This window comes from Lycium barbarum, chromosome 7 (assembly GCF_019175385.1).
Source record: "Lycium barbarum isolate Lr01 chromosome 7, ASM1917538v2, whole genome shotgun sequence".
NCBI lineage: Eukaryota > Viridiplantae > Streptophyta > Magnoliopsida > Solanales > Solanaceae > Lycium > Lycium barbarum.
This window is the reverse complement of record NC_083343.1, coordinates 124,740,983-124,813,071: the sequence shown is the minus strand read 5'-3', so window position 1 is coordinate 124,813,071 and position 72,089 is coordinate 124,740,983. Positions and strand designations below refer to the sequence as shown.

Below are 72,089 nucleotides of genomic sequence, written 5' to 3'. Positions count from 1 at the left end.
AAGCTGTTGATATAAATAGCTGCTGCTTTGGGAAGTGTTGCCACAAATTTTTGCTATTATGTTTCCCCCCTGAGCTGCCTAATTTGGGTAAAGTTGTTACTACCCATTGAGGCTCTCAAAAGTGCTGCACATTGGCTAGCTGCTGTTGTGATTTTGAGCCAAGTTTTGGGTAGCTTTGGGGTCTAGTGCTACTGTTATTTAATGCAAATAGTTGCTATATTTTGTCCAAAGTTTGGAGTGCTGTATTTTGATGCAAGGAGCTGCTATAATTGGGGACAATTATCTACTGTTATCGTTGCAAGTATTGAGGAAGATTGTCGTCATTTTCTTGAGCTAAAAGTGTCATATTCCATCACGAACAGTTGTTTCATTTGGCGAGAATGGCTGCTGTGTGTTTGCTGCATTTTATGAGGCAAAACAGATGCTATAATTGATGTCCCAATGCTACAGTTAAGATGAAACAACTGCTGCATATCAAGATGGTTGGGTAGTTGTTTATGAACCAATTTTCTGGTAAACATTCTGAGGGAATGTGCTGAACTTTAAGCTGTTGTTTGCTGCTATATGCCGACTCATCTCTGCGGTATTTCGGGTCAACTCGTGGCCTCATATTGATGAAAATAGTGGCTGTCCTCTCAAAGTTTTAATGCTATCCTTGGTGCCACTTGTGACTGCCTACAGTTTAGTTTATTACCGCATTTTGCTGCTATCTAGCAGCTGCTGTCTGTGGCTGCCTATTGTTACTGCTTTTTGCTGAAAAACGAACAGATTGCTACACTTGATAAAGGCTCACTGATTGAATATGATACAACACAAATTTGAGGCCATGCCTTTGTCCGAAAAGGTTATCCCTCAGTTTAGGCGTTGATGACCTCATAGTGGTATCACGAGGTAGGAACGAACATGCGTTTGGCGAGGCAACTAGAATGGCCACTAGTCTGCAGCCAAGACATGTTTCGGATTCCTTTGCCATATTCGGAACCGTGAGTCTGAGCCTCCGTAATCAAAGCTCTCAAAGTTTGATACGAGTCCGCGGGATATTATTTATGTTCCTAAACGTCACCCTACGGGGTGGCGTAATCATTTTTTCTAACATTTTCCTTCATATTATTTGCGAGGTACAAATAACGCGAGGCAGTAGAACAAAGATGTACCAAAAGTTCAGCAAAGAAATTTGGAAGCACGGCATGTTTGGCCGAAGAACTAGAAACGGGGCAAATATGGCTCAAGTCTTAAACCTTATTTATCTCTATCTAAATTTATGTATCCAAGTATTACATGTATATTTGGATCTATAACAAATTGTTAACTTATTTACTTTGGTTTTCCTTCTTAATCCAGTTGAAACCCAAAGCTTGCCAATTTGGTATTTCGCGATTAGTTAAAGTTAAGATTGATTTAATTTCGTATTATTACTAGTGTTGAGTTAATGGCAGGTCTAAACTATAACGAATCAATTCTCGAGCAAGAACAAATGGTTTCTCTATCATTGTGGCCCAAAGGTATTCTCTCGTAAACAATAATTTCTTTAATCATATATATTACTCATATTACAAAAAGCCATTTTTGAAGCGTTATATACCTTCTTTACATAGGATATAAGTATATCACATATATACATTATTTACTAATCCTCCCATTGTTATACTATTCTATACAAAAATACATCATAAATACATGTGTACCACATGCATACTAAACTACTTTTAGAAATAAACATACACATATATCATCTTTTACATACATGCATACATACTCTCACTAATCATTTCTATACATGATTATAACGACTTTAAAATTGCTATTAGTATGAATCATCTTAGGAAATCAGTCCCTTTAGCAGTTCTTTAAAATAGGTAATAATAAATAAGAAATAGATAAACAATCCCCCTCTAGTGTTAATTAAACTAAGTTTAAAGACTGTTCTCGAACAGGCTCTGAGGGATGCTTAATACCTTTCCCTCGGGGTAAATAAAACCCTTACCTAGAATCTCACAGGTTTTAAAGATTAAAAAATGGAGTTTACATTTTACAAATGATTTCCTAATATTTCCTAAAATTAGGTGGCGACTCTGAAAAATTTCAAAAAAAAAAAAAAAAACCCAGAGGAAATATAGTCATAAGTTGTGAACTAGTTTTAATCCGTTAAAAATAGGGCGTAACAGTATATATTCGTCCGTATCAGTTCACATCATTATTTTTCATTCCTTCAAGCCCTAGAACGACCTCCTACCCTCTTCCATCATCAAGAACATTAAGGTAAGCCTACTCTAATTATTCTAATTCAATTCTAACATATACTCTAATAATCTAAGTAAGAAAATCATTGTTCCTAATCTAGGGTTTTCAAGAAAACCCACCTCAAGGTTCAAGAATCAAGATTTAGGAAATTTTCTTCAAAACTCAAGTTTCTAATTCAAGTTTTGGAGCAATTAAGGTATATAGAACTTCCATCCACATGTGGGAATCTCTACGTTCTTCCTCATGCTCCGTTTCTTGGTATCCATGAAGTTCAAACCCTTGGGCATTAAACCCAACATATTGGTAGCCCGTATTTATGTATTTATGTATTTATGTACATGAATTTTGTATCTATATTCGTTATTGTATTCCTAATCTTTCATTACGGTTATTAGGAACCCTAGCTTAATCCATGAATCATGAATTCTTCCTCATGTGTTCTCATTATGTTTATATGAAACTTTATGATTTTATCTAGCAAGTTACAAGCATGTTTTCAAGTCAATTATTTATATATAATTTGTGAACTATTGTTATTACTCATGAATCAAGAACCTGTTTACAAGACTATGACAAGTTATCTCATGAAACCATATTACAAGATATTTCATGAAACCATGTTACAAGTTATTTCGTGAAATCATGATTACAAGTTATTTCACGAAAATCATGGGCTTCTTAGCCAACCATATCATGTTCATGTTTTTGGGAATTGCTTAGTTAACCGAGAAGGCTCAGATAGCCTGAAACTACATTGCCACCGTAGGATAAGGGTTGTCAGCAAGGAGGCAACACCTTCATTATGCAGTTTGGATCCTTACATGCTTATTATCACTTAAATCTCATCTCCCTGGCAAGGTGTGAGTGTTCTCCTGGTAGGACGCAAGTACCAGATCATGTTGTCGGTTATATTATAGCATTCCCCACGTTACAAGCAGTTTTATATACATGTATTTCCACTGATTTACTGTTTTCAGACTTTACTCACGTTTCATGCTCATGTTCAAGTTACATTCAGTTTCAATTCATGTCCTATACCTATGTTGTGCCATGTCCTTCATTTCAGCAGGTTTTACATACTAGTACTATTCACCATGTACTAACGTCCCTTTTGCCCGGGGCCTGCACTTCACGGTGCAGATATCGATTTTCAGGAACATACATCTGCGCAGTAGGATCACTTCAGTTATCAGCTTATTGGTGAGCCCTACTCCTCTCGGGGTTCAACATAGAGTCTGCATTAGTATTCAGTTTATGGTAGTCTAGGGCCATGTCCTAGTAGTTAGTATTCAGACATGTTTTAGAGGTTTCATAGACAGATGTTAGTTTACAGAGTTAGTTGTGTTTTCATGTTTGCAGACTATTATGTTTTCATGATATTTCATGCTATGAGATAATTTCAAGACTTTATTCCGCAAATTACATTTTCATGATTCATTTAAATTGCATCATATAGATTATATTGTTTTGATGCCCATGTTGACAAGCAAGCCATGAGGTTCGCTCGGACACATGCAAGCAAGACCCGAGTGCCGTGTTACGCCCAGGCCATGGTTCGAGGCGTGACATAATTAGATTACAACAAGAAGTAATTAAAGAAAATACTAAAATTACTAGCTTATTTATTAATACCTAAATTATAGAAAGAATATTTTTTACAAATCATTGTTTTCTTATCTCTCCTTCTCGAATTTCATTTAGTTTTTATAAATTATTTTTTCTTTATTTCCTTTTCAATTTTTCTCTATGATACCCAAATGGTATATCATATACTGACAGAGTATCAATATACCACGTGGGTATCATAGGGGATTGTCATTTCTATAAGAAAAACACTCAGTCCTCTATGATACCCACATGATATTTATTATATACTAACAAGGTATCATGGAAGATTAGATCATATATACTACTGCATGATACCATCGCAGTATATTTATAATGCTTACGGTATCAAAATAAAATGCTTACAATATCGAAATAAAATGCACCTTTACATATTATTAGTATAAATGCTTTGTTTTGTCAAATGCAACAAAAAAGAAGGGCAGTTCTCAATCCTCTATGCTACCAATATGGTATGTCTTGTATACCATCATGGCATATACTATATACTGAGATGGTATCATGAAAGACTGCTGCAGCCTTTCAATGAGACACTTTTCAACAGTCCTACGTGATGTTATCATGGTATATCCCATATGCTTAAATAGTATCATAAAGGATTGCTAAAGCCTTGAATGAAACGGTCCCCAATCCTCCATGATACCATCATGGAATAAAAATATACTGAGGTGGTATTATGGAAGACTTCTTGAATCCTTTACATGTGTCAGCAGTTTTGCATGATACCATCTCAGTATATGGTATCATGAAGTACTGCTTCAGTCATTCAAAGAGAGTCCTTTATGATACCATCATGGTATATAAATCTACGTAGATGGTATCGTGGAGGACTGCTTCATTCCTTCAAGGAAAACACAACTCATTCCTCTACAATACCTAAGCTATATATCATATGCTAACAGGGTATCATATAGACTAGTTCATTTCTTAAAAACAAAAACAAAAAAAATACTTTTCAATCCTCTATGATACCTACATAGTATATATCATATACTGACAGGGTATCATAAAGTACTGATTCATTCTTCAAAAAAATCTCATCAGTTTTTTATGATACTTACATGGTATATATCATATACTGATAGGGTATCGTAAAGGATTGACCCACATGATATAATACTGACAAGATAACATTAACGACCGATTCATTCATTCATTCAAAAAAGAGCTCAGACATCTATGATACCCACATGGTATATATTATATACTGACAAGGTATCATAGAGATTGATATTATATACTGACATGATATCATAGAGATCGGTTCATTCCTTAATACTAAAAAGCACTTATCAATCCTCTATGATACCCACATTGTATATCATAAATTGGTAGGGTATCATAAAGTAATCATTCCTTAAAAAAAAAATCGTTAGTCTTTATGATACCCACATAGTATCTATCATATACTGACACGGCATCGTAAATGACAAGTTCATTCCTTTAAAGGAAAAAAATTATGAAAAAAAAAAATACAACAAATGGAGTTTAAGCTTAATTTGATATTTTAATTTTATATCATTTCTAGCAAGTTAATATATGTAAAAAAAGAATATACAAAAAGTAGAGTCATATTTTCATTTGCAAAAGAGAAAAAAAAAGTTATAAAATATATATTTTTTAATTTAGATTTTAATAAATAAGCTAGTAACTTTAGTATTTTTCTTAATTATTTGTTGTTGTATTCTAATTTTAATTTTCTAATATTTTTATTAATATAAAAAAGAAAAAAGACAAAAATAGAAAAAGGGTCAGAAAAAGAAGAGAAGAAAATCAAGAGAAAAAAAAAAAGACACAAAACCAACTAAGAGGAAAGGAAATTAAAAGAACAAAATGATAAAAGGAGAATTTCACTGAAACGGCAATTGAAGGGAATTAAGAGCCCGTTTGGATTAGCTGAAAAAAAGTGGCTTTTAAGCATAAGTGCTTAAAGTACTTTTAAGTGCTGAAAGTTATTTTATAAATAAGTAGTTACGTGTTTGGATAAAAATGCTTAAAGGGTTTTTCGAAGTAAGGGTAGTATTGAAATTAATGTAAAATATAAGGGGTAAAAGGGTAAAATTATTGATTAAACCAAAATGACTTTTAAGCCAAAAAAAATAAGTCGAGATTAAGCAACTCTTGATTTTGACTTATTTTAAGCACTTTTTAACTTAATTTAAATTATTTTCTATTTTACCAAACACCTAAATAAATTAAGCCGGTTTAACCAATCTATAAGCCAATAGAAACATGCTCTAATTAACTGAAGCCGCAATTGAAGGGCGGTACTGAACATGGGGTTATCTCGGGTAATATTTTATTTCGTCTAGGTGCTAGTGTAATTAGATTCCATAGGGGCAGGGTCAGGTAAATAATTTGTTTTTATGTGTATTATTGTATGTTGCTTTCCCTATATATTTCCCCTGCTAATTTTCAAACAACGATATCTTAAAAACTAGCGTTAGTATCAAATATAAGTATCAACTAATCAACCAATGTATTTAATAATCTTTTCTGAATTTCGCATTTGGAATGAAGTTTCCTTGGAGGACAGAAATTTGTTGCCATACGCTTTTTTTCTCTCTCATTTGAATTGAAAAATGTGGAATATAATTAAGTGTTTTCACGTTTTGCTCAAGATAATATAATATCCTTTTTATACAGCAATGTTTTTTAATCCCCTTTCACAAATGGTCAACTCTTCTTGGAAGTTTCTTATATGTCTTTTAACTTCTTAGAGTAATGATTATTATATCAATAATTAGCTAGGATAACACAATTCTTTTTGATATTGTAGCAGCTGCACAATAAATAATGCTAGTTCTTCTGGTGGTTTCTATTTCACCCACTTCCTTTATTTTTACTATATATTTGAATCATCAAGTCGATCTATATATGATGCTTTTTATCTCCATTTACTGCCTGATTATATATTTTTTAACTAAATTAATTCTATTTTTCAGGTTATTAATTTCATTTTCTATGAACGGATGTATCGTGCATGTGTGAATTCGTATTTAAAACTTGAAAATTGAAATATCAAGTGACAATAAAGAAATGGACTTTATGTTTAACTCAATAGAAACTAGATGATCATAAGGTGAGAATTATTGAATACTGTATTGGGAGAAATACGCTCCCGGGGTTAGGCCGCATGATCGGATGATCGGGAAGGCCGAAGGTGCTATACAACTGGCCTCCACCCCCACCAACTTAGGTCAGGTCCGTGGACCTTGATCAGTGTGCCATAGCAGGAAGTACATTATGCCACAGTCATGTCACATCACCTGAACGTTAAGGTTGAAAAGTCTCATTTTGGCTTATATAAGATAGCTTAGGGCAGAAGGAAGAGGCAGATTAATTCATCCTCTTACTCTTGCCATTTGTAATCTTATCATTTTCTCTAAGGAATATATACAAAACCATCAATTTCTTATCATTTTAGTTTTTTTCTTAATCTTATCTTATTATCTTGATTGCTTGCTAAACTCTATCATGATCCAAACTGCTCCGGACCGGGCTCATAAGAACAGTTCTTGGGTTGGATACGTCCCACTTGTCTTTAAAAACAACTCTCTAACTAATTTTTTGATTAAATCTAATTTCACTGGAAAACAAATACCATATAAGAAATCAATCTCACATCCCAAAATCGACGTGGGACAACTTAACACCGCCGCACGCTTGCACTTAATTGCTAACTGGAACGTGAAAGACATCGGACATAATATGTAGGGCAAACATTGAGTAAACCAAGAATAGGGATGAGTCTAGCTTTGATGTCATGTAAAAGAGTGTGATTATCTAATCTAAAAGTTTAAACTATTAGAAAATATAATTATTTAACTATATTATATATATGTCTCAATCATCACAAGTTCAGTAAACTTTTGTTTATTTGTATATTGATTGTGTAACTTCTTTTAGCACCTGTGACACCTTATTAAGTTATACTAATAGTATACAATTATTCGTAAGTATATAAGTTAAATCCAAATAGAATTCAATTTTTCTTGCATTGACAAATGTCTAGTGTTCTATACATATAGGTTAACCTACAACAACATATAACTTTTCATAACAAGTCTAATAAGATAACATAAATTTTTTTTATAGCAACCTGCCATAATCAGTAAAATTGCACTGATATCGTAAAATTGACTTATATTGTTGGTATGTATACACTTAAAATCATAATTTAATCCTATGGTCCTTTCGAGATCGATATCGACCATGATTTTCATTTTCCTCTCGTTTTCAATAATTCTGGTGTGCTGACAATGTGGCGATTAGCACGTTATGATCGTGTTGAAATTGGTCTTTTGGTATACAGTCGGAGCCTAGGGGGTCAAATGCAAATTCAGCATATGGTAGGGTCTTGTGCTAAGTAAATAAAAGTGGGTATATGGTCCCACATGTTTTAAAGAGATAGCTATTTTCACCCTAATGTCCAAAAGCTTTTAATCTCTTTTTGAGCTGGGGATCTATTGAAACAGCCTCTTTACCAGTCAAAAAATAGATGTAAGGTTTACGTGCACTCTATTCTCCCTAAACTTCACCTGGTGGGATTATACTAGGTATGTTGTTGTTGTTGCTATTTTGACCCCAGTGATTTAATTGTACCAATCATATCCCTATACTCTTTTTGTTCCTGACATATATTCCTATATATTGTAAATAATATATATTAAGTGAATGTCTATGTATTATAAAATATGTATTTATTTACTTGGAGAGAAAGCTTTGGTTGGAGACCAATGTAACTAGGTAATAACTATAGTTACTATAAGACTCATCTAGTTAGAATCTAACTAGTTACTTGGTGACCAAGTATTTGTATTCCTATAAATAGAAAGGTTTTATCTCCTTAGCATATCATCCAAAAGATGACAATAAAATTTCATCTTAAGCTTCCTCTCTAATTCTCTTGTTTCACTCTCAATTTGTATTATTTTATATTACGTTATCAGCACGAGACTCTGCCATCTCGAGCAAATACTTTAAAAGCCTCGAAGGTATTGACTTTCTATTTCCCTTTACTAATGGCAAATCTTACTAAACATGAATTTGTAGCCTTAGATATATCCGGCAATAGCTATATGTCTTGGATTCTTGATGCCGAGATTCACCTTAATGCGATGGGTCTAGCAGACACCATCAAAGATAAAAATGAGGCATCAAACCAAGACCGTGCCAATGCAATGATATTCCTCCGCCATCACCTTGATGATGACTTGAAAATGGAATATCTCACTGTTAAAGACCCTCTTACTCTGTGGAATAATTTAAAAGATAGATATGACTACCTGAAGATGGTCATACTTCCACAAGCACGATTTGATTGACTCCATTTAAGGCTACAAGATTTTAAATCTATTAAGGCATATAATCTGCCATGTTTAAAATTATTTCTTAGTTGAAATTATGTGGTGAAAATATCACTGACCATGATATGCTGGAGAAAACATTCTCCACTTTTCCTGCCTCGAGTATGCTCCTGCAGCAACAATACCGAGAGATGAAGTTCAAGAAATATTCTGATATAATCTCTCACATCTTCTAGTGGCTGAACAACATAATGAATTATTAATGAAAATCATGAAAGCCGACCCACTGATACTGCCCCATTCCCTGAAGTGAATGAGGCAAATTTTCGCCATTCTAGGCGTGGAAGTGGTCGTGGCCCCAGTCGTGGTCATGGTCGTGGTCGAGGAAGGAATTTTAATCATGATTCTCGTCTTGCACCAAATAATACTCTTCACCACCAGCAGTGTAAAAGGAAGGATGAAAAGCATAAAGCTGTGCAAAAGAAAAATTCAGAAAATAAATGCTTCCGATGTGGAGGAAAGGGGCATTGGTCACGTACCTGTCGTACGCCAAAGCACCTAGTTGAGCTGTATCAAGCCTCCCTCAAAAAGGCAGAAAAGAATGCCGAAGCAAATTTTATTTCTGAAGATAATGTTGAGCCCATGCATCTAGATGTGACAGATTTCTTTGAACTCCCTGAAGGAAAAATAGATCATCTGATCGGTGATGAATCTGTAATAGTTTAGATATTTTCATCCATGTTGTTACTATTAGCTATAATAGTTATGTTTCCATAGTTATGTAAATAAAGTTTGTGTAATGCTTTGTATAATAATAATATCTACTTTCATGTTCACTTTGTCTATTCTTTCATTTTGAAGAATCTATGGAAATTCCTCAAATTTTATTTGGATCAATGACCAATCATGAAGATATTTGTGTGATTGATAGTGGAACAACGCATGCCATGTTCAAAGATGAGAAATACTTTTCTCACTTGCGTAGAAAAAGGGGAAATATTAATACAATTTCTGGCAATTCGAAATTGATTGAAGGCTCCGGAAGAGCTACTATATTTCTGCCTAAGGGGACGAAACTTGTTATAGAAGATGCATTATTCTCTTCTAAATCCCCAAGAAACTTGTTAAGTTTCAAAGATATCCGCCGTAATGGGTATCATGCTGAGACATTAAACAAAATAAATGATGAATATCTTGCCATTACAAAGAATGTCTCTGACAAGAAATATGTTTTGGAGAAATTACCAACTTTGTCTTCTGGTCTGTATTATGAAAAAATTAGTACAATTGAAGCACACTCGATCGTAAACCAGAAGTTTAATGATTCAAATACTTTTGTGCTTTGGCATGACCGAATAGGTCACCCTGGATCAATAATGATGAGACGAATTATTGAAAATTCAAATGGGCATCCACTTAAGAACCTGAAGATTCTTGAAAGTGGTGAATTTTCATGTGCCGCTTGTTATCAGGGTAAATTGATAGCTAAGCCATCACCAATGAAAGTTGACATTGAATCCCCTGCCTTTCTAGAACGTATACATGGGGATATATGTGGACCTATTCATCCACCTTGTGGGTCATTCAGATATTTTATGGTCCTAATAGACGCATCTTCAAGATGGTCTCATGTGTGCCTTCTATCGTCTCGCAACCTGGCGTTTGCGAAATTATTGGCACAAATAATACGCTTAAGGGCACAGTTTCCGGATTATCCCATTAAGGCTATACGCCTCGATAATGCCGGAGAATTTACGTCTCAATCTTTTGATGATTATTGTTTATCAGTTGGGATAAAAGTTGAACATCCTGTAGCACATGTTCATACCCAAAATGGCCTTGCTGAGTCATTTATTAAACGACTACAATTGATAGCAAAACCACTACTTATGAAAACACGGTTGCCCACTACCGTCTGGGGTCATGCTATCTTACATGCAACATCTCTTATTCGTCTCAGACCGACTCATTATAATAAATACTCCCCGTCACAATTAGTATTTGGTCATGAACCAAATATTGCTCATCTTCGAATCTTTGGCTATGCTGTATATGTGCCTGTAGCACCACCACAGTGCACTAAAATGGGCCCCCAAAGAAGGTTAGGAATATATGTTGGGTTTGAATCACCCTCTATTATTCCCTATCTTGAGCCATTGACGGGAGATTTATTCACTGCCCGATTTGCAGATTGTCGATTTGATGAAACAAATTTTCCACAATTAGGGGGAGACAGAAAAGAAATCAAAAGAGAAATTGCGTGGAGAGTTCCATCACTATCTCATTTTGATCCACGTGCCCCCATATGTGAACAGGAGATCCAGAAGATCATTCACTTGCAAAAAACAGCAAATCAAATGCCAGACGCATTTACTGATTTGAAAAGGATAACTAAGTCACATATCCCTACAGAGAATGTGCCTATCCGAATTGATGTCCCAAAGAGACAATCTACTAGTGTCATAGCCTCTGAATCTCATACACGCCTGAAGCGTGGTAGGCCATTGGGTTCTAAGGATAAAAATCATAGAAAAAGAAACACGAAAAATGATCAAAATGACACTATGAAAGAATATCATGAAGATATTCAAGATCTGATTAATCCTGATACTCCCGAAGATATTAGGGAACCCGAGACTCAAATAAATAAAGAACTATCATTGAGTTCTTCTGGTGATGGGATAGATTTGAATCGATTGAAGATTATGGTGGATAATATTTTTGCATATAATGTTGCACTAAATATTATGAAAGACATTGAGGATCAGGAACCTTAATGTTATGACCCGTGTTTTCACACGTTTGGAAAGACTTGAATTATATTGGATTCTTGAGATATAAGATCAATTTGATATTTTGTTGAACATAGGAGTTATGCATGAAAGAATATAGTCATGGAAGTGTGGGACAAGGCTAAGGGCAATTTTGGAATTTTGGAAATTAGTTTCGGGAATTACAAAACGTGGACTATAAGTCATTGGGCCAAAAATAATGGAATGGAATTTAAGGCCCAATGCATTGTAGTGGCCGGCCATAGTGGCCCAAGCCCAAAAATTTGCATTAAATTTCCATGTGAATTAATTAACATTAGGCCTTAACCCAAGCCCATTACTTGGTCATGTGCTTGGTCATGTGACCAAGTCATTATAAGATATGCATTAGAAGGTTCAAGACTTAAGAAAACATAGATAAAAAAAAAATCAAGAACAAGAGCAAGCTTAGGGGTGCTCTCGGGTTTGGCCTAGAAAAATAGGTACCAAAAATATTGCTCCAAAAATTCAATTCTTGTTGTTTTCCTACTAAGTCAAGGTTCCTTTGTAACTTGGTATAGTTGGATTGGAGTGGGGAGCATTAGAATCACCAAAGTGAGCATATCTCCAAGTGAAGAAGACTTGAAGAAAAGGTAAGAATTTCTACCTTTTTATTGTGTTATGAAGTTTTGTTTGTGTTGTAGTATGTAGAAATGTGTTGATTATATGGAAAAATGGAAGTTTGTAATGTGGGTTTGGAATTGGAGGTGTAGCCGTGTGTATATATATGTTGTATAGCCAAAATGTATAGAATTCATGTTTTATTCTAGTTGTGAATGTGATGGAATTTATGTTGAGAATGAAAGTGGAATAAATTTGATTGAATGGAGAAAAATAGCATATGGCCGTGTGGTGTATTTGACTTGGGAATGAAATGGATTAAGTTTGTTTAGAGTATTGGAGTGTTGTTGTAATGCTTGATATGTAAATGAAGTTAGAATGATATAAGTTTGTATTGAATTGGAATGTAGAAACTTATGTCGTTTTAGTATGATTTTCCGACATTAAGGAAATGAAGTTGTTTGGTTGCTAATAGTAATGATCAGTGATGAATTTGGAAGTTGGAAACTTGTTATGAAGTTGTATGCCAAAGATTTGATGTTTTGCATAAGTTATGATTTTGGCGGAAGATTGTATATCATGTATATCGAGTGTATATCTTAAGGAAAACGATATGAAATGTTTCTAGAACTATATGGTGATGATCATGATGGTTGTTGAATATGAAATTATTGATCTTAGTTGAAAGTTGGGTTGAATTGAAGATTATGTCAACTTGTGAGAAAAATGACTAGTTGAAGGATATTTGTGTTTTTAATGTTCATTGTTGATATTGATGTTGTCGTTTGGGTTGTTGTTGATGATTTCTAGTCGAGTTGAATTCTCGGGGTGCCATATGTATAGGGGAAGTGCTGCCGAAATTTCGGTAGCCAAATATGCTTAAAGTTGAAATAATGGCATTAATAATTTACAATTGGTAAACTTGACCAATTGCAGTTTTTCGACGAAACGGGAAGTGAGTTTGGAAAGGCTTAAGGAGTGCGAAAGGTATGTAAAGCAAACCCAATTCTTCCCTTGGTATGCCCTTAGTGTATTAGGGTCGGATCCGGGCCTCGAAGGACCTCTTGGCCCTCGGAATCCGCAAGACAAAATTTCAGTTTTTCCTTCAGTAGAATTGAACCATTTTGATACGCTTTTTCTGAAATTATGCAATTGTGCTCTAAATTACTCAGAAAGTCATAGAATGTCTGTATAACCTTCGTAGATGATATTATATGTTTAGAGGGCACAATTTGAGCCCGCCGCCTTATTTGTTCTGAGGCGGACCCACTATTTACGGTTTTGCCCCTAATGTGTTAAAGCTTCCTTTTTAAGCGATTTTTGAAAGAAATGTTTTAATTACCCTACTAATCGCTTAACGAATATTATTTTAAATATTCTGTTAAATATTATAAATTATTTTGACACTCGGAATGACTTCGGGAAAGTTATACTTCTGTAATTTATTATGATATCCGAAATACATTTATTATGATTCCGTCCGACCCCATTGGATTTGTTTGTCTTTGATACGCTTCATCGAGTCTTTGAAAACATTTATTATATTTTTAAATTGCATTAGTCTCTCACTACTCCATTCGTGGATGTCCCAATGTTTCCCACACTGAGCCCGGGCCAGGATATGTTGTCAAGCGTAATTCTCTGCATTGTTCGCCGCGCCCCGATGTGAGGGGGCGGGTATACGCGTACATGGGTCTGTGGAGTATGATGTGCCATGTCCGCCTATTCTGATCTGATCTGTTATGGCCATTCTGATATGACATTTTATGATACGGGGCCACACCCCCTTTTCTGATTCCTCTGTATTGTGGCACCAGTGTCGGGAGGGTGACCACGTTCTGTCTGCCGAGCCCCGTGGCAGGGATCAGATATGATATGACATATGTTTCTGTACACATTCTGTCTGATTTGGAAATATGCATTTGACACTCTGGATTTTGTACCCATTTTCTGTAATCATTATGATTTGACTTCTGTGATTCCGCTTTACATATTCAGTACATATTTCGTACTGACCCCCTTTCTTCGGGGGCTGCGTTTTCATGCCGCGCAGCTACAGACGACAGGTTTGCTGATCCGCACGTTTAGGATCCCATTTCTGCTATTTTGGGGCGCTCTCTTCTACAGAGCCCATCTTTTGGTACAGTCTGTCACTGCTATCTGGATATGTACTTTGTTCAGGGTATGACGGGGCCCTGTCCCGTCTTATGATTATGATATGTTCTGTAGAGGTCTGTGGATACATCTGTGTGGGTTCTGTATATATGTTTGGGATGTTTTGTTTTATGATAGCCTTATCGGCTTCTGTGTGCCAAGTCTACTCTTCTGCTAAATTCTATAGCATCCACTAATGTTATTATTATAGTATTATTCTGTTAATATGCTAAATTGGGTACCGGGTACGTATAGATGCCCAGCTCGGGCACTGGTCGCGGCCCACGGGGTTGGGTCGTGACAAAAGTGGTATCAGAGCAGTTCGTCCTCGGAATGTCCACAGACCGTGTCTAGTAGAGTCTTGTTTATCGGTGTGTTGTGCACCACGCCTATAAACAGGAGGCTACAGGGCATTTAGGATACTACCCTTCTTTCTGTCTTAGATCGTGCGATAGAGCTGTGTTATCAGGATGACCCCTCCCTAACGAGTGGCTATGTTTGCAGATATGCCTCTAAAAAAGGCAACAGCGGCCCAAAAGGCCAAGTCAGCAGCCTTGGGAGAGACTAGCCGGGTCCAGAGGATTACCAGGGCCCAGGCAAATATTGCTCCGGAGACTTTGCCCCAGACAGAGGGTTCTTCTACACCGCCACTCGTGGAGGAGATTGGGGCAGCCGTAGCTGCAGATCGGGGGGCGGCTCCACCGCCAGCTCCCGCAGTTCCAGTACCTGAGCCTCCAGCTCCACGGCCAGGCACTGAGGATCAGTCTATGAGGGAGGCAGTCCAGTTGTTGACTAGACTTGTGGCAGGGCAGGTTCAGGGGCATGGACTGGGAGGTGACCGGGCGGTCAGACGTGATAGTTCGAGAGCCCGTGAGTTTTTGACTTGTAACCCTCCAGAGTTCTTCGGGACAAAGCCCGAGGAGGATCCCGAGGAGTTTATCAGGAAGATGCGACGCACTCTAGATTTGATTAATGCTTCCGAGACAGAGTCAGTCGCGTTAGCTTCGTACCGGTTATATGATGTGGCGGCAAACTGGTACGAGTCATGGGGGCTATCCAGGGGGGACGGCGCTCCTCCAGCAGTTTGGGGCGATTTTTCTCAGGCATTTCTTGGACATTTTCTGCCCCCAGAGTTGCGACGAGCCAGATCTGATAGATTCTTATTATTGAGGCAGAAGGGCCGCAGTATCCGGGACTATAGTTTGGAGTTTGATTCCTTGGCCCGATATGCACCTACTGTGGTGGCTACTATGGCGGACCGGATGCACAGATATATTATGGGGCTGGATCGGTATTTTGTTGATAGCTGCTTAGTATTGGCTGCTCAGCCCGGTATGGACATTGCCCGTATCCAGGCCCATGCCCAGGGCATGGAGGATCGGGGCAGAGGAGGACACCAGCCTGACAGGGGCCAGGATCGGAGACAGCCCAAGAGGGCCAGGTCATCTGGAGATATTCGGGGCAGACAGCCCCAACAGTCGCAGCAGCCTAGCAGATTTCCATGTCAGCCGGCGCAGAGCGCGCCTCCCCAGCCTACAGGTCGCAGATTCGATAGCCCAGGGTATTCAGGAGCAGGCCAGAGCTCCAGGGCTTCAGGTTCGCGGACAGATAGGGGTTCTGGTCAGATGAGGCCACCCAGGGTTCAGTGTTCTTTTTATGGCAGATACCATACGGGAGAGTGCTACAGAGCCACCGGTGCATGCTTTTCTTGTGGCCGTCAGGGCCATTCTGTGAGAGATTGCCCGTATAAGGGTAGTTCGGGTGGTGCAGCGCAGCCTACCGGATCAGCCGCTGGGTCTTCATCTTCGTCAGTGGCTATGCGCCCTACGGGGCAGGGTATTTCGGCACCAGCGGGTCGCGGCAGAGGCCGTGGTGGAGCTTCTGGTATTAGCGGTCCTTCAAACCGCATTTATGCTTTGGCCAGCCGCCAGGATCAGGAGGCATCTCCTAATGTCGTTACAGGTACTTTATTGGTCTTCTCTCGGTCTGTGTATGCATTAATTGATCCAGGTTCGACTTTATCATATATTTCACCCCTTGTTGCCGGTAAAATTGGTATTATGTCTGAACCTATAGAGCCATTTGAGGTAGCCACACCGATAGGGGACTTTATTGTAGCGAGACAGGTTTATAAAGACTGTTCTGTGATTGTATGTGGCCGTGATACTAAGGCAGATCGGGTAGAGCTAGATATGACTGAATTTGATGTTATTATGGGTATGGACTGGCTAGCTTCCTGTTATGCTAATGTTGACTGCCAGAATAAGGTGGTTCGCTTCCAGTTTCCCGGGGAGCCAGTTATAAATTGGGCTGGTAATACAGCATCGCCGAAAGGTAAGTTTATTTCATACCTTAAGGCAAAGAAAATGATCAGAAAGGGTTATATCTATCATCTGGTTCGGGTGCAAGACTTGGACGCCGAGACGCCGACACTTCAGTCAGTCCCCGTGATTAATGAGTTTCCAGATGTTTTTCTCGACGAGCTTCCAGGTCTTCCTCCAGAGCGGGAGATAGACTTCTCTATTGACTTACTCCCAGACACTCAGCCTATCTCTATTCCTCCGTATAGAATGGCGCCTGCAGAGTTAAAGGAGTTGAAGGAGCAGCTGAAAGATTTGTTGGATAAGGGCTTCATCAGACCCAGTACTTCGCCTTGGGGAGCCCCGGTATTATTTGTGCGTAAGAAAGACGGGTCGCTGCGTATGTGTATTGATTATCGGCAGCTGAATAAGGTAACTATAAAGAATAAATACCCCCTCCCCAGGATTGATGATTTGTTTGATCAGCTGCAGGGCGCTAAGTGTTTTTCGAAGATAGATCTTCGATCCGGTTACCACCAGGTGCGAGTATGAGAGGCCGATATCCCTAAGACAGCTTTCCGGACCCGATATGGGCATTACGAGTTCAGGGTTATGTTTTTTGGGCTGACAAATGCTCCCGCAGTATTCATGGATTTGATGAACCGGGTATTCAGGCCATTCTTGGATATGTTTGTAATTGTATTCATTGATGATATCCTGGTTTATTCTCGGTCTGAGGCGGAGCACGCAGATCATCTGAGATCGGTATTAGGGGTACTCCGGCATCAAAAGTTATATGCGAAATTTTCTAAGTGCGAATTCTGGCTGTCTTCAGTGGCCTTCTTGGGGCATATTATTGCAGCTGATGGTGTCCAGGTGGACACACAGAAGATTGAGGCCGTGAAGAATTGGCCCAGACCTACGACGCCCACAGAGGTACGCAGTTTCCTGGGGTTAGCAGGTTATTACAGGAGGTTTGTGGAGAAGTTTGCTTCGATTTCAGCGCCTTTGACAAGGCTGACTCAGAAGGGAGCTAAGTTCCAGTGGTCTGACGCTTGTGAACGGGGCTTCCAGTTGCTGAAGGAGAAGCTGACTACAGCCCCAGTTCTGACTCTTCCAGAGGGACCGGACGGGTATGTTATTTATTGTGACGCTTCTGGCATGGGGTTAGGCTGTGTATTGATGCAGCACGGCAGAGTTATAGCGTATGCTTCCCGGCAGCTCAAAAAGCATGAGAAGAATTATCCTACCCACGATCTGGAGCTCGCAGCGGTGATTCATGCTCTGAAGATATGGAGACACTATTTATATGGCGTTCATGTGGATATCTATACTGATCATAAGAGTCTCTAGTATATTTTCAGACAGAGAGAGCTTAATTTGCGGCAGCGGAGGTGGCTGGAGCTTCTGAAAGATTATGATGTAGATATTCTGTATCATCCGGGTAAGGCTAATGTTGTTGCGGATGCACTCAGTCGGAAGTCTATGGGCAGTTTGGCCGACTTACAGCCAGACAGGAGAGAGATAGCCCGTGATATTCAGCAGTTGGCTAGTCTCGGGGTTCGTCTGGCCGATTCTGGAGATACACAGATTTCTGTTCGAGGGGTTTCTGAGTCATCCATCAGGGACGATATTAAAAGGCGTCAATATGAAGATCCTGTCTTAGCTCGGTACAGGGACACAGCTTATGATAAGGAGGAGACTCCGTTCGAGTTTTCACCGGACGGCACTTTGTTATACAGAGGCAGGCTGTGTGTACCTGATATTGCAGGCCTTCGGCAGCAGGTTATGAGCGAGGCACATTATGCTCGCTACTCGGTCCATCCTGGGTCTACGAAGATGTACCATGATCTCCGATGCTTATACTGGTGGGACGGTATGAAGCGGGATGTTGCAGAGTTCGTCGCCCAGTGCCCTAATTGTCAGCAGGTCAAGATTGAGCATCAGAAGCCGGGTGGACTGTTGCAGGAGATGGAAATCCCGACTTGGAAGTGGGAGGTTATTAATATGGACTTCATTATAGGTTTGCCTCGCACTCCACGGAAGTATGATTCCATCTGGGTCGTCGTTGATAGGCTGACGAAATCAGCCCATTTTCTTCCCGTCAGGACTACCTATTCTGCCGAGGATTATGCCAGGCTCTATATTAAGGAGATTGTGAAGCTTCACGGAGTTCCTATATCTATTATTTCTGACAGAGGCGCCCAGTTTACGGCGCATTTCTGGAGATCTTTTCAGGAGGGACTAGGGACTCAGGTGAGTCTGAGCACCGCATTTCATCCTCAGAGCGACGGGCAGGCCGAGCGCACTATACAGACGCTGGGGGATATGTTGCGGGCCTGCGTTATTGATTTCAGAGGCAGCTGGGATGATCACTTGCCATTGATTGAGTTTGCATATAATAACAGTTACCATTCCAGCATCCAGATGGCTCCGTACGAGGCTCTATATGGCAGGAAATGCAGATCGCCGATTGGCTGGTTTGATATTGGCGAGTCAGAGTTGATTGGCCCAGATATGGTCCAGCAGGCCGTGGACAAGGTAAAACTTATTCGAGAGCGACTGTTGGCAGCCCAGAGTCGACAGAAGTCATACGCGGATAAACGGCGTCGACCGTTGGAGTTTCAGGTAGGCGATTGGGTATTTCTGAAGGTATCGCCTATGAAAGGCGTGATGCGGTTCGGCAGAAAGGGTAAGCTCAGTCCGCGTTATATTGGGCCTTATCAGATTGTTCGGAAGGTTGGAAATGTCGCCTATGAGTTAGATTTGCCATCTGATTTGGAAGCGGTACATCCGGTATTCCATGTGTCTATGCTCCGCAAATGCATTGGTGACCCTTCCAGAGTATTCCCTGCTGATGATATTCAGGTGACGGAGCAGTTATCGTACGAGGAGCAGCCCGTATCTATCTTGGATCGTCAGGTAAGGAGGCTCCGGAATAAAGATGTGGCCTCCGTTAAGGTACTGTGGCGGAATAATAACCGGGAGGAAATGACCTGGGAGTCTGAGGAAGAAATGAAGAAGAAATATCCTCAATTGTTCCCTATGCCCACAGGTAACCTTAAATCCTGCTTAATTTCATTTCAATGTCAATCGTATGTCCTATGTGTTGTTGTAAGTATGAACTCCCCCAAAGTATTTTCCAATCCTATAAGATTAATTTTACATTCGAGGACGAATGTTCTAAAGGGGGGGAGGATGTTATGACCCGTGTTTTCACACGTTTGGAAAGACTTGAATTATATTGGATTCTTGAGATATAAGATCAATTTGATATTTTGTTGAACATAGGAGTTATGCATGAAAGAATATAGTCATGGAAGTGTGGGACAAGGCTAAGGGCAATTTTGGAATTTTGGAAATTAGTTTCGGGAATTACAAAACGTGGACTATAAGTCATTGGGCCAAAAATAATGGAATGGAATTTAAGGCCCAATGCATTGTAGTGGCCGGCCATAGTGGCCCAAGCCCAAAAATTTGCATTAAATTTCCATGTGAATTAATTAACATTAGGCCTTAACCCAAGCCCATTACTTGGTCATGTGCTTGGTCATGTGACCAAGTCATTATAAGATATGCATTAGAAGGTTCAAGACTTAAGAAAACATACATAAAAAAAAAATCAAGAACAAGAGCAAGCTTAGGGGTGCTCTCGGGTTTGGCCTAGAAAAATAGGTACCAAAAATATTGCTCCAAAAATTCAATTCTTGTTGTTTTCCTACTAAGTCAAGATTCCTTTGTAACTTGGTATAGTTGGATTGGAGTGGGGAGCATTAGAATCACCAAAGTGAGCATATCTCCAAGTGAAGAAGACTTGAAGAAAAGGTAAGAATTTCTACCTTTTTATTGTGTTATGAAGTTTTGTTTGTGTTGTAGTATGTAGAAATGTGTTGATTATATGGAAAAATGGAAGTTTGTAATGTGGGTTTGGAATTGGAGGTGTAGCCGTGTGTATATATATGTTGTATATCCAAAATGTATAGAATTCATGTTGTATTCTAGTTGTGAATGTGATGGAATTTATGTTGAGAATGAAAGTGGAATAAATTTGATTGAATGGAGAAAAATAGCATATGGCCGTGTGGTGTATTTGACTTGGGAATGAAATGGATTAAGTTTGTTTAGAGTATTGGAGTGTTGTTGTAATGCTTGATATGTAAATGAAGTTAGAATGATATAAGTTTGTATTGAATTGGAATGTAGAAACTTATGTCGTTTTAGTATGATTTTCCGACATTAAGGAAATGAAGTTGTTTGGTTGCTAATAGTAATGATCAGTGATGAATTTGGAAGTTGGAAACTTGTTATGAAGTTGTATGTCAAAGATTTGATGTTTTGCATAAGTTATGATTTTGGCGGAAGATTGTATATCATGTATATCGAGTGTATATCTTAAGGAAAACGATATGAAATGTTTCTAGAACTATATGGTGATGATCATGATGGTTGTTGAATATGAAATTATTGATCTTAGTTGAAAGTTGGGTTGAATTGAAGATTATGTCAACTTGTGAGAAAAATGACTAGTTGAAGGATATTTGTGTTTTTAATGTTCATTGTTGATATTGATGTTGTCGTTTGGGTTGTTGTTGATGATTTCTAGCTGAGTTGAATTCTCGGGGTGCCATATGTATAGGGGAAGTGCTGCCGAAATTTCGGTAGCCAAATATGCTTAAAGTTGAAATAATGGCATTAATAATTTACAATTGGTAAACTTGACCAATTGCAGTTTTTCGACGAAACGGGAAGTGAGTTTGGAAAGGCTTAAGGAGCGCGAAAGGTATGTAAAGCAAACCCAATTCTTCCCTTGGCATGCCCTTAGTGTATTAGGGTCGGATCCGGGCCTCGAAGGACCTCTTGGCCCTCGGAATCCGCAAGACAAAATTTCAGTTTTTCCTTCAGTAGAATTGAACCATTTTGATACGCTTTTTCTGAAATTATGCAATTGTGCTCTAAATTACTCAGAAAGTCATAGAATGTCTGTATAACCTTCGTAGATGATATTATATGTTTAGAGGGCACAATTTGAGCCCGCCGCCTTATTTGTTCTGAGGCGGGCCCACTATTTACGGTTTTGCCCCTAATGTGTTAAAGCTTCCTTTTTAAGCGATTTTTGAAAGAAATGTTTTAATTACCCTACTAATCGCTTAACGAATATTATTTTAAATATTCTGTTAAATATTATAAATTATTTTGACACTCGGAATGTCTTCGGGAAAGTTATACTTCTGTAATTTATTATGATATCCGAAATACATTTATTATGATTCCGTCCGACCTCATTGGATTTGTTTGTCTTTGATACGCTTCATCGAGTCTTTGAAAACATTTATTATATTTTTAAATTGCATTAGTCTCTCACTACTCCATTCGTGGATGTCCCAATGTTTCCCACACTGAGCCCGGGCCAGGATATGTTGTCAAGCGTAATTCTCTGCATTGTTCGCCGCGCCCCGATGTGAGGGGGCAGGTATATGCATACATGGGTCTGTGGAGTATGATGTGCCATGTCCGCCTATTCTGATCTGATCTGTTATGGCCATTCTGATATGACATTTTATGATACGGGGCCACGCCCCCTTTTCTGATTCCTCTGTATTGTGGCACCAGTGTCGGGAGGGTGACCACGTTCTGTCTGCCGAGCCCCGTGGAAGAGATCGGATATGATATGACATATGTTTCTGTACACATTCTGTCTGATTTGGAAATATGCATTTGACACTCTGGATTTTGTACCCATTTTCTGTAATCATTATGATTTGACTTCTGTGATTCCGCTTTACATATTCAGTACATATTTCGTACTGACCCCCTTTCTTCGGGGGCTGCGTTTTCATGCCGCGCAGGTACAGACGACAGGTTTGCTGATCCGCACGTTTAGGATCCCATTTCTGCTATTTTGGGGCGCTCTCTTCTACAGAGCCCATCTTTTGGTACAGTCTGTCACTGCTATCTGGATATGTACTTTGTTCAGGGTATGACGGGGCCCTGTCCCGTCTTATGATTATGATATGTTCTGTAGAGGTCTGTGGATACATCTGTGTGGGTTCTGTATATATGTTTGGGATGTTTTGTTTTATGATAGCCTTATCGGCTTCTGTGTGCCAAGTCTACTCTTCTGCTAAATTCTGTAGCATCCACTAATGTTATTATTATAGTATTATTCTGTTAATATGCTAAATTGGGTACCGGGTACGTATAGGTGCCCAGCTCGGGCACTGGTCGCGGCCCACGGGGTTGGGTCGTGACACTTAATCTGTCGAAAAATGTCGACGAATATATGATTGGCCAAAATGGCAAGAGGCAGTTCAATCAGAATTGAATTCACTTGCCAAACGTGAGGTTTTTAGACCTGTAGTCCAAATGCCTAATGGTGTAAAACCAGTTGGCCATAAATGGGTTTTTGTGCAGAAAAGGAATGAGAGAAATGAAATTGTGAGATACAAGGCACGCCTTGTTGCACAAGGATTCTCTCAACGACCCGGTATCGACTATGAAGAAACATATTCACCCGTTATGGATGGTGTTATACCCCATTTTAACCCGAGAATTGAAGCGGAGTACAACATATTGAAGATTCCTCTTTTGTTTTGTTTTAAGGAGTCGCCACCTAATTAGTTTAATGGTGAATTAGGACACCTAGAGGTTAACTAAGGCAAAGTTAAAAACTAAACCTCAATTAATAGTCTGCTTAACCAATGTGATTCTAGGTAAGGGCTCTATATTATCCTAAAGGGAAGGGGTTAGGCATCCTTTAGAATCCGTTAACTTACGGTTATCCGACCAGACTTAGGTTAATTAATTAAAATGTAAATATAATGTTTAAATTTTAAAATGGTTCGCAAATGTTTGCTAAAGTTTTAAAAGGAAAATAATATTAGTAAAAAATAAGATTTACAAAATTTTAATATAAAAGAAAACTGGAAATGCCATTTTAGAATAGGACTTATAAATATCGCTAAGACTTTAAATGAAGTAATAATGATATTGTTTGAAATAATACTTGTAGAAAACATAATAGCGTGCGTAAAAGAAGATTCTGAAAAATTAAATGAGACTTGAAAATATTGATGAAGCCTTGAATAAAAGATAATATTTACTAAGATTTATAGGAAATGTGATAATTTGCATGAGATAAGACTTACAAGCATTGTTAAGATAAAAATGCCATTTAAAGAAGACTTATAAATATGGTTAAACTTTTAAAAATGTTGTTTAACATAAGATTCGTATAAAATATGACAATTCGCCAATTAATAATAGCTGTTGAGAAGAGATTTGATAATTTTGAATTTTGAATAAATCATACTATTTGATTATAACAATGTAAAAAATAGAATTTCAAAGGAAGTGGGTTTTCTTCATCATTTCTTATTAACTATGATAATTATGCTTAGCTAAAATATGCATGATTGATTCAAATTTGAAAGGTTATCTATAAAAGTATACTAATAATTGCGTACTAGTGACGCTTTGAAACGTTTATGATAAAAATGTGATTCCCTTTACTTAAAATATATAATCATGTCATTTTGCAAATTTTATTATTTCAAATAAGATAAAAGCATGAGAAGGAAGGCATAACTTATGGGATTAACTGTTAATCTTCCTTAAACTAAACTACCCACTATTAAAACTAAACCTATTAATTCATTAGGACTTATCTAAATTAAGAAAACAAAACAAAGTAAAGGGTTAGTTGCATAATACAAATTAATATGCACAAAATAAAATAAAAGAGGTAAATAACTATCTAATGGGCCAGCCCATTTTTTTTCTGGGAACTGTCCGCTATTGGGCCTTGGCCCAAAATTTCCATCTTTCCTTTCTTCGGGGTTTTTTTGCTGCGGATTGGGCTGATCAGGGGGGCTGACTCGAGAGCTGAGTTATGTTGGGCTTTTAGCCCAACCAAATGCGGAGGAAAACGAGTCCCTCGGACTCGTATACGATGATTATGCATAAAACGAAAGAAAAGGATTAGTACCTAAACAATAAATAAGATTAAACATATATAATATAAATTCAGCACAGATCAGTGGATTATGTATATACCGCGTATATTTGCATAATTCAGGTACAACACAATTTAATTTACAAGCAGAACAACACTTAGACATGGCAGAATCCAAAACCGTGTAGCGTTTGTGCATTTAAGCATGAACAGGATTGGGATAAGCAAATAGAATACGAAAGTGTTTTATATCATAGGGACGGGAAACAACAGGTATACCACTGATACTGAAAAGCAATTGGAAAGCATGGTATACCACTGATACTGGAAAGCAACTGGAAAGCATGGTATACGCAGGTATACCACTGGTATACCACTGATACGCCCCCTTTTCCCCTTTTAAATTTTCTAAGCATAGAGTATGATATACATCAACGTACCACTTAAATATGATGTTTTTCTCTGAAATTTACTAAGTATAGGCAGCTATATATATACCTGATATACCTCTCATATACCTAGGATATAGAGCTCACATTATGTCATATATTGATACTCAGATTTGTACTCTCAAACTTAACAAAACACTGCCCAATAAACACAACTTGGAATCAGATTAACAAGAAAGGTCCAGCAAGATCAAAGTTTATTGGACACAGTAGGTTTTTTAAAAAAATATTCTGATGCATAGCACATGTTAATTAGCATATATGAAGACGAGTAGCATGATACTAAATTCATTTTATATCCAGAGTTTTATAATTAGTCTCAGACAAGCAAACAAAACAAAAGGGAGACATACCAACTTTCTAATATATCATAGTGAGCATTATCTTCAAGCTTACAAACCAATGATTCAAACTGATGGTGCATACTAAGTCAGGGAAGAGGCACAAATTACGACTTCCAACTTCAAAGAAAAAAAAGAGAAAAAAAATACAACAGCAGGAGCAGAACGCATGATCATGGACCCTGAAGTCCAATTAAGCAGACACATGGAGAAGGTAGTAGAAAATAGTGTTACCATTACTGGGCATAGCAGAGGATAACAAGCAGATACCAGACATTGCATTTAATCAATGCATATTTGGGTGTTCTCATTTTAATATATTAACCAGATGTAGCAACTCATTATTCATACAGATTCCGATCAATATTACAAGTTGAACACGTACAGAGGTAAGCAGATATACAATGTCACCAATAATAAGCAGGGACATTTTGAACATGAATATAGGCAGACCAAACATTGGACCCTCTAGGGCATTTAAAGAAGCATGCTTGCACCCCTTTTATTCTGGCATGACTACTTAAAGGACTGAGTAAAGCATGTTTTTTCTTTATGGAGTATGGCAATATCGCAACTTTCAGGTTTAAACAAGTATGACATGGAGATGTGCACTCAACTGATCCCCGTAATGCTCTTGAATGGCATTAGTGAATAAAGACAGGCTTGTATTCGACAGAGAGTGATCCTTTAACTAATCTATATGTCATATAAAGGTATAGCCCAAAAAAAAAAAACACAGAAATCTGATGCTCAATTAACTAGAATTAGGCATGTATGGAACAACTAAGATGAGCTACAGACCTGAACTGATCAATGAACAATCATCATCGAGCATACAAACTGTACCTAAACTGCTATGGGCTGAATACATATGACTAATTCAAGTTGATACATGATACGGAACTGAACAACTACAAACTAGAAAAACAGGAATAATCTAAGCTTAATCATGCGTAATACAACTAAAACAAATACAAACAAGAACTAAACCATAACCAATCAAGCAGATCCTATAAATAGTTTAAAGCACTCAAATAATTACTAAAGCTTAACTAAGGGAAAGTGGATTACATACCAAAGGAAGAGAGCACTTAACTGATTTCATACGAATACAGGAAGATAAACTCATACATGAAAACCAAGGCAAGTAATTTTCATTCGAGGCAGGGGAGGGGCAAAGTCATAGTGAGGACAATAGCCTCCAGGTTTCAACTAAGCCTAAACGTAACAATGTTTCCTCAAATTGCAATAGCTAAACCAACATCAAACTAAACCATACGAGCACACAAGCGTATACACTGAAATACAAGGAAACAAATGCGATTTTACTGACCTTTTGCAGGCGCAGCGAAGTGGGATTTTGAATCTCCAATCTACGCTCGAATTCGTAAGGTATTAAAGATCCCTTTTGGTGCGGTATTCGTCTATAATGAAGTCGAACCTTCGTTTCTAAGGCTGGGATTTACTCAAACAGAATGAAACAGAACAAAAAAAATGAAAATCCACAAAAAGGGATCGGACTCGACAGAAATTCTACTGCTAAAACTTCCCTTTTTTTTTTTATGACTGAGACTCGATATCAAGCGACGATGCAACTGCTGAAACACTAATTTTTTTAAGGGATTTAGGCTGCTAAACTTGTATTTTTGTAGGGGGGATTCTTACGATTCAAAAGGTCTCAGTGCTTGGGGAATTAAAAATGCAACAGATTTCTTCGATTCCAAACCCCCCCCCCCCCCTCTTCTTCAACTAATCAAACCCTCTTTTATAGGGTTTTTCGTCGACGAAGAGAGAGAGAGGAGCGGGGGAGACAAGATCAAGTGGGGAACAGGAACCAGTGGGGGGGCAGCGGAGAAGAAGGAGGAAAAGGGGGAGGGGTGTGCGGCGCCGAGGGTTTCGGGGTAAAGGGTGAAGGGAGGCGGAGATGAAGGAGAAGGGAAAAGGGGGCGCGGAAATGAAGTGAAGGGAAACCTAGGTTTCCCTTATTTTTGCTGAGAAATGAATTGGACCCGGTCCATTTGTGGACCGGGTCAAATTTTAGACTGGGTATTTAAAAGAATGGACTATTAAATTAAACATGGACTGATCTAAAAATTGAGATAAAAAATATGGTCTAGTCCAAAAATATTAGGAATTAATCGGACTTTGATTTGGGGTCCGGTAAGTCAATATACGGACTAAGTGCAAGAAATAGTTTGGCTTCTAAATTTGAATAGGAGACACATCTTGATTAACGATGTACTAAGGGTGCCAGAATATCACTTAATACGGAAGTATATAATTATAAAAAGATCCGGATAATAAAATCATATGATGTTGCAATGACCGTGCAATAATATTTAATAACAAACAAACGCTAACATTTAAATGTGCGAAATAAAATGCGATATGCATGCGGAAGTTGGTAGAAACGTTGAGAAATGCAAGTTTGAATAATACTAAATAATAGCAGCAAATAAATAGCGGTAGTAATACTGCTAATAACAATAATGATAATGGTAATAATGATAATGTTGATGATAATGGTGATAAAAATAATAATAGATATAACAATAATAGTAAGTAACAAATATTGATAATTAAAAATGATAATAATTAATAATAACAATAAAGATGATAATAATTAATAATAAAATAATAATAATAAATAACAATTATTGATAGTGACAAAATGTTAATAAATTAATAATAATAATAAGATAACAATGATAATAATAATAAGAAATAATAATGATGATAATAGTAATAAATAACAGTTGTTGATAAGACAATAATAATAAAAAATAACGATGATAATGATGATTAATGATTGATAACAAAAATAACGCTGATGATAATGATTAGTAATTAATAATAATAATAATAACGATAATGGAAATAACAGGAATAATAATAATTAATGACAATCAGTAATAAAAATGATAATTTTAAGAATAATAATAGTAATAATAATAATGATAATAATAATAATAATAATAACTGCAGTGGAATAATAAAACGGGGCGTTAATAAAAGACTAATAATTATACTAAAATTAAAATGCATATTTTTTTAATTTCTCAAAATACCAGAGGTATAAATAGGTATTTCGGGGGAGAGGCGGGACAAATTGGGTGTCAACAGATGGCATAACATTTCGATATCTCATCAGTTTAGCTGTACATGAAAACCTTGAAATACATCTGATGGATGTGGTTACAGCTTACCTTTATGGCTCACTTGATAATGAAATCTATATGAAAATTCCTAAAGGATTTAAAATGCCTGAAGCAATTAGCTCAAAGTCTCGGGAGATGTATTCAATCAGATTACAAAGATCGTTGTATGGTCTAAAACAATCAGGGGGCATGTGGTACAATCGCCTCAGTGAGTACTTGGTAAATGAAGGTTGTATAAATGATGTCATTTGTCCATGTGTTTTTATTAAGAAAACAAAATTAGAGTTCATTATAATTGCTATTTATGTTGATGACATAAACCTAATTGGAACTCCAGAAGATCTCCAAAAGGCGATTGAATATTTAAAGAAAGAATTTGAGATGAAAGATCTGGGAAAAACAAAACTTTGTCTTGGTTTGCAGATTGAACATTTGACAGATGAGATCTTTATCCATCAATCTGCTTATACCGAAAAGGTTTTAAAACGATTTTACATGGACAATGCGCATCCTTTAAGTACTCCAATGGTTGTTCGCTCACTTGAAGTGAGTAAAGATCCGTTTCGACCTCAAGAAGAAAATGAAGAGCTTCTTGGTCTTGAAGTACCATATCTTAGTGCAATTGGTGCACTTATGTATCTTGCTAACGCTACAAGACCTGACATAGCGTTCTCTGTTAATTTGCTAGCAAGATATAGCTCTTCTCCTACACGAAGACATTGGAACGGAGTTAAGCATATATTGCGATATTTGAAGGGAACTAGCGATATGGGTCTGTTTTATACTAACAAAGGTAGTACAGATCTTGTTGGTTATGCAGATGCAGGTTATTTATCTGATCCACATAAAGCTCGATCTCAAACAGGCTATCTATTTACATACGGAGGTACTGCTATATCACGGAGATCGACAAAGTAGTCCATTGTTGCTACTTCTTCAAATCATGCTGAGATAATCGTTGTTCATGAAGCAAGTAGAGAATGTGTGTGGTTGAGATCAGTGATACATTTCATCAGAGAAAGATGTGGCTTGAAGTGTGATACAAAAATACCTACAGTCTTATATGAAGATAATGATGCATGCATAGCTCAATTAAAAGGAGGTTTCATAAAAGGAGATAGAACAAAGCACATTTCACCAAAGTTATTTTTCACACATGATCTCCAGAAGAATGGTGATATTGATGTGCAACGAATCCGTTCAAGTGACAATCCTGCAGATTTGTTCACTAAATCTTTGCCAACTTCAACTCTTGAGAAGATGATATTCAAGATTGAAATGCGAAGACTCCGACATCTGAATCTTGGTTTTCATCAGGGGGAGTGAAATACGCGTTGTACTCTTTTTCCCTTAGCTAAGGTTTTGTCCCATTGGGTTTTTCTGGCAAGGTTTTTAATGAGGCAGCTATCAAAGCGTATTACTAGATATGTGTACTCTTTTTCCTTCACTGAGACTTTTTCCCACAGGGTTTTTCCTAGTAAGGTTTTAACGAGACACTATATCTATTAATGAACATTCAAGGGGGGAGTGTTGTAAATAATATATATTAAGTGAATGTCCATGTATTATAAAATATGTATTTATTTACTTAGAGAGAAAGGTTTGGTTGGAGACCAATGTAACTAGGTAATAACTATAGTTACTATGGGACTCATCTAGTTAGAATCTAACTAGTTACTTGGTGACCAAGTATTTGTATTCCTATAAATAGAAAGGTTTTATCTCCTTAGCATATCATCAAAAAGATGACAATAAAATTTCATCTTAAGGTTCCTCTCTAATTCTCTTGTTTCACTCTCAATTTGTATTATTTTATATCACTATACTCTTTAATATTCTATTTTTTTCCCCACTTAGTATACACTATCCTTAATGAATTAACAATAGTTAAAACACTACTTTAAAAGTGGCTTGAAATAGTTTTGGATATAAAGCCACTTACCATATATAATATTTAACTAGATGGCGTATGCCCGTGCGCAACACTTTGGATTATGGTGTATCTATGTGTATGTAGTTGTGTTTGGGTAGTGATAATATATATATATATATATATATATATATATATATATATATATATATATATATATATATATATATATATATATATATATATATATATATATATATATATTATGTTCAAAACACGATTAATATAACATTGTAGTTTGTGCTCCGTATCCAAAACTTTATTATATTAGTGTTTTCTACGAATACAAAGTTGGCAAAAATTTATTAATACTTTTTAAAAGAAAAAACTTGTTTAAAAGGAAACTATTTTCCTCTCTTTGAGATAAAACAATAGCAATATTTAAGCATCAGTTGATACTTTGAATTTTAATTTGATTAATTTAAAGGTGTAAAATATTCTATTGTTAATGTATGTAGATTGGACCTAAACAATACTTATTATTTTTTATCAAATTTTGATTTGGATAATCCTAATTCAAATTATTAAATTAATTTTACATATTTTAAACGAAACAAAGTAGAAATTTGATTTTCTATTTAAACGAAGAACTACTATTTTTTAATTTTTGGTAAATATTCTTGATTTAGCTCATTTTACTTGTCATGTTGTCTTTTGCACAATTTTTTAAGGAAACGTCAATTAGAATTAGAATTTGATTAATTTACCTTATTAATTATTGGATCTCCATTTAATATTATTTTTTCTTTTACTACATTAATCTCTTTTCACATTTATTAGAGTAAGGAAAAAAATGAAAAAGTAATTAAATTCTATCTTATTTTAAAATATAAATATTTTAAGTATATTTATTTTAGTAAACATAACAAATAAATGACATGGCGGAATAGCAAATACAACAGTTAAATATCTAGATTAGATCTCAGACTAATATAAGAAAAGAAAGGAAATTATATGGTTTGGTTACTTAACCTTTTGAAGAAAAGCAATAATATGGGGTCCATGTTTTTTGCTGTATAATAATTTTATTTGCTCCCACTAATGAGTTGATACGCATGTGACAATGAATCCACCATTATTGACTTAATGGGGATACTTTGGGAATTACATGAATATTGTTTGATTTTTAATATGGGGTCCACTTTTTTTAATTTTTTTTATAATATTGCTTGGTGTTTTTAGTATGGGGCCCATCTTTTTTTTTTATTTTTTATTTTTTAAAGAGTGACTGACGACGAAGCATAGGTAAACCCATGCTTATGCCCGGGCGCAACACTTTGAATTATAGTGCATTATCACTTTGGGTAGTGATAATATATATATATATATATATATATATATATATATATATATATATATATATATATATTGCTAATAAATATGCATAAGTTTGCACTGTTTTTATACATATATATATATATATATATATAGACACACATACACACACACTATGTTCAAAACACGGTTAATATAAGAAAAGAAAGGAAATTGTATGATTTGATTACTTAACCTTTTGAAGAAAGACAATAATATGGGGTCTATGTTTTTTGCTGTACAATATTTTCATTTGCTCCTACAAATGGGTTGATACGCATGTGACAATGAATCCACCATTATTGACTTAGAGCCTGTTTGGATGGGCTTATGCCTATAAGCTGTTTGCAGCTTATGCCTATAAGCTGTTTGCAGCTTATAAGCTAAAAAAAATAAGTTGGGGTAGTCTAACTTATTTTTTTTTGGCTTATAAGCTGTTTTCAGCTTATAAGTTGCTTTAGATAAGGTAAGTCAAATGGGCCCAATTATTTTTTTGAGCTTATTTTAAGCACAAAATAACTTTAAGCTGGTCAGCCAAACACTCAAAAAAGCTGAAAACAGCTTATAAGCAACTTATAAGCAACTTATAAGTCAATCCAAACGGGCTCTTAATGGGGATACTTTGGGAATTACATGAATATTGTTTGATTTTTTAATATGGGGTGCACGTTTTGTTTTTTTGACATTGCTTGTTTTTTTAATATGAGATCCACATTTTTTTTATATTGCTTGATTTTTTTAATATGGGGTCCACTTTTTTTCCTTTTTTTTTTCTTTATAATATTGATTGGTGTTTTTAGTATGGGGCCCACCTTTTTTTTTTTTTTTTAGGGAGACGGACGACGAAGCATGGGTATAAACCCATGTTTCTTATTACTTTACACTGTTTTTATGCATATATATATATATATATATATATATATATATATATATATATATATATACACACACACACACACACACACACACACACACACACAGTATGTTCAAAATACGATTAATATAAGATTGTAATTTGTGCTCCGTATCCAAAACTTTATTATATCAGTGTTTGCTACGAATACGAAGTCTGCAAAAATTTATTAATACTTTTTAAAAGAAGACTTGTTTAAAAGGAAACTATTTTCCTCTCTTTGAGATAAAACAATAACAATATTTAAGCATTAGTTGATACTTTCAATTTTAATTCGATTAATTTAAAGGTGTAAAATACTTATTATTTTTTATCAAATTTTGATTTGGATAATTCTAATTCAAATTGTTAAATTAATTTGACATGTTTAAAACGAAACAAAATAAAAATTTGATAAACACATAACATTGTAGTTTGTGCTCCGTATCCAAAACTTTATTATATTAGTGTTTGCTATGAATACAAAGTCTGCAAAAATTTGTTAATACTTTTTAAAAGAGAAGACTTGTTTAAAAGGAAACTATTTTCCTCTCTTTGAGATAAAATAATAGCAATGTTTAAGCATCAGTTGATACTTTCAGTTTTAATTCGATTAATTTAAAGGTGTAAAATACTTGTTATTATTTTTCAAATTTTGATTTGGATGATTCTGATTCAAATTGTTAAATTAATTTTATATGTTTAAAACGAAATAAAATAGAAATTTGATTTTCTATTTAAACGAAGAACTACTATTTTTTAATTTTTGGTAAATATTCGCGATTTAGCTCATTTTACTTGTCATGTTGTGTTTTGCATGGTTTTTTAAGGAAACGTCAATTAGAATTATAATTTGACTAACTTACATTATTCATTATTTGATCTCCATTTGATAATATTTTTTCTTTTACGACATTAACCTCTTTTCACATTTATTAGAGTAACAATAAAAATTAAAAAGTAATTAAATTCTATCTTATTTTAAAATATAAATATTTTAAGTATATTTATTTTAGTAAACATAACAAATAAATGACATGGTGGAATAGCAAATACAACAGTTCAATATCTAGATTAGATTTTAGGCTAATATAAAAAAAGAAAGAAAATTGTATGGTTTGGCTACTTAATCTTTTGAAGAAAAGCAATAATATGGGATTCATATTTTTTGCTGTACAATAATTTCATTTGCTCCCACTAATGGGTTGATACGCATGTGACAATAAATCCATTATTATTGACTTAATGAGATACTTTAGAAATTACATGAATATTGTTTGATTTTTTAATATGGGGTGCACTTTTTTTTTTTTTTACTTTATTTGTTTTTTTAATATGAGATCCACTTTTTTTTTCTTTTTTGATATTGCTTTATTTTGTTAATATGGGTGGAGATGATGGGTTCCACTTTTTTTTTTCTTTTTAAATTACTTGGTGTTTAGTATGTGGCCCATCCTTTTTTTTTTTTTTTTTTTTGTTTGTTTTTTGGGGGGGGACGGACGACGATCCACCGGTGCTTCTACATAGTTAGAATAACAAAGCAGATGGTCCACCTTCCTTTTTTTTTTTTTTTTTTTTCTTTTCCTTATGTTTTTCGCAGAATCTGTAAAGAAATTTTAGATTATCAACTATGATGATGCACCAAATAACTTACCAAATTGCAACATTAACAATGATAACTACTGCAGGAAGTGATTGAGCGCATAATTGCAGTTGATAATCCAAAATTCTTTGTAGATTGAGGAAGGAAAAAAATGGTACCCCTATTATGTTATTATTAAGACCACTACCAGAAAAATTCAAATTATATGGGGATTTTACCTAGGGATTATTTTCGCAGATATTTCCTGCGGATTTTCATGCGGAAATCTAAAAATTCCTAAACTCTATTATATTTACCTGCGGATATGATTTCCCCAGGTAAATCCGCAGGTAAATTTGGCGCCATTTAGCGCCAAAAAGTTACATGGGGATTTACTTGAGGAAAATAATCCCCAAGTATCATTTTGTAGGTAATTCCGCGGGTAAAAGATCAAAACTATGAAAATTTTATTTCCTTTGTGAATTCGCAAGAAATTTCCCATGTAGCAATACTTGCGAATTTATTTAGGGATTATTTCTTAGGGATTTACCTGGAAATTCTATTACCCAGGAAATTACTTGGGGATTTTGTTACTGCGATTTTAGCTGGGGACTTTTCCTTGGGGATTTATATGGTGATTTTGTTACCTAGGGAATTACTTGGGAATTTTGTTGCTGCTGATTTACCCGGGGATTCTTTCTTGTGGATTTACCTGGGGATTTTCTTACCTACGGAATTACTTACGGAATTTGTTGCAGCAATTTTAGCTGGGGATTTTTTCTTGTGGATTTATCAGGTGATTTTGTTACCTAGGAATTACTCAGGATTTTGTTTTTGCGGATTTACCAAAGGATTATTTCTTGGGGATTTACTTGAGTATTTTATTACCTAGAGAATTACTTGAGAATTTGATTGCTGCGATTTTAGTTGCAAATTATTTCTTGGATCTTTATCTGGGAATATTATTACCTAGAAAATTACTTAATTTTTTTTTTTGCACCAACTTTAACTGGGATTATTTCTTGGGGATTTATCTAGGAAGTTTACTACCTAGAGAATCACACGGGTCTTTTATTGCTACGATTAAAGCTGGTATTATTTCCTTGGGATTTTTATAAGAGTTTTATTACCTAGGGAATTAATTGGAGATTTGTTACTGCGACTTTTCAATGATTTATTGAGGATCTACCTGGAGTTCTATATACTAAGATTATTTTTCATAATAATTCTATCTCTTGTATATTTTTTAAATTTATTTATAGTAGATGCAGTTAAAATATTCATCCCATATAAAGGTTAATAATATTATATTTATTTAGACTGAATATTACATTTCATTAAACATGATGGCCGGGTATAAATCATTACTTCATCCATTTGAATTTTAAGTGTCTTAATTTGACTAAACACATAGATAAGTAATAAGAGAGACTTTTGAATCTTGTGGTTTTAAACTAAAGATGTGTGTAATTTATCAAAATCTCTTTAATTTTAAGTTTGTTGTCTTAAACTTATCATGTAGGATCTTTAAATTGAAAACTTACTAAATTAAACAGAGATGCACTTCAAAGAAAAGTAAGCCCACTTAAATCGGAGGGAGTAACAAAAATAATAGTCATAAATCTTATTATATTTAAAATTAAGAATTTATATTGTTGACGTAAAAGAATATTGCAAACAAAGATATGATTACATCAGACATTCAGCTAAACCTACGTTGTATAGGACTATATGGTAGTTCTTCACAAGTATTTAAAATGATGTTATTTTGACTGAAGTATGTTAATTACTTAACGATTAGTATTAATTTGTAAATATTAGTGATAAGATTTAAGTATCAAGTGATCAAATAATTTTATTATCACCCAAGTATTGCATAATAAACCTTTTTTGATATGACCCTTGTTTTATCTTGCAGATGGCTGATGTACCAGCTGAGGAAGGTGCAGATCAGACATAATTTTCGTGAAGGAAACAAGACTGCCCACCTCTTGGCGCGAGAAGCTACTCAACAATCTACTACTACTTTATCTAGGAATTATGCTACCGCTCCGTATTATGTAATAAACCAACTTGCATGTGATAAGCATGCCCCTACTAGGGCATCTAAATATGTTTTGGCTTCTACTTGTAATGCTTTAGCACAGCTAGGTAATCAAAGTGTCCTAAGTGACACAGTACAATGTTGTAATGGTTTGGACCCTGGCTAGGGTATTTATATTATATATAAATATGTCGTTAATGTTAAAAAAAAAAAAAAAACACCCATCTTCTCGATTAACTTCTAATATTATTGAAGTAGCTTGATCAAAATAATTTAACTATTTTTTAATTGTCCACTTGTATTTAAAATGACATGATTTAACTATAGTATGTAACTTGAACTATATTAGTTTATACATTTTAGTATTGATATTTAAGTATCAAGTGATCTTCTTATACGTACTCTTTTCAAACATCATTTAATTATAACTTTTAGCATCATAAAAATGTTGATTGTGTACTTATTGTTAGAATTGGTGTAGCACTTTTGAACACTGCGTTGTGTTGAATTAAGATATTTTTTATATTGGAAAAGAATTTATCGTGCTAATGTAAATTGGAAAATAACTGAGAGTTCCTTTGTTTAAATAAAAGTATCATAATTTAATCCACTTTCTCTCACTTGAACTCTTTCGTTTTATTATGGATTGTGTAAGTCTTAATTTGATGGAGTACAAAATAGGACTTATTGAGTAGGCGTTTGGCCTTGAAAACCAAATATTTTTCACTTTATTTGAAATTTTGGAGTTGGAGTTGAAGATGGAGTTGTGTTGGTTATAGTTTTTGCAAAGAATATTTGATTGTTGGAATTTTCATGGCCAAACGCTGATTTTCAAACAAAGTGAAATAATTTTCCGGAAAAAGATGAAAAATTCTCATGGCCAAACTGAGTAAATACAAATAGGAGAGAAATGAGGGTAGTAGACAAATAGTGCCACATCGGTTAAACACATAAAAGTTCCACACTTTATAATATGAGATAAAGTGCTGTAATCCTTAGGAAAATCCCCATGTAATTTGCATTTTTCTTGTAGTGGACATTCAAAACCCTAGACTTCATCTATGTGAAAATCCGCAAGCAAATACCTATTTTTATGAATTTCTACCAATTTTTTTTTTGCAAAAAATCTGCAAGTAATTTACATGGGGATTAGAATCCCCACGTAATTTAACTGGGGATTTTCAAATCCGCAGGTAAAGTTACCTACGGTTTTTAAAATCCCCAAGTAATAATTATCCATGAAGGTTTTTCCATCGGATTTTGTTTGGCAGGAAAATTCGCAGGAAACTGCAGGAAAATCCGCAGGAAACAGAATTTCCTGCGAATTTTTTAGTATAATCCTTAGGAAAATCCCCATGTAATTTGCATTTTTCTTGTAGTGGACATTCAAAACCCTAGACTTCCCAAAAGTATAGAGCCCTTCTCATTCTCGTTCTCCTTTTGTGAAATTTCTCTCTCAAAGGTAAGTTCCCTCGAACTCCTCCTCTTTGTATTTCTGAATAAAGCGATTTTGGGTTGTTGTTAATGATCATTAAACGTTTAGTTCAGCTCATAATGCATATCGATACTTCATATTTTCGCCCATTTATGTGTATATTTTGTAAAAAATGAAATGATTTTCATTGAACTATACCTGTTAATTACTGAAATTGTGAGTTCATAAAGTAGTTAGTTGTTGTCAAGTGAAATCTTCAGAAAGTTTACATTGGTTAAAGTTATGACAAATGATAATATTTTGAAATCTCTGATTCTACTCAAAGACTTAGCCGTACCAAACTTGTTGTCGATCTTCTCAATGTCGAATTTCCCAGCCTAACCAAAGTCATTCTCGTAAATTTTTCTTGGCAAATTGAAGGATGAATCTAGTTCAAGATTATGGACTACCCGTTGCCGGAAATAGTCTTGTCTGTGTTAGGCACTTGCTGACTGCATATCTGCAAAACTTGCAATTTGTATGAGGAATTTTGACAGAGCGAGGTGCTGGTGGTGCAACTGCCTAGGCTCGGCTCCTCGCTGTTTTTCGCCGCAAGAGCTATACGACTATGTCCCTAGTGCAAATCAATACGATGATGTAAATTTGGAATATTGCATGCTCTATGGACGTAGTTCATCATGGGTTTCACATTCTCAGGAATTATGATTTTCCTGAGTATTCCGGTCGTTACCTTGTAGAATTGGTATTGAAGTAAGTGGAATCTTGTGTTTTTTTTTTTTTTTTTTTAAAAAGTTTTGTGTGAATATTAGAAATTCTATAAATTAATTGAAAGTACAAGCATGCATCAATATTTCAACTGATATGCATGTTTAAATTTTGAAGTTAGTGAATGCAAATGAAGATAAGCATTAGTTCCATTTATTTAAATTAGTAAGGTATGATTAGTGACATTCATATTTTATTTTTCCCGTTGGATTAATTTGTATAAAAAGAACACTTTAAATATATTTTGGTATAAAATATTTTTCGAATTAGACTTATTTGGGTCAATATACAAAACTCTTGTCTTTCAAACCCCTAACCGGGAGAAAAGAAAATGAGTAAAACGAGTGACAAATAGGGGAGGGCTGAGAGGGATGCGTTAGGTAACTTGTCATTTTGTTTGATATTGGATATTTATTCATTTAAAAAAATAGGAGTGTGACTTGTCATTTTGTTTGATATTGGGCACACCTAAAAACAAATTGCTAAAAAATTGTGCATTCCATTTGTAGTTAGGAATCCGATCTTACTATAAATATTTATGGTTGAAATAAGCATTACAATAAGGTGGATTCTTATATAGTTGATTTTGAATTAAAAAAAAAAAAAAAACTATTAAGACATCCTACATACTATAATATGTTAAGTAATTCTATATTCAATTTACTTTAAGTCACTTTTAAAAAGTTTTTTCAATTATCGTTATTTTGTAAAATGTATGTCTAAATTTAAATGACTTTATTGAAACAAATAAGATAAATGACGTCGTTAGACAATTTTATCAAGCTAAGTGACAATAGGAGGAATTAACTCTTAAATTCTTCAAGGGACCAAATCGTAACACAGTTCAAACATTTGGGAGCAGATCCACAATTTAATCCATCCTATGATAAATAAACACTTCACAACAAACACGCACCGTCCAGATACTTGTTGAGTCATACTCATACTACAAAAAATCATTAAAGTAACAGTCACACTTTGGTGATCCACAAATATACTCCACTAGTAAAAGTACCATATTAGCACTGTATCCGTATAGTTTTTCAGATCCCAATCTGTCATCCTAATTCCAATTTTCATTCTAAAAGAAGCATAATCATAGCTACTTTAACATTTATACTTAACACTAAGACACTCCCTCCGTCCTATATTAAGTGTCACCTTAATAAAAAAAAAACACGCATATTGAGAAACTAATAATGCAATATGAAGTTTATCAAATTATTTTTATATAATAAAAATAAATTATTTTTACATATTGATTAGAGCATGCACAAGAAGTAAACATTTTAACATTAGGATAATTTTTTTTGCTAAGGTGACACTTATTATGGGACAATTTTTTTTTTACTAAGGTGACACTTATTATGGGACGGAGGGAGTACTGAATATACATTCCAACAATGGCAAGTGTCGATCCAGGATCTGACTACTCTGTAGCAAACTCAACATTCTACAACAAACGGAAACCAATTCCGTTACCATCAAACAATTCCCTAGATGTAGCAAGTTTCATATCATCCCGTGCCCATAACGGCAAAAATCACATTCATTAACGCCATAACAGGGAGACAACTCACTTTCTATGACGTCTATAACGCCATTGAATCTTTAGCCCCGTGTCTCTTTGTCGACATCGGTATTCGTAAAGGCCACATCATTCTTCTCCTTTCTTCAAACTCCATTTTCTTTCCTATTATATGTCTCGCTGCTAATTCAACTGACTAATTAAAAATATTAAGATTCCTATTTTGGCCTCCAGACTAACTATCTACCTAATATTGAAAGGATGAAATCGAGTGACTTCGCTGTATATGCATGTGTCAATCAAGTAAAATTTGTTCTGGTGAGATCAATCCAATAAAAGAAGAAAAAGAAGCTATTCGAGTCGGTCTTGAAATAATTTATTGTATTTTCTCCTAAACTCCTAGCTAAATTCATATTTTTAAATAAAGCCAAAATTAACATAAATTGAAACACTAGGGACCAAATTGTTACCCAAGTCAAACATTCGTGGGAAGATTCGCAATTTATACCATCTTATGATTGATAAATAATAATTTCTCTGTCCCAAAAAAATTATCTTTTTTTTTTTTTAATCTGTCATAAAAAGATTATCATCTTTCTATATTTAGAAATAATTTAACTTTATGAAATGATTTGTAATCACATAAATATCTAACCTTATTTTGGAGCACACATTTCAATTTTTTTTTAAAATTTTTTTGTGCAAAGCCAAAAGAGGATAATTTTTTGGGACTGAGGAGTATCTCTTTTTTTTTTTCACGTGACTTTTGTCCGTCCACACGCTTGCATAGTCATAACTACACCTACCATTAAAGTAACAGTCAACTTTGGTGATCCACAAATATATTACAGTACTACCATATTATAGTTTCTCAGATCCCAATCTGTCAGCATACTCCATATTTTCTCAGCTCCTCTAGCTTATCATTAACAGTAATAATAAACTTCAATAATTCCAACAATGGCACAGTTTATCAATGAATCAACCATCGATCCAAAATCAGGTTACTCTCTAGCAAACTCAACATTCTACAGCAAACGTAAACCAATTCCTTTACCACCAAACCAATCCCTGGACGTAACAACTTTCATATCATCCCGTGCCCATAATGGCAAAATAGCCTTCATTGACGCTACAACAGGGAAACAACTCACTTTCTCTGATGTTTATAACGCCGTTGAATCTTTAGCCACGTCTCTCTCTGTCGACATGGGAATTCGTAAAGGCCATGTCATTCTTCTGTTATCTCCAAACTCTATTTTCTTTCCTATTATATGTCTTGCTGTTATGTCACTTGGTGCTATAATTACTACAACTAATCCACTTAATACTAATCAAGAAATTGCTAAACAGATTAAAGATTCAAATCCTGTTCTTGCTTTTACGATCAGTCAGTTATTACCGAAATTAACAGGATCAGGTCTACCGGTTGTTCTTATTAATGGTGAACAGGATATAGCCCACAAGGCTAGTTTTGGTAATTTGAAGATTGTGGGTGTTTTGGAAAGTTTGATGAAGAGAAAGCCATGTGAAAGTAGATTGAAAGAAAGAGTTACACAAGATGATACAGCTACTCTACTTTACTCCTCAGGTAAGGATTTTTCTAGATTTATCTTTTTTTTTTTTTGGGACGACGAGTTTTGGATATCTATAAATAGAAAGATTTTTTTTTCAAGTGTTTGGAGAGTTTTGTTTGGGGAAAAGAATTTCTGTGAATGGTTCTTAGTAGGCATTTGGCCATAAAAATTAAATATTTTTCACTTTATTGTAGAATTCTTGAAGTTTGAGCTGAAGATGGAGTTTTGTGCTTGGTTATAGTTTTTGTAAAGAATTTTTGGCTGTTTGAATTTATTGAAAGTAAAAAAAAGTGGGGAAAAAATGAAAACAGAGTTTTAAGTTATATTTTTTGCAAAGTATATTTAGTTGTTTGAATGCATTGAAAGTGAAAAAGTTTAAAAAAAAGTGAAAACAGAGTTTCAAGTTGTGTTTGATTATAGTTTTTGCAAAGAATATTTGGTTGTTTGAAAGTCCAAAAAAAATGTGAAAATAGGATTGTAGGTGTTTTTCAAAGTCCAAATACAACCTGTATTTGGAATTTTATGGCCTATTTTCAAATAAAGTAAACAAAAAAAAAATCCGGAAAAAATGAATAATTCTCATGGCCAAACGGGTCTTTAGTTGTTTTCCAAATTCTAAATACAAGTTTAAATTGGATTTTAAATTTTCATAGCCAAATGTTGGTTGTTAAATAAAGTAAAAAAGAATCCCGGAAAAAAGTAAATAATTCTCATGGCCAAACCGGTCCTTATGCTTTCGTTTAAGGAGTATTAGTTTTCTCATACGTAGACCAATTGGACCAACCATATCTTTATGCATATTTTAGTATACTTTTTTTTGTGTCTGATTTATCGTCGTTTAAGGTTTGCAATTGTTAGCTTCCGCATGATGTCTTGCTATTTCGATCCCAAACAGGTACTACTGGTGCAAGCAAAGGAGTGGTTTCATCTCATAGAAACTTAATCGCTATGGTTCAAACAATTGTGAGTCGGTTCAAACTAGACGAAGGAGAACAAACTTTTATTTGTACAGTACCTATGTTTCATATTTACGGGTTAGCAGCATTTGCAGCTGGTTTATTAGCATCAGGGTCAACAGTTGTAGTACTATCAAAATTCGAACTGGATGAAATGTTGTCATCTATTCATAAATACAAAGCAGCTTATTTACCCTTAGTGCCACCAATTCTAGTAGCATTAGTGAACAATGCTGATATGATAAGAAAGAAGTATGATTTGAGCAGTTTAAAGAATGTTCTTTCTGGTGGTGCACCATTGAGTAAGGAAGTAATTGAGGGGTTTTTGGAGAAATATCCAAATGTGGTGATTTTGCAAGGGTATGGGTTGACTGAGTCGACGGGAATAGGGGCGTCTACGGACTCGTTAGAGGAAAGTAGGAGATATGGGACGGCGGGGATGTTGTCGCCAAGCATGGAAGCGAAAATTGTTGATCCTGAAAGTGGGAAGGCTTTTCCGGTGAATAAGACTGGTGAGCTTTGGTTAAGAGGGCCTACCATTATGAAAGGTATGGTTTTCTTTTAAATGTTATTTTTTGTACTTCTGCTTAGTTGTTAGCAATGATTCAATACTATACTATGGAAAAGTTTTGTTTGCCACCACTGTATTAAGTCAGCTTTGGTAATGTTTTAATGGAGTTAAAGTAGTTTGCACAAGGTGCAGTTAGTAGTCAAGGCATTATTTAAGAAAAACGGAAAGAGATGGAATTAGTTGTCTAAGGCATTAGTAGTGTTTTTTGATAGTTACCATTAGTTTTTAAGTTCATTATGTTAATTGGACCAAAGGTGCTTTACTTTAGCAAACTTAAGGGACCAAAGAGGCTCAGGTTGTATTTGAAGGACCAAAATAGACCTACTCATATAGATAGGCATAGTTTTGGCTAAAACTCAGTCTTTTCTGGTGAATAAGACCGGTGAGCTTTGGCTAAGAGGGCCTACCATTATGAAAGGTATGTTTTTCTTTCAAATGCTTTGGTTTGTGCTTTTGTTTAGTTGTTAGCAATAATTCAATATTTTACTTTGGAAAAGTTGTGTTTGCCACCTCTGTATTAAGTCAGCTTTGCTGATTTTTAAATGGAGTTAAAAGTAGTTTGGACAAGTTGGAACATGTAGCTAAGGTATTATTTTAAGAAAGAATGGAAACAGATGGTCAATTTTTTATAAATAGTGATGGTGTCTAGGCTTGCTTATATGTAACTCTGACTAATTTCACGCTGTATTTGCTAACTGTTACTGGCATAGTAATGTTTAAGACAACAAGTTCCGATCATGCGTCTGGTGTGGTGCATCAATTTTTTCCTTTCTTTCTTAAAGTTCGTGTTCCCGCGTACACCATATGAAGTAAAACTTATTGTGGTATTTTTATTTTAAAAAAATCAATTTGCATGTAATTTAAGTTGATAAAAGTGCACCTGCACTCACTGCTAAAATATCTTCTCTGGCTGTTGAATAAGACCGTGTGAGCTTTTGTTTCAGTCCATACAATAAGAAAGTGCGATTATGAATATAAACTTAGCATTTTGGTTTGTCTGCTCCACTATCTACTCTCAGTGGTTAATGGTCCCATATACTAGATGGGGACTGAAGAAATATTCAGCACTTTCTCCATTTCTTGTTTTTGGACATCAACTTTAGTGTCACTTTATGAAATCCTGCCCAGAATAAGTGCTGAACATAGCCTAAAGGATATAATGATTTTCACATGTTTTAAATTGTTTGTCTTTTTTAGTATTTGGAAATTAATTAGATATTTTGCCTGTGTATTAGAGATTTTAGAAATCACAACTAAAAGAAAAGTACAAATTGCATGTTTTGCATCTCAGCATGCAATATATTAATTTGTTATATTGACTTCAGTCTGAATATAAGATATAATAACTGTAGCTCGATATAGGTTTTTAAATTGCATTCCCATGCTTGGGGTGCGTCCCTTCCTCGGATCTTGCTCGAACGCGAGATGCTTCATGCATCGGGCTGCTATTTTTCTTTATCCTGCATGTTTCTATTCCTCAACAGAGAGGCTTCTATTATTTGCTTGAGGGTTTCAAGAATGTTGGATTATTATCGATATTGATAATTCCCTTGTAATGAGTGGTTATATCTGTGATGTTCAAAAGAATGATGGAATTTCCTTTACTTATCACTACCTTAAGTAGGATTTTAGGTGCTGTATTGTAATTACTCTTTCTGTGATTTTGATGGAACGGATATTCCATATTGAACAATTCATATTATCAGCTATTAACCAAGTTGAACCTTATGTTAGGAGCAGCATGTTTAGCTATCTTAGATGTTAATATGTATTTGTATACATGTAATAAGATCAACAGTATTAGCCATATAGGATGGTAAAGGAACTTGTAAAGTCTTAAGACTAAAAATTGTTCTTTCTAGTTATAAACCAATTAATATTCATCAAGGTTATTGATCTTGTAATCTTCTCTTGGAAAAAAAAGAAGATTGTTGATCTTACAGTAAAAGAGTAGCTTATAATAGGATCAACAGTATTAGCCATATAGGATGGTAAAGGAACTTGTAAAGTCTCTAAGACTAAAAATTGTTCTTTCTAGTTGTAAACAAACTAATTAATATTCATCAAGGTTATTGATCTTGTAATCTTCTCTTGGATAAAAAAAAAGATTGTTAATTCTATAGTAAAAGAGTAGCTTATACAATACTCTCATGTACTTTTCAAGTTTTATTATGTAATAACTAGTACAAGGGCGACATTCAAAGCTGCAACAACTATAGAGGTATCAAGCTGCTAAGCCACACTATGAAAGTGTGGGAAAGGGTGATAGAGATGAGGGTGAGGAGAGGCGTGTCTATTTCAGAGAACCAGTTCGGATTCATGCCGGGGCGTTCTACTACTAAAGCCATTCATATTGTTAGGAGATTGGTGGAGCAGTATAGGGAGCGGAAAAGGGACTTGCATATGGTATTCATCGACCTAGAGAAAGCTTACAATAAAGTGCCAAGAGAGGTTCTGTGGAGATGCTTGGAGGCTAAAGGTGTACCTGTGGCGTACATTAGAGTGATCAAGGACATGTATCATGGAGCCAAGAGTAGGGTAAGGACTATAGGAGGAGACTCGGAGCACTTCCAAGTTCTGATGGGTTTGCATCAGGGATCAGCCCTTAGCCCATTTTTATTTGCCTTGGTGATGGATGGATTGACGCGACGAATTCAAGGTGAGGTGCCATGGTGTATATTGTTCGCAGATGACATAGTCGTGATTGACGAGACTCGTAGCGGAGTTAACTCTAAGCTAGAGGATTGGAGACAGACGTTAGAGTCTAAAGGATTCAAGTTGAGTAGGACCAAGACAGAGTACTTGGAGTGCAGGTTCAGTGGCGTACCTCAGGAGGCAGACGTGGAAATAAAGCTTGGTACCCAAGTCATTCAAAAGAAAGGAAGTTTCAAGTATCTTGGGTCTATTTTATAAGGAAATAGGCATATTGACGATGATGTCACACATCGTATTGGTGCAGGATGGTTGAAATGGAGGCTCGCTTCTGGAGTGCTGTGTGACAAGAAAGTGCCACTAAAACTTAAGGGCAAGTTCTACAAAGTGGTGGTTAGACCGACTCTGTTGTACGGGGCAGATTGTTGGCCAGTCAAGAACTCTCACGTGCAGAAGATGAAAGTCGCGGAAAGAGAATGCTGCGGTGGATGTGTGGGCAGACTAGGAGAGATAGGATCAGGAATGAGGACATCCGGGACAAGGTGGGAGTGGCATAGGTGGAGGACAAGATGCGGGAAGCGAGACTGAGATGGTTTGGGCATGTGAAGAGGAGAGACATTGATGCCTCAGTGCGGAGGTGTGAGAGGTTGGCTATGGACGGTTTTAGGAGAGGTAGAGGAAGGCCAAAGAAATATTGGGGAGAGGTGATTAGGCAGGACATGACGCAGTTTCAGATTACCGAGGACATGACCTTAGATAGGAGGTTGTGGAGGGCTCAGATTAGGATAGAAGGCTAGTAGGTAGTCTCGCTTTTCTGTCGCACTAGTAGGCGTAGTTTTGCTCTACTTTTTATTGCCCTTTGATCCCTGCTTTTATGTGTTGGGTCTTGTCTTTTCATCTTGTTATCATGACTTGTTTACTCTTGTTATTTCTCATTTTCGCATTGCTTTGATTTGCTTGTCGGTATCTGACCTTTTTCCCTTGCTTTCTTTTGAGCCGAGGGTCTTTCGAAAACAGCCTCCCTACCTTCCAAGTTCCAAGGTGGGGGTAAGGTCTGCGTACACTTAACCCTCCTCAGACCCCACACTGTGGGATTCAACTGGGTATGTTGTTGTTGTTGTTGTTGTATTATGTAATAACTAGAGACTTTTGCTCTGGAAAGCAGAATCTGGCGTCTGAATTGCTAGGTAGCTCAAATATCTATCCCTCATATCCTTGTGGCTAAACCTTGTAATCTGAATCTTCTAAGAGCCTTGGATAATGTCCTTGTTGCTGTAATCTGAAAACCTCCATGAACCATGGTCATTTTTTATGGTTTTTCCGCTTCTCACAGTTGCTCTTTCCACACCTCCGATCTCTGGTGCCAAATTGTCACCCTTTCCTTAGTTCCTTGATAATTCACAAGTTCGTGAAAGTGATATCCGTTGACCTCCTTCGATAATCCTTATTGGAAGAAAACCTACAGTTATAGGTTGAAGTTTCTCTATTGCTTGAATATCCGTTAACTTATTCAGTTTTTGCTGCAAAACAGGTTATTTCAGTAATGAAGAAGCTACTGCTTCCACTCTAGACTCTGAAGGATGGTTGAGAACTGGAGATCTCTGCTATATAGATGAAGATGGTTTCATCTTTGTGGTTGATAGATTAAAGGAGCTGATCAAATATAAGGGCTATCAGGTAAATGGAAACTGAGTTTCTCATTCTTCCAATATGTAGTCGGCATTTTTCTTAATGATTACAACTTACAAGACAACATGTCATACGATCTTGTAGGTCCCTCCAGCAGAATTAGAGGCTTTGTTGCTCACTCATCCCGAAATTTCTGATGCTGCTGTTATTCCGTGAGTATTACTTCCAATCACGCTCTCTCTGATGCTTGACTGTTCCAGTGGCTTTCTTAATTACTCAGATTGAATAAAGATATTGATCTCTGATAGTTGTTTCATAAATCCCGTTGTGTTAAAGGTTTCCGGATAAGGAGGTTGGCCAGTTTCCTATGGCATATGTATTACGAAAATCTGGAAGTAGTACGTCAGAGAGTGCAGTCATGGATTTTATTGCCAAACAGGTATTGTAGAATGTCATTTGCTAGGCAATCTATATGATACTGCTTTTGATTTCTGGTATTAAGATCTATAGTGATGGCCAAATTTATCGCGTTTTGTTTGTGTAGGTGGCTCCATACAAGAGAATTCGGAGAGTTGCATTTGTTGCTTCCATACCCAAGAATCCTTCTGGTAAAATACTTAGGAAGGATCTAATAAAGCTGGCAACATCTAAACTCTAAGAACAAAAATTAGGATTTTCCCTTGTTAACTTTCAACAGCTATAGTTTATGGTGACCAACCCTGATTGCATAGTTCGAGTTTTAGTTACTGTTGTTATTATGTTGTGTTAATAATGAGAGTGTATGTTGAAACTCAATTCTTGTTGATTATAAATAAATTGAAGAGTTGTATCCTCTCGATGAATCTCAGAACTTTTGTTACCATGGTGCGATTTATTAAATGTAAAGGAGTATGAAGGTAATAATCGTTCACATTCTTTGGTAAAGATAAAGAGGAAACAATGTAGTTCTGGCAAAGTAAACAAAATGAAACAGTTTTAAGAGTACCAAATTGCAGGTGGAAAACATTTTTCTTCAACGTTAAAAGAAATGGCGTCTATCCTCATCTCCATTTTTGTCATTCTACAACTTCAACTGCGAAAGTTACTCAATTTTCATTTTTGTAACACAAAAATCACTTAACTTTCTTTTATAACTAGAAAGTCACTCAATTTTTATCTTTGTAACACAAAAGTCATTCAACTCATTCTTTTGCTGACGTAGCATTTTTTTAAAAGTTAAATCCTTATTTAATATAGACCCACCCATTTTTACCATTTAGTGATCCGCCCCACTAAACAGATCCATTATCCCTTTTTTTTTTATATAACAAAACACTAAGGACTGAAATTTTACTAGTAATTTTTTACTAGTAACGTGGCTGGATTCTTCTCCCTACCCAAACCTTAAAATTTTGCCTCAAGTTCATCTGTTTACTATGACATTACTGCTAAGCTATTTGCAAGTAGTACAGTTCTTCAAGGAAATTTATACATTCTATTCACAAAATATTACGCAAATCAATTGAGTCTAGTTGTACCCGTGTTCTTGTTTTTATCTATGATATATTCAGAATACAATTCCCTTGAGCAAGTAGCCTGAATTTTACGAAGAATACCATAAGAAGTTGGTAGTGGTTGCGGGGAAAGTAAACGCCATATCGATAATCAACCTTTCAATTCACTTAGTTAATGCAGGAGCCAGGAAGCAGTGATCTTGTTCAAAATTACCATATTAATCCTCTTCTCTATAATTTACTCTATTGATCAGTTATCAGACATCCTCATCAAGTCCTATACTAAATTCATTGGATAGCGGGTCAGGTTAGTGGTGTGGGTCACTAAATGGTAAAAATGGGTGATTTTATGTTAAATAAGGATTTAACTTTTTAAAAAATGTCTCGTCAGCAAAAGTTGACTAAAATGAGTTGAATAACATTTGTGTTAAAAAGATGAAAATTGAGTGACTTTCTCGTCACAAAACAAAGTTGAGTGACTTTTCAGTTACAAAATAAAGTTAAGTAACTTTTGTGTTACAAAAATAAAAGTTGAGTGAAAGAGGAAATACATGTGCTCCTCTATTTTGCTTGTTAAGCAAAGTTTGTTTTTTCCCTAATAACCTTAGTGTCCGCACTAGCTTATTGACGCCTTGACTAATTCCATGGGTACCTACTACCTCCCACCAACACAATACCGAGTAGCGTTGTCCACCAAGGCGACTTGAACAGATGAGAACAATCACCTAATGTACTGTTAAGCAAAGCTTTCGGGTCATTATCATTCCGGATTTAGAAATTAGTGCTGTCTGCAAGCATCTAATGCAGATTAGTGAAGAGCAAAATAGAGTGAATATAACAAAGTAATGAAAACAAGGCACATGAAATTTCATAACATGAAGGATAGACCAACAAGAAGCAACATCACCAGCAGGAAAGCCTGCAGTATGGGAGCGGACGAAATAATTCTAATGTGAAATTATCCCAAAACATTTAATCAGCCAGCCTCTAATTCCATTATGTGTTAAAGGAACAAAAAAAAAAACACAAAAGGGACACCAAAATAACAGTAAGACATTTCTCTTAATTTACAAGAAAAGGAGTTTGTTCCTCGTTGTAAAAGAATTCTCGCATCCTACACTCTACATGGATAATGGGAGAAGCATCCTTCGCTTCTTTTTCCGCGCTGACCTTACTTTCTTTGCTATTTTCATGCACAAAAGCAATAGCAAGGTCACACATACTAAAATAAAAGCAAGTTTTAGATGCCTGAAGTAGAGTGATACAGCAGAAAAAACCAGGAATGCTAAAATAACCAGTTCCCATATCACGAAGATGACGACATCCACCCTGCATCAACAAAGAGAAAAGAAATGAGAGAAGGCACAGGAGAAAAGCATATTCTAAGTTACAGCCGGAAGTGGTAATGATGCATAGACAATGACAATCCTCCACAAACAGGAATTTTAAAAAGGTTTTATTTAAGAGACCTACACAGCTCTAGGACTAAGCAGTATTCACTAAAGTCTTCATCTGGTCCATTATTAAAGGTCACGTCTTAACATATTCACTCTGCTTTGATATTTAAATTTGCTAATTTCTTGTTATTACCAAAAATAACTCATGTATGACTTTCAAAACTGTTGACCAAAAGGAAGAATTGGCACATTGATGTCAATGCGCCATAGCTCGCATCAAATCCCAATATGCATTGAACATACCAGAATTTTCGTTCTGCAAATTAGTTAGCTAATTCTTTGTAAAAAGTAAAAAAGAGGTATCAAAGCAGAGATTTTGAAGTTCCGTTTTGCTGCAGCAGTCTAAAGTGTATGGATTAAAAGAAACTCCAGAAGATTCCAAGGTATAGAGCAACAGAATACAAGCAGGTTGAAGGAGATTAAAATCCAGCTACGTGTCAGGTTCAATCACCAGAAGAAATGGCAGCATCTGCTGCAAAGTCTTAATAGTTCCCTGTTTAAGAATAGGATATAATGTATAGTTCTGTCTTTCATACTCTCAGAATAGTAGAGGTGTTTATTTGAGGTCTAGCTTCTATAGTCCAAAAGGAACTAGCGGCTGTATATACTCCCACATTTGGTTAAATCAAATTTTCCCGAAAAAAAGAAAGAGGTAAGTTATCAACAATAAAAAAAGTATAAAGAGGTAGAGTAGCCTCAAAATGTCAGGAGCCGCTTTTTATAATCCACAATAACATGACATTTTAAAAGAACTTAGATATAATTGCTAGTATTAACTAAAGATTGAAAAGCCTCAAAAAGAGTGGGATGACCCCTGCCAGTAACTAATATTGATCAGTAGATATTCTATCATTCAAAGTGGAGAAACTCCCTTATACCTTGGTCTACTTTCAGTCAATTCAGCCAGTGGAAATTTTGAGAAAACACTTGCAAGGTGAAAGAAGCAATGTTTAGAAACAGGGGCGAGTTTAACCTGATAATACATGCATTACCTTTCCTTTTTCATATAGACATCTCATACTAGAAAACACTAACGAAATGAACATTGTATAACCAGTATTCCAGTTTATGTTCCATACAGATTCAATAGCCACTGAATGTAATTACTTGTCCTAATTCCATTTTGCAACTTTAATAGCCAAAATAGTTGACCAAATCTAAAAGAACTTCTTACGAGGATGAAAGAGGAAGCTTGTCCAACAGATGTAAAGGCTTTTGATACGGTTATATTTCACCACAGGTGATCTATCTTCCTATGTGTGCAGAAATTCTATAAATTAAGGTGGGGGATCATGTCAAAAGGTTTGTTGGGTGGAAGACAGTACTAACAGAAGTGGGCCAAACCTAGACCAATAAAATTAATATTACACATTTAGCACCAACATTCCTACTCACCACATATTGTTTTCCATATTGATTTTTTAATAGATAACAAATGAACTCTTTCTTCATTTGTTACTACAACTTCAATAGCCGGGTAATAGAAGAGGGAATGCGATGGAATTGAAAAAGTCGATGCAGAATGGGTGGAAAACAATATCTTATTAATTGAAAGATTGTGACAAGTCCAGCAAAAGGTATGAACTGCTTGCAGTGTATGTAAGCATGTGTACATGGCTATAACTGGAAGACACCATTGAGATATCCTCCTAGGTTGAGCATTATGGGGAAAATATAATTAGAAAGACAGAAGTAGGAGAAGTTGAACATCTGTATAGCGGTCACTCCTTAAAGTATTATGGATACACAGGAGCTTTTTGATAAATATCGGATGCTGAGTGAGATTGGGTGGAGTTTGCAGAGAATCATATTTTGTAGATTCTTCATCTTTTGGTACATCCCTTATATACAGTCTTTTTTTTTTTTTTTTTTTTGGGGGGCCATGTCTATGAATGAAAATACTTTTACTTGATCCAAAAAAAAAAAAAAGGATATCTATAATAATGAGGGATTTAAATGAGAGGGTTTTCATGATTTTTAGATTTAGGAGACAAGTGAAGGAATGTAAGCTTGTTTGTGCCAAGAAGCTGTTGCCCTGACAAAGCTACAACAAGGAGAATGACAAATATTCATTGAGGACTGAGCATCAAATAAACGACACATTCAATCTCAAATTCTTGTTATTCTTGAAACAAGGATAAAATCAAGCGACTCCGTGGAACAAGAGGAACCCGATGAAGATGATTCAAAGAAGGGTTGGAAATGGTCAATTGCAGTTAAGAGCAGTTTAGTAACCTCCTTTGTGTATAAACAACCCATTGTTATCATTGTCGAATACAAAACTAGTTCATCTTCTGTTCTTTTTCTTCTTCTTTTAGAACCATTCTCTATCAATTCCTTAGGCCCCAGAATAGTGAAGACTTCAAATTCTTCTTGAACTCCTAGTTTTTCGTGTAACACATACATTGCATAAGCCAAGGACGCTCCACCTTCATTAGCTCCTCGGTAATTGCTTAAATCTATACACAGAAATCCCTAATGATGGGAAACTACCATGTTAGGTTAGGAGAAAGATGGGACCAGTTATATAATAGGGGCGCCAGCCAAATGACTATAGCATCATCGGTCTACTCTACCTCAATTCACCATTTCGAACCTTATACACAAGGTTTTTCCGTACCAACTCCTTCTACCTATACCGCAGTTGAAGCACCTAAACGTGAATTTGGCGTCTTTCTAGTAATGCCCTAATCTCTAGAGACTGATTTGTGAAACTAAATTGTCAATCAATCAAGTCACTTTTGTGGCAAACAATTACTTGGGATTCTATCCAATACCTTCACAATATTCCCCTATTCAAAAGACACAATCTTTAACCATCCAAACAACTTTGATGAGCCAAAATCATCAACTAATCCCCAGTTTAATTACAAAAATCAACCTCCAAATCCTAAAATTTACCAAAATGAAATCCAATTCTCACAAGTATATCTATCCACCCATAACCATCTCATAGAATATGCAGATACGAAATTAATTCCAAAAAAAAAAAAAAAAAACCCTAATTTGAAATGAATTATACCTTGTGGATGTTAAATTAGATGTAGATGAGAAAAAAGACACAGATGCCCAATCATGCTTGGATTTAATCTGATACTCTCTTAACTGCTCTGCTAATTTCGATCTCGTAATCATCCTTCAATCGATTAAATGTTGATTTTTTTTGTGTGTGTTTTTCAGTAGCTTATATATGCTTGGATCGATGAAATCGGGGCAAAAAAAAAACCCTAATTTTTGTATGTTATTCTTAAGAGCCGAACGTGCCGGCGGCGACACGACGGCCGGCGATCGGAAAGGAATAATGAAATGTGTTACTAACAGAAAAAAATGAAAGAGAGAGGAAGGTTAGTAGGAGGCTAGTATTAGCAAATGTTCGTTTTGGGCTATTTCCGATTTCTCTGTTTTAATTTTTCATAATATTATTACTACAATATTTTGACTTTTTTTTTTTTTAATATTTCTAAGTTTTTATTAGCAAATGTTCGGTTTCACTTTATTTGAAAATCAACGTTTGGTCATGAAAATATTTAAAAAATATTAGTGAAAAACTTGGTTTTGACTTTTTTCGCTTTTAATACATTGAAACGACTAAATATTCTTTGCAAAAACTATAACTAAACACAACTCCAACTTCAGCTCTAAAATACCAAATAAAGTGAAAAATATTTGGTTTTCATGGCCAAACGCCTACTCAAATTATAAGATTTTCTTTTTTTATATCTGACTAGCACCATTTATGTATTAAAAAATCACAAAAAAGGGTTAGATTTGCCCTTGTACTCTCAGAAATAAGTTATATTTGAGTTTATTATATTTTTTTAACATATTTGTCCTCGTCATCCAATTCTAGAGTCATACCTTGTGCACTAAAAAAATCATATTTACCCCTACTCCGTTAAATTTCCATGTCTCAACCTTAATTTTTCTACGTGACACCTATGTGGCATATACTTTTACTAAATTAAATCTGGTCACCATTTTAATTATTTTAACCCATGTGCTCCTTCTAGCTCTCAATCGATTAAATATTGATTTTGTATGTGTTTCTGTTACTTATTACTAACAGAAAAACGAGAAGAGAGGAAGGTAAGTAGGCTAGTATTAGCAAAATGTTCGTTTGGGTTATTTCCTATTTCCTGTTTTGATTTTCATACCACTATACTAATATTTTGACCTTTTTCTAGTATTCAAGTAAATCTTTTCATTTTTGTTCTTATTTTTATATAGTACATGTGAACCATAAAAGACATTTTTTTTCTTATAGTATATATGTAATATGTTCCTATATTCAAAATGAGATGGAAAATAGATTTTTGTTATTTAGAGGGATTATGAAGCTATAAAATTACTAATTATCGCTAGGTTTCATAAAAAGTCATTTGGCATTTTCTGTTGAAAATTCGTCCCAAATAAGTTATTCATGAAATGACCTGAACAATGTTATGTGTCAATAGTCCCTCATCGGTTAAAAAAAGAAATGTTAATTGATTTATAGGCTAAATGAGCTCTCCCCTATCTATGAGACTAATTTTTTTGGTTTGGGCTCTCTTGTTTGGTCTATAACATTAGTATCAGAGCCAGTCGATTCACACATAGTGCCGTGACTCGGAGTGGTGGCTTGGACCCACCTTGGGGTGCCAGTCGTGACCAACGAGGTCGTTGGTTCTCAAGCGAGGGTGATTCTTATGTGTCAATTGTCCGTCATCGATTAAAGAAAGAAATGGTAATTGATTTACAGGGTAAATGAGCTCTCCCGCCTATCAGACTAATTTTTTTGGGTTGCCTCTCCTGTTTGTGCTATAACAACCAATCTTTTGACTTTATATAAACAAACTATTAAAAGTCTCTCGTTTCTGGTGGCCAGTTTCTCATTACTGTTAAATTGTATCATATCTACATTAAAATGATTTAATGCAAATATTGAGCAATGATATATTTGTTGGTCAATTTCTGGCGAGCGCCGGGATTTGTGACACGGCAATCGAGTTTTATGGTGATCCACTAGTTGGTTAAGATTCAGTGGCCAATTTCTGGCGATCGTCGGGATTTATGACAAGATAACTTGACGAATTTTATTACGATCCGCTAGAATAGTGAGGATTTGATGGCCAATTTCTGACGATTTTTACCGCGAGTCTGTTTTTGTATATTTTTTTGTGAATGAGGTTAAAATTTAAAGGGAAAGGATGAAATATGCCACTAAACTTTAGGAAAAGGTCCAAATATGTGATCCATCAATAGCTGGGGTGAAATATGTCCCTATAGTTACAAAGTTGGTCCAAATATGCCCTTATTCATTAATACAGAAGCTTTCCAACACGTAACCTTTTTTAACAAGAGAAAAGGTTCAAATTTGCCCTTGAACTTTGCGAAATGATCCAACAAGAACATGCAAGTGTAACACCAGAACTTTAAAATAGTTGTGGTTATTGTGATAGGTTTCATCACTTATCCATCCAAATAACGCATCGTAAGCTCTTTCCTTGAACGAGTAAATCAAAAGCCTTGTTGATGTCTTGAAAACTCACTTCACGTGTTACAAACTTGTCCAGTTGCAATTCCTAAAGCCACACAAAAGCAAGGCCTAATTTTAGCAAAAGGTACTAGGAAGATGCAAAAGATCCTATCAGGTTTCAATAATGAACGACAAATATGCACAAGAATCTCGCCTTTTTTTAATAGAATGAGGTTTCTTTTGGCCTATGAAAGAAATAGCACTCGAGTATAAGACGGACCAAATTGCTTAATTTTACCTTGTCGAGGTAACGTTTGACAAGAAGAGGAACGTCAGATTTGGGTTTGAGACCCCCAAACAGTGATCCCATGAGAGTTTTCCCATAATGAAGAACGTCGAAAGACTTAAATGTCAGCTCTGCTCCCGGATTATCAACTCCTAAAACAATTGCCTTTCCCCAACCCTGATTTAACAGTCAAAGACCATTAGGTATGGATTTATTTTAGGGAAAAGCAAAGAAGAAAAAGGAAAAGAGCAAAAAAGTAGGAACAAATATATATATATATATATATATATATATATATATATATATGAAGTTGACGATTATCTGGTTATGAATGGAAAAGCTATGTGGGGAAACCTTTCGACAGCAAGCATATGCTTCCAGCACAAGTGCTCCCAGACCAACACACTCAAAGCAGTAATCAGCACCTCCGTTTGTCATCTCAATTATCACCTGCTCAAAAAAAAAGGGGAAAAAATGTGATATTCATCAGCATGAGAGAATCTATTACATGCATTTGTCATCTCATTTATTACCAGCACAAGGAACCAGCGAAATGTAACAACTTTGGCATGGGATAAGGATCCATGCCATACATTCAGCAAGATAAACAAATGATTCATGCTACTTGACCGATTGAAAATTGTCAAGATTTTTGTTTGAAATATCATATTTTTCATGAAGAGTAATAGCCTAATAGGTGACAGCTTACTGACTTGTCTAATCGCTCATTTAATCAAATGATAACGATAATGTTCTTTTTATATTTCCATAGACTAAGAACAATGAAGAAGATAAATCAGCAGTCGGCTTTATAAAGTAATAAAATTTGGAGCATCGAGAATCAGTCGGGGCAATAAAAACCCCACCTGGCTAATAGGTTTATCCCCATAGCTATTCGAATTGACAAAATCAGTCACTCCAAATTGCTTCCCTGAGTCAAATGAGAAAGGATAATATTATGCCATCTTTTCCTTGGACTAATTGCTGAAGTTTGTGGCAGCAAACAAACAGAAAAAGAAAAGAATTGGAAAGAATTAAGAGAGGAAGTATAGTTTACCTATTTCGAACTTGTCAGAGTTTATATCTATGCCAATAATTCTTTTAGCGCCACATATCCTTGCTCCCTCTGCAACCTATAAGACCTACTATAAGCATATAAACCCACCAACACCAACTCGACTACCAATATAATCAAGAAGAAGCAGAAAGAGGAACATACTGCTAATCCAATCCCGCCCAAACCAAATATTACTACAGTTGATCCTGGTTCCACGTTCGCGGTCTTCAGGGCAGCACCTACTCCTGGAGCTCATCATACATAGTATCAGACAAGACATTATTCAAAATCGTAAAGATAAGTTAGATAAATGTGTACTTTTCGTCCTTACGCATTCTGCAACGCACATGCTGATTCACTAATCAGCTAAAACTAATCATTTGGTTATCATAGACCTTCCTACAAAAATCTAATTTATATGAGATCTTATAATAGCTGAAGTTCTTGCAAAAACTTTATCATGTGTCTCAGACAACTGATATTAGGTTTGTGAGACTCCTTTTTGTCTCACTTTTGGGTCCACTTTTTTGTGAGACAAAAAGGAGCCTCACACAACATTAGTCAGTTAACTAATATCAGTTGTGTGAGTCACAGAATAAAAAAAATTCATGCACTAACTACAGTCTACAGCATAACTGAATTGTCGACTAGACTTTTCTAGGAACTATAGGTCCCTTATTAGATATCTGATGGAAAAAATTAGAGAAAACAATTTCAAATGATGATTTAAGTGCATATTGAGGAGATGAAACTGATATAATCAGAAATGTAAGAAATGATTATGCAGGAAAAAGGAATATTAGACTAGGGAAACTAACCTGTTGATACTCCACAACTAAAGAGGCATGCCCTGTTAGGTGGAACACAGGGGTCAATCTTCATAACATTAGCAATGTCTACAACAGTGTACTCGGCGAAACTTGATACAGACATAAAATGGTATAAAGTCTCTCCATCAACGGTAGTGAATCTACTTGTGTCATCTCTAAGCATCCATGGAGATACCTTAAATTGGAATTTTGAACAATTGTTGCTCTTCTTGGATGTGCAATCTAGACATTCGGTACAATCGGGCAAAAATATCGGAATAATTGAATCTCCTTCTTTTAAATCCTGGACATCTTCTCCAACACTCTCCACAACCCTTCATTCAACAACACGTGATAAAGAAAGTGTGTTTTCATGCACGGGTACACAAATTACAGGTACAAGGAAAAAAGCAATTCATATATTAAGACTCAATTGATGGTAAAGGATAAGCAATTGATCTCCTTTACATATGACACTAAAAGTACCAAAGAAATGTACCAAGATGCGCTTTGAATCTTATGGCCTTAAACATGTCATGTAGAACGTTTAATGAAAAAGTTATCAACTATGGAAAGAGGTCTTTAGAAAGAGGTCTTACTTTTTAACATGCTAAAAATGAAAGTAAAGCGCTTGCATTGAAGCGGAGGGAGTAACATTTACTACTACCGATCAAATTTCCTATAAAACCCTTACAACAGATAAAAGAATTTGACAGGGGAATATAGTGAAAGTACCCGAAAGCTTCGTGGCCCAATATTCTTGGAAAGCATCCCGGAAATTCCTAAAAGGAAAACCAAGATTCAGATGATTCAAAATTTAGTTAAATAGCACTTTCTACAGTAAAAAGATCAAATTTGAGACTTTAATTAGCATTAAATTGCATACTTTCAACTTCCAGAAGGTAACATCGCTATGACAGAGAGAAGTACATATGATTTTTACACGAACTTCATGAGCTTTAGGTGGAGCCACAATTATTTCTTCTATCACCAGAGGTTCTCCTGCTTTTCTTGTTACCGCAGCTGTAATGTCACTCAAAATTAAGTGATTTTTTTCACTAAATAAAACAAAAAACTGACAAAATTCCTCCTACACCTTTTCAAGATTCCTCAAAAGATTCTATCTTTGTTTGCAAAGAATAATCAATCCCAAATCCAGATAAAGAATAAATAACTTTTCCACAGGCTGACAGCCAACTAATACTACTGAAATTTACTCATATTCCTTAGGTTCACAATTACCTCTCGACTCTTTGTATACTTTACATTGGAGCCAATGGACAATGTTAGGAGAAATTACACTGTATATACAAGGTCAAAATTATCTTTTATGTATATATAGTATATATTGAATCCCTCGACTTTTTCGTACGTTTACCACTTTATTTTTTGAATCCCCTTAGTGAAAATTCTAACTCCGTCACTGTTCCTACCCCTTTTCAAGATTCCTCAAAAGAATCAACTTTTTCTGCAAAACATAATCTATCCGAAATCCAGGTAAAACATAAAACCTTTCCATAGGCTGACAGCCAGCTGAAATTACTGAAATTTACTCTTTTTCCTTAGGTTTGCGATTACGTCTGACTCTTTTTATACTTTACATCGGAGCCAATGCCCTAATTATAGGAAATTACTCTATATATATAAGGTCAAAATTGTTTTTCCTTTCCTTTTTACTTGTCCCTTGTACTAAAAATAGATTTTCCTTTTCATTTGTCCATTTTAGCAAATCAAGAGAGATTTATTATTTTCTTCCAATATTACCCTTATCATTAAATAACTACTACTACAGTCTACATAAAGTACTATTAGTCAAATTTAGATATCCAAAGCATAATTAATAAGGTTAATTTAGTTTTAAAAAAAAAAGGCCTCTAATAAATATTTTCTTAAAGGGAGTGTGAAGTCCGGGGAGTACTATGTGTGTGTGTATATATATATATTTTTGTGAAACTAGTAATATTGGCATGTAATATGTATATATATCAAATCTCTTGGACTTGGGTTTACTTCTTTATATTTTTTTTAATCTCGTTAGTGAAAATCTGCCACTGCTCCTACCCCTTTTCAAGATTACTGAAAAGAAACAATCTTTGCTTGCAAAGCATAGTGAAACCCAAATTCAGATAAAGAAAAAAGAACAGTTCCATATAAGCTGACAACAAACTAAAATTACTCAAATTATAATACAAGATTCTTCAAAGATTTAATTTTGCAAAGATGGGACAAAACTAATAAGGGTGAATATGAAGAGTACCTCTGCAATGAATTGGTTTTCCAGCAGTTTTGCTCAACTCAGCTTGTGTGGCAGCCATGTAAAAAGTTGAGAAACACACAGTGCAAATCACTGTTTAGTACGTGTGGTGTTTGTGCTTTCAATTTTCAGTCTGGGTCAGTTTTATAGTGTCACAAGTAAAGTTGTGGAGTCCGGGAACTAACGCTCACCTACCGTGTTCTTACATCCCACAGCTTCAGTAGATGCTCAGAAGGGAGTTAAGTGTGAGTTAAACTTGGACATGAAGTCTTCTTTCCTTTCTTGATAGTGAAGTAAGACCGCATATGTGTGGTAAAGAAAATAATCTTACCAAACTTGGAGATGGAAGTCTTCAATTGGAACATTATCCATTTTTTATTATTCTCAAATGACCCAAAAATTAAGCAAGTGAATAAAAATACCCAAAAAAAAAAGTTATATTAGTACCTTTTGCATAGGAATTTCATGCGTAGCAGGGGTTAATTATTTACTATTTACAACACTATGCTCGCTTTTGACCGCTTTATATAACACACTTATATTGCGTAATATTTTGACGGCAAAATATGACACGCTTATATAACGGAACTTTTGTATAACTCTTTTGGTTAAGAACTTTCATATAATTCATTCGGTTAAAAAAAACTCACATTTTAAAAATGCCTAATTCAAGATGCTTCAAAAGAAAAAAGAAAAAAACATCATTCATTACAATAACAAAATATTTAAGATTCATAATTCAAGACAATTCAAATACATCAAGAAGAATTAAAATACATTCAAAAAATCATGAGGTTCTTCAACCACGAGGCTCTTCCACTATGAGAAGTTCTCCACTACGAGGGGTACTTGCACCACTACGGCGCCGTAGGTTACATAAACGCTTATCATGGCCAAACTCCTTACACATCGAGCACCTTTGAGAGTATGTCCTATCCCGAACATCCATTTGATTGTGACTCCGAGTTCATGCGTTAACACGCATTTTACGGATATACTCCTTGTTAGCAATCATTGAAAATGACTCGTTTGGCCAATAAGACTGATCACCAAGTGGGTAGAAACTACCGGCATATGCTTTAAGATAACTTTTGACGTTGTATTCTGATGCCACATAACTTGATACCGTTTTCCCCATTACTCGAAACACTTGATGGCATGAGAACACAACATGTGGTATGATTTCCACTTACCACAACTACACGTTCTCGTCCTCTCATAAACGGTATGAATTCTTCCTCCCCGACCTTGGTAATAACCTGTCCTGACTTCATTCACACATTCGGCATGGTTATACTCTACCATCTTGTGTAGCTCACATTTTTTCCTATGATCCTCGAACATTTTTGCAGGATTTGGCATCCATTTCCCACCATCTGCTAATATAGCTTTGGCATATCTTGTTCTAGTCACAAACCGCTCCACAACTTACTTGTAAGTCATTCTCACCATTGCAATAATGGGCAGTCCTTGAGCAGATTTTAGCAAATCATTGAATGACTCTGAGCTGTTTGTTGTTAGCATCTTCATCTCTTGCCTTCATCCGCATGTAATGTCCATTTGTCAACGTCGATTTCCTTCAACCAATCTTATGCTTCCGGCTTCATTGCCTTGATCATCTCCATCCGCATAAGAAACTTTTTTTCTTTATGCTCTATTACAGCCGCCCACATCAACTTGTTTAGTGTGCTGTTTTCAAATTTCATTTGAAAATTTGCCTTTATGTGCCTTAAACAAAAGCGATGGTAAGCAAAGGGAGGTTGCCACCCCGCCAAATGAAACATATTGTGCAATATGTCTTGATGTCGATCAGATAGCACGCATATTCCCATACGATCCGTAATAACATATTGCCTCAAATGTGTCAAAAATATCCCCCATGTGTCGTTGTTCTCGTAAGCGGCAATGACGAAAGCAAGAGGGAATATCGACCCATTGGCATCAATTCCTACTGCAATCAGTAGCTTGATGTTGTATATCCTGTACACATGCGTGCCATCTATGGATTTGACTGGCCGTCAATGAGCAAAACCATCAATGCATGGTTTGAATGTCCAAAACACAAAATTGAAAATATTATCGGCCATACAAGGTTGGGTGTAGAGCTTCCACTCTACAACAGTACCATGATTGAATTTTTGTAGAGCTGCCATATACCTCGGCAACTGCTTGAAACAACCCTCTTATGTACTATAAATCATCTCAAAAGCGCGCCTACGCCCGAGATATCCCTTTCTCTTGCTTATAGTTTTATGGTATACTCCCTCAACGTTTTTAATGCAATCTTTGATGGGGATCTTGGACAAGTTTAAACAAACAACATTTAGCAATGATAATTTAATTGATGTCAAAATTATAATGAATTTGGTCGAATAGGTTGCCTTGGGGTTTTGGCAATGTCAACAAGTAACACTTGAGTAATCATATTTGTATCTAAATTAAAATGATATGCTCGTTTCTCTTCCATATCACAAGTGTGATGTGGGTGGAACTTTATGATAATCCACATATTATCATGCCTAACAATATCCCGAAGCATCCATTGACAACCTTGATATTGTCATCTGCAAACCAGTCTCCATATCTTTCAAGTTGAATCATCAACCCAAAACTCCCTCATTCCCTTGTAACTATAAATTTTGACGGCCCTTTGCAATGCCTTTTTGGATTTGAACATCATGCCTTTGCAAAGTGAGCTTCATCTCTTACAAGATCAACCGGTTCTTTTCATAATATTTGGCGAATTGGATCATCTTCTCTGGTGAAGACAAAGGCATCAATGCGACATTGAAGATTGTCAAGATATGGAATCACGTCAGAATGTCACTGAATTGGGCTTTTTGCCATCGGTACGTGTTGGTGAATTGGGCTTTCTGCCAATGGTTCTTGGTGATTTGGCCGACTTTGCATCATTTCTAATAAATGTTGTTCCTTTATATGAGGATCAACATTAACCTCCTCGTCATCATCATCATCGGATACCTCTGCATTCGGTATATAATCGCTATCACTCGTTGATGTTTCTATATGATTTGGATAATCATCACCATCTAGTAAAGGCCTCTTCATACACAAAAAATAGGTTACATATTTTAAATACCAACAACAAAATACATATGGATTATTTAATATCAAGGTGATGAACCTATCGATAATGATCAATATTGTCAGGGTTTGAAGAAAGATCGCCCCGAAATCAACGTTTGGTACCACTGGCGAGTTTTGTGAATAATTTTCACTACAGAGGCAGTTCAAGTATTGTAAATACTAAACATCAAATTAATTAATAAAAAGTATACCTACCGATAATAATCAGCTGCACTGAACTGAGAGGATTGCCCAATATTGCTCATATCAGGTGTATAACCCCTAAAATGATACCAAATAACATTACTATTACCATACGTATAATAAAATAAACATGTGCTACTACACAAAATAATAATTTAAAATGGATATTTACCAATTTCACCATAATTTTGATTAAATTGCTGGCTTAGAGTTTCCAGCGGCACTTGACCACTCAAAATGTCTCCATAAGAACTCAAGTCCGTATAAGTGTAACCATGAGTAGGCTGGACTTGAGGGACTTCCTGAATAGTCCTGGCCAAGACTTCACTACGGCTGTGAGATATCTTTTCAACATACATTTCAAGAACATTGAGGGTGATTAACCCCTTATATTCTTGCGGCGCCCTCAAATATTCTCTCAAAGACTCATCACTGATAGTCCACTCCCCATAAAGCATTTAACGTTGCGGTGCAATGGATATTGGATATCTGCCTATTACAGATAATCTATACTCATGATTACTTTTCATTTTTTAGTGTATGGCATTGAGTAATGTTTCGTATGCCAAGGTAATTGGAAGCGTAAGATGGTATTGTGGTTTAATACTATAACTAACAGTATTATTATCATGAAGAATCTCTCCATCCCAAAATAAAGAAACCTTAACAGTTGAAGGAGGAGAGGCCATTTTTTTTATGAACTTTGGAGTTGGTTTTTTTTTTTTAAGAACTTGAAAAAAGATGACTTAAACTTATGAAATAGATGAGTCTTTACCTCATCCAAAATTCATATTAAATAGAAAAAATGTCATTGTGAAAACTCATGTTTTGAGCATCAAAATGTTGCACAATGTAAGTGTGTCATATAAAGTGGTCAAAAGCAAGCATAGTGTTGTCAAATCAAGGATGTCATTCCGAAAACTCATATTTTGCGCATCAAAATGTTGCGCAATATAAGTGTGTCATATAAAGCGGCCAAAAGCAGGCATAGTGTTGTTAAATCAAGGATGTCATTGCGAAAACTCATATTTTGCGCATCAAAATGTTGCGCAATATAAGTGTGTCATATAATGCGGTCAAAAGCAAGCATAGTGTTGTCAAATCAAGGATGTTATTCCGAAAACTCATATTTTGCGCATCAAAATGTTGCGCAATATAAGTGTGTCATATAAAGAGGTCAAAAGCAGGCATAGTGTTGTCAAATCAAGAAGTAATATATAACATGAATGACGAACAATTAGCATTCACATTAAAATGAGTTATTATGTCAATTTGGAATGAATTTTCTATTATTGGTTCTATTACATGTTTTACCCCAGTAAACATATTCGAAGTAATGGGTAGGACAATGGAACAAGATGAGGAGGATTTTAAATACTCGAACCACAGATACAATTAAGAATACAATAATACAATGAGAGCTGAGTGGAATTAGCGTGTTAGGGAAGTTGAAATGCTAGAACAAAACTTGAGGGCACCCGGACTCAAATGTCCAAAAACTCGTGCTACGTCAATGCCTTGTGGTACACCACAACAGTTCAATTTTGCTCTTAACCATTTTCGCGAAGAGAACAATCAGATGAAAATACGTTGCCTTAGGGTAGAATTTGGTCAACGTGGATACGTCAAATTCAGATCCAAGGGGGATTTGGACTGTGATATGTCCGATGAAGATTATTCCCCGTGATCCTATTATTATTTGTTTATAATAAAGTAGATAGGCAGGGTCATAATGACGACCCCAAGGGTACTTGGGGGTTTGCAACTATATAAGTAGTCTTTCATTGTTATTAAACTACAACGTATTTAATGTCGAGTAGTAGAAATGTAGATTAGTGGGTATTCCTTCCAAATGATTCGAATAGCAGTGGTAATGAAATCTCAAATCATAGCAGCTATTCCGGTGAATCGAGTTACCTTGATAACAATGAATTCAAGATAGACGATTTGAAACCCTACCTTTTTATAGAGCGTAATGATGATTTTTACAGTGTATAATATTCAGATCGACGAGAATATTATTGCGGGTTACGTCGAGAATGGGCATATCGGCACATTCTTGCGAGGTTGATGTACAAAGTATTAGAAAAGAAAACAACATAATGCTAGCAAGACGTTGTAGATTTTACATGCTAAAATTGGCCAAAGAACAAGCATCATCAACGGGTAGAGAACTAACATCTACAGAAATAAGATATGTCTTAAGAAACCCAAAATATTATTCTGAGGACGATATTGAGGACTTCTATTCTGATGATGATTAGGGGTTATTTTGGTTCGCTTGCTTAGTTTTTGGGTCATTTAAGTTCCGGACTCATGATTTAGTTTGTGTTTTTAATTTACGATGAAGTCATCAATCTGAAGAAAATTAGTATGTTTTAATTTGCTTTGATTGTTATAGTCTATTATTAATTTATATAAGCTTCTTGGAGTTAATAATACATAAAAAGTTCAACATTATTAATTTATATAAGCTTCTTAAAGAAAACACAAATTGTTATAAAATAATAAAGCGAGAAGCAAAATATTGTAGAGAAAGAGAGAAGAGAGGAAAATTCTTTTATTTCTCTTGATAGGGATAAAATATAATGAAGGGAACATCTCTATTTATAAGAAAAAATTGACTTGATCCCAAAGTTACTAGCCCTAATATTTTTCCTAAAGATAGACATGCACAATATATGATAATATCTATAACACTCCCCCTTGGATGACTACTTTGATAGATAATATGCCTCATTAAAACCTTGCTAGAAAAAAACCAGTGGGAAAAATTCTAGTGAAGGAAAAAGAGCACACATTTCTTATAATACGCATTTTGGCTGCCTCATTAAAAACCTTACCAGGGAAACCCAATTGGGACAAAACCTTGGTTAAGGGAAAAAGAATACAACGCGTATTAACTCTCCCTGATGAGAACATCAATTTAAAACTTGAATCTTAGCATCCCAATCTTGTGTACCATCTTCTCGAAAGTTGCAGTTGGTAGAGACTTAGTGAACAAATCAACCATATTATCACTTGAGCAATCTGTTGCATGTTGATATTACCATTCTTTTGGAGATCCTGTGTGAAGAACAACTTTGGTGAAATATGTTTTGTCCTTTTATGAATCCTCTCTTTTGTTGGGCTATGTATGCTGATGTATCTTCAGTCTTTGAATAGAGTTGCGCTGGCATATAATATTGTTGAAATCACTCCAAGTGCATTCCTGACTTGCTTTATAAACAGATGTTATCTTTATATGATTTGACTGTCATGTAGAACAACATCGTATGACTGTAATCCCTCATTGTCATAGCAAAATATATAAATGCATCAATTGCATAAAGATATGGTACTTCAGGACCAAATAATTCTGCAAGTTTCTCATTTCAACTTCTTTTAGCAGATAATCTATTGCTTGTGGAAACTCTTCAAGAGTTCGAATAATATTCAAGTAATCAATTTACACTCATAAAGACATAAGCATAGTAGAGTCATGTCTACCCTTAGTCAATGAATACTCGGTGTGATAAAATCGCATTCACCTTGCTTGATTTAATCTATATAAGAATTATGAACAGATTGTTAGAACTTGTATATGCTTCAGGCATTTAAAATTCTTCAAGAATTTTCATATAAATTTTGTCAAGTGACAATATCCATTAATATTTAAATGCGTGACATTTTTTGTTGTCTGGACTACAGGTCCAGTAAGCTTGAAGCTTACCAAAATGTGTCATTTCACTTGATAATAATGTCTATGTTAGCATGTTTTATAGACATAGAATTCAGATCATCATGATCTTTTACAATATTGCGCTATATTGTACCAAAGATATTGTCAATATTATATCATTTGTATCGATTCGCAATATGACATAACTTATTGAGATCTCATCACTTTCATTATTTTAGGTACATACACCTCTCATGAGGTTTCATGAAGTGTTATGTCGTATGCTCTTCAAGAGAACATTGCCTCCTTATTATGACCATTTGGAATCGATTGATCTGCCATGCTTCATGCATGATGTATACTTTGTTCTTCAGGGACATTAATATTAATAGGAGCATTTTGCAGCTGAAATATGAAACTAGTTTTGGGTTAGCAAATGCTTCTAGCATTTAACTTGAATCGCTTTTTGAATGAGGATCGTATTAATGATAATTCATAAAATATTTTCTTGCTACTTATTCTCTCCCCCTTATGTTAGAAAAACTAACATATATCTCATCTTCTCTAGGGGAATCCATCTTTGTGAATCATGGTAGATTAATTAATCATATACCACCCATAAAAAACTATTAGATGGAAATATCTGCTTCCTAACCCTGAACCAATTGTGAGGGGAGAATTTATCATAATTTATTGGTCTGGAGCATACAAGTGATGTTGTATACAATATATCATATCTCAGACCAGCACATGAAGTTTTGCTCTCATAAGCAACGGTTTATCTATTTATTGGAGGCACTTAACGCCAAACCAGCTTGGATATAAACCAGCATTATCAAGATGAATTGTCTTGATTACATAATCTGAAAATTGTGCTCTTAACTCAATTATTTTGAGCAAGTAATTTTATAAATGTCAAACTGCCGGTTGACAATAAACGCACATGTGATCATCTCATTGATGCATCTATTTGATATCACATAACAGGTGAACGGGCCCGTAATCACCTTTTATATATTTTCAGAATTTAGGGAATTCAATCTCAACATTAGCCAGTATAATCAACTTATGATGAGAACAAGCAACAAAAATAAATTCTTGAAGAATCTTCTAGTTCTTCAATATATGTCAAATACTCAATCTGCACATCATATTTGAATCGGGATGGCCAAACCGCTCATGCCAACTAATAAAATTATTTATAATTGTAAACTTCAAGTTTACCATGTCATGTGCTATTTGTTTTAGTAAACTTCTGGTTTACCATGACATGAATTATTTTTTGTACCAATAAACTTCTGGTTTATCATGACATGTGATTTCATCATGATTATATTTGTTTAGTACAATTTGGAGAATAAAGAGGGGAACCATTCACATACATATTTCTTACCCACTATAATTTTGGAGATATTTAATCCTCCAACCATTTTTAACTTCGATATGATAGCCATTTACTTTAGTAAACTTCGAGTTTACTACAACTTGTGTTTCGATCATAACAACTTTGTCTATCACAATCTAGAATGAATGACATAATAATATATAAGCTCTTCAGGAGCCTTCAATTTATTCTCCATAATCACATATTGTTCGGACACTACTGGTGTCATGATTCTTGTAGACAAATAATTAGGCTCTTCTGGACCTTGATCATTAATTTTGTACTACCAAATATTGCTTAGACACTGTTAGTGTCATGAAAGAGAATTTGATTAGATCTTTCTGATGTCATGTAAGAAGATAGTAAACTATTTACTTTTAAAGCTAATAAATTCATAAATAACGAAAAGTAAACATTATGTCCTAAACTTCAGTATTTCAAACATCTCCTTTAGGGAAATACACTATTAACATCCGAATATTTTGTATCTTAGCGGTGACCACATAAATATCACATCCTTGATCAAGAAATTTACATGAATTTGTTATTTCCTTGAGGGAAATCAATAACAACTAATCATGCTATCAATGTGGTTATAATAGAAAATATTCTACAAAATCTTTTTCATTTGTCTTGGAACGATATATAATAAAATTTCCAAAGTGATTTGACGTACGACAGTTACGTGCAGCAATGACCTTTCATACCACAAAATAACATCTATATTCTTTGTTATTTTATCTCTTCAGGAGGTAGAATGAAACTTTGTCATTTAAATGCGCTTTATACATAATTTTCAATAGCTCATTGTTTCTCTCAACCACAAGAAAACACTGCTTCAATATGTTTCTCAAACCTTTTTCTGCTTGTCAAAAGTCATATCAATACTTCCACACCACCAAAATACATATAGAACCATTCCTTAATAGTACATCCCAACACTTTAAGAAAAATTGTAACAAATTAAATATAAACATTCCTTCGTTATTTTGCCACCTTAAATAACTAAAATTGTCGCTTGCAGAAAAATAATAAAAATCTTTACATGCATTATAAAGTTGTAACAAATTTTGGGGAGAAAATTCCATTAGTTTACTACTTTAGAAGTAAATTTCAAAGTTGAACTTTCTCAAGAGTAAAGTTCAAAACCTTACTAGTTCGGGAGTAAATTTCAAAGTCTAATTACTTCAGGAATAATTTTTAAAGTTTTACTACGACAGGAGTAAATTCTACTACTTCGGGAGTAAATTTTAGTATTTTACTCTTCATGAGTAAATTTCAAATTCTTACTACTTCGGGAGTAAATTTCAAACTTTACCTCTTCGGGAGTAAATGTAAAGGTTTACCTCTTCGGAAGTAAATTTCAAAGGTTACTACTTCAAGAGTAAAGAATAAAATATTCAGAATATTTCTTCTCAATTATTCTAACTCTTCTGGAGGTGAGGCTGTTATTAATCTGTATTACGAAAATATTTTAAAACAGTAACTTTGTAAAAATTCCAGAAAACAGTAAACTTTGTAAAACCAGAAAGTATAAACCAGAAACTAGAAAATATCATAACAGTATCTGAAATATATTTTTTAAGGAAGAAAATCGAGCCCACTAAATGCACAGTGTGTCCTTAAGGAAATTATTCCCCTCAAGTATCCGAGGTTAATGGAATATATCCTCCCACGATAGAACAATCTTATTCACCGGTGTATCGGTACCTAAAATTACGATGTCAGTGAACCACTCAACGGCAGTAAATTACACTAGAATTTATTTGTGCAGAAGAAGAAGTAATTTTTGAAGTTCAGAAAATTCGTAAGGAAAAATCTGAGGAATCAAACGAATTTATCGCCATGGAAGTACTGTTTCTGAAGGTTTGCAACCCTTCAGAACAGTCACTTTAAAACGGGCAGGAATTTTAAATAAAATCCAGGAAAGAAACGGGTAGCGGGTCAGACACGCGGATCCGGGTCACTAACGGGTCAGGATCTAGATAATTTAATTAATTAATTAAATAAAAATTAATTAATTAAATAGTTAAAATTAAAGAAAATTTGGTCCAAAAAGATTATGAATCAATCAGATCATTTGACCAAATTCAAATCCAAATCCAAATCCGAAGCCGAGCGATGACGACGGCGCGAAATCAGGATCTGGATAATTTAATTAATTAATTAAATAAATAAATAATAATTAATTAAATAATTAAAATTAAAGAAAATTTGGTCCAAAAAGATTATCAATCAATTCATTTGACCGAAGCCGAAGCCGAGCCGAGCGACGACGGTGCGAGGGGATACCCTCTTCTTAACCCTTTAGCAACAAGAAGGAGTGCTTCTACTTTTAAGTAGGAGAACTTTTCTTTCCACTATCAATGAGAGACAAATGCTTATTTCATAAAGCAAGAGGGAGCAACTCATTTTCCCTCCACTTCTTTTCCCTCCATTTCCCATTCAACCTATCAATTAAACCCAACAGAGGCGTGGTATTTTCACAATCAAGAGTACTCTGTATTTGTAATCTTTACTAAATATCATCACATTCACTTCAAGTAATGAATATGTATTTGTAAAATTTATCAAAAGTTATCGACCTTCAGGAAATGAGACATAATTTTGTGTAGTCACAAATTCAAGCTTTAATAATTCAACATAGTAAAAGAATTATCACATAAAAGTAATTGAATTAAAAATGATAAGAAAAGCATTCATATGTTCTCAACGAGACATAATATTAACAGAGAATGAACTTATATGCTGGAGTTTCAAAAGTCCTTTTAAGGGAAATATAAAATAATTTCTTTTAAGATCTGTTTGAATATAGTATCATGGTAAAATAATATGGTAGCATAGCCTTCTATCATATAGAAGCATGGTAAGTTTTTTCATCACGACTTCTGTAAGCAAACATATACTATTTATACACAAACAAAATTGATACAAGATCCCATGTTTATAGTTTAACAGTTTTGCCGATAAATTTAATACTGTACTGTTTAACTACATCTCTTAAAAGCAACCATGAAGTACTAGTTGATACCCACACGAAAATGTCAACACAGTTTATAATTTATGTTATGCACTTCTTGTTTATTAAAGATTCCGGTGGATCCACTTCACCAAACAATTTTTGACAAATCAATTATCATTTAATTAGGTAAGGATTAACTACTACC

At 35.2% G+C, this 72,089-nt stretch overlaps 3 protein-coding genes across 3 annotated transcripts; 1 reads left to right on the top strand and 2 right to left on the bottom strand.

The window, feature by feature from the left end:
* Positions 1-41,235: 41,235 nt before the first annotated feature.
* Positions 41,236-48,610, top strand: LOC132604178 (probable CoA ligase CCL5). Its single transcript, XM_060317548.1, has 6 exons — positions 41,236-41,981; positions 42,863-43,471; positions 47,678-47,823; positions 47,920-47,987; positions 48,112-48,214; positions 48,320-48,610. The coding sequence occupies exons 1-6, from the start codon at positions 41,351-41,353 to the stop codon at positions 48,431-48,433; spliced, it is 1,671 nt and encodes a 556-aa protein (XP_060173531.1). The 5' UTR covers positions 41,236-41,350; the 3' UTR covers positions 48,434-48,610.
* Positions 48,611-50,114: 1,504 nt separating this feature from the next.
* On the bottom strand, positions 50,115-54,123 carry LOC132604177 (uncharacterized). The gene is made up of 2 exons (XM_060317547.1): positions 53,748-54,123; positions 50,115-50,597 (listed from the first exon to the last, which is right to left on the bottom strand). Exons 1-2 carry the CDS (start codon positions 53,858-53,860, stop codon positions 50,390-50,392), a joined length of 321 nt encoding a protein of 106 aa, XP_060173530.1. The 5' UTR covers positions 53,861-54,123; the 3' UTR covers positions 50,115-50,389.
* Positions 54,124-55,930: 1,807 nt separating this feature from the next.
* Positions 55,931-60,923, bottom strand: LOC132604175 (alcohol dehydrogenase-like 7). The gene is made up of 10 exons (XM_060317546.1): positions 60,590-60,923; positions 59,219-59,355; positions 59,068-59,114; positions 58,342-58,667; positions 57,686-57,768; positions 57,524-57,599; positions 57,333-57,397; positions 56,821-56,916; positions 56,479-56,643; positions 55,931-56,286 (listed from the first exon to the last, which is right to left on the bottom strand). Exons 1-10 carry the CDS (start codon positions 60,645-60,647, stop codon positions 56,170-56,172), a joined length of 1,170 nt encoding a protein of 389 aa, XP_060173529.1. The 5' UTR covers positions 60,648-60,923; the 3' UTR covers positions 55,931-56,169.
* Positions 60,924-72,089: the final 11,166 nt, after the last annotated feature.

Excerpts from the sequence above, each read along its gene's own strand:
- LOC132604178 (XM_060317548.1), top strand. The coding sequence starts at position 41,351 with ATGGCACAGTTTATCAATGAATCAACCATCGATCCAAAATCAGGTTAC. Across the intron at positions 47,988-48,111 it reads TCTGATGCTGCTGTTATTCC|GTTTCCGGATAAGGAGGTTG; the intron begins GTGAGTATTACT and ends GTTGTGTTAAAG. Across the intron at positions 48,215-48,319 it reads TGGATTTTATTGCCAAACAG|GTGGCTCCATACAAGAGAAT; the intron begins GTATTGTAGAAT and ends TTGTTTGTGTAG.
- LOC132604177 (XM_060317547.1), bottom strand. The coding sequence starts at position 53,860 with ATGATTACGAGATCGAAATTAGCAGAGCAGTTAAGAGAGTATCAGATT. Across the intron at positions 50,598-53,747 it reads TCTAATTTAACATCCACAAG|GGTGGATGTCGTCATCTTCG; the intron begins GTATAATTCATT and ends TTGTTGATGCAG.
- LOC132604175 (XM_060317546.1), bottom strand. The coding sequence starts at position 60,647 with ATGGCTGCCACACAAGCTGAGTTGAGCAAAACTGCTGGAAAACCAATT. Across the intron at positions 57,600-57,685 it reads TGGGCGGGATTGGATTAGCA|GTTGCAGAGGGAGCAAGGAT; the intron begins GTATGTTCCTCT and ends TAGGTCTTATAG. Across the intron at positions 56,287-56,478 it reads TCAAACGTTACCTCGACAAG|GAATTGCAACTGGACAAGTT; the intron begins GTAAAATTAAGC and ends GTGTGGCTTTAG.